This window comes from Acipenser ruthenus, chromosome 5 (genome assembly GCF_902713425.1).
Source record: "Acipenser ruthenus chromosome 5, fAciRut3.2 maternal haplotype, whole genome shotgun sequence".
Lineage (NCBI taxonomy): Eukaryota > Metazoa > Chordata > Actinopteri > Acipenseriformes > Acipenseridae > Acipenser > Acipenser ruthenus.
Window position 1 is genome coordinate 28915925 of NC_081193.1, and position 72089 is coordinate 28988013.

Below are 72089 nucleotides of genomic sequence, written 5' to 3' on the forward strand. Positions count from 1 at the left end.
TAGGTAAACGGTTGCAGCTGCCCCTCGTTTACCTGTCAAATCAATACGGTCTTACAACAGTCTCGCTTCTTTCCAGGCTGACCCACTTCCCGGTCCTGGAAACGAACTGTCAGGCCAGCCCTTCCAGATACTTCTCCTCCCGTTCTTTAGCGCCCTCACAGGTCGGGAGGAAGATTTATCACCAGAAATTGAATTTCTGTCACAGCCCCATAGTGGTGAAAATATATACTTGACTGTCAATACACAGACATGTAGCTCTAGAGATAAAATACAGTTCTTCCCAACACCATGCAATTCAGGTCTGGAACACAAGGGGGCCACATTCACCTGCTTCGAAAGAGAAAACTGAAAGCCTTGTTTCTCTCATGGTGTTTGCACACTATTGTGCTGCAGTCTCCAAGATGTTTTGCTTGCAGTAATATTTGATAGAGGATGTTAACTCTTTCTGCTTTGCAGACTAGGCAAGATAATTCCACTCTAAACTGCAGACTGCTATTGTACTCTACAAACTGCACAACAGTAAACTTCTAGTTTTTATTTTAGACACTGAAACTATATAAATTAGTTATCCTATGGTAGTCTTTGTGTAAGGTATTTGATGCTGATGGCTTGTTTGGTCATCAAGTGTCAAGCTATCACTGTAGTTTGACACTACTGTCACAAAGTATTATGCAAAACAGTAAGCACTAACTCAAGTTCTCTCATTCTTACATCCTGTATTTACTGTTTGCACTCTGTAAGGGAACTGTAGCTTTCAGAGCTCCCCCTCCAGCTTCTTAGAATATTGCTCAGAAGTTTTCACATAACTCACTCCAAGGTTTTCCACAGTCTTGAGAACTAGAAGAGAAAGCATGGTTGTGCAAATTTTATAAAGAGCAATTTACGGTACCAAAACCAGTTGCAATGTAACTGCATAATAAATATGACATAATCCATAGTGCCATGCTTCTGTAACTACATGCTGCTAGAAGGTAGTAAACTGCAAACTCAGGAACTAAAAAAGACATTTACAAAATGTCTATATAGCTGACCATTTCTTAAATATGTTAAAACTATTTTTAAACAAGTAGCCACTAAACTTTAATATAGCAGAATTTAGAATTAATGTACTGTAATCAGGTCCCCACTTTGTACAAGAGGTTTCAACTCCAAAGGGCGTACCCTCTTAACCATTATAAAACCATGAAGACAAGGACCACTTTTGTATGCATACGTTTTAGCCAGTCCACAGCAAAGGTCTCAAACTCAGAAAGGGAGATGTTTTCATTGGGAGGCTGTCCATAGAATTGTAGACTATGTGGGTAAAGATCAGCTTGTCGGTCTCCAGTCAGATGCACAATCTTCTGTCTTCTTCCACGACTGAATTGCATGACGATTCCTTAAAAAAAGTCTGAAAACGTGAAGAGGGATCTGAATATAAACAACTAGTTTCTTTGAGGAAACAAATCCTCTAAACGCATAACATCTAAGACCAACCTTTTGGCTAATGGTGGTGTTTTCAAATCCATTACCGGTAACTGTATGTGTACTCTATGCAACATTGTGATATATCTTGTGTCTTTATCGCAAGGTATTAGAGTACAACGGTGTGAAACTTTTAATGAAAAATAAATGCCACCAAATTAATTTATATAATTATTTCTTCGATTTTCTATTTTCCATCTAACAAACAAATCTCTAAAAGTAAATAGTCCATGCTTTCAAAAGTACATTGTTTTTTCATACGGTCTCCCATGCGCTGTCTGTTTACGTATCTGTTAAAAGACTAGCTTTTGCAAAGGGTTAATACGTAGTGTAGCAAAATAATTTAACGCAGGCAGGCAATCCACATACAGACAGAGGACGGGCGCGAACCAGGTGTGACGCTGATTTTGGTACCCCGTGGAATTCGGTATCCCCTGTGAATTCACACCTGCGCAGATGCGTTTTTTCTCTTTTTTTCGAAAGACGCTGAATTGGAAAGTCAAATATATCTGTGTATACCCGCCACACTATTTTCTTCCAATAAAACCGTGATGTACTCAGGCTTATGTTTTACTTAGTTTGAGGCACGAAAGCATCACATTATATTTATTTTTAGCAATTCTATGTATTGTTTTTGACATGTGAAATTCTGTATCTGAAATGTAAACTAATTAATGAGGTATCACTGCACAGAAAGACTTCAATAATATTTAATAAGCAATGAATAGAAGTCAGACCAAGTAAAACATTGGCTGGCAAGACCTATGGTCAATGGAACAGAGCAGGATCAGTTTCCTCATCAGATCAACTTATGATGTTCTCCCAACAGAACCTAAACCTCTGGGTAGGAGAGGATCCCTCATGTCCTTTGTGTTCATCACCTGCAACATAAAGGCACATTTTGACAGAATGTAAGGTGGCTCTTAGCCAAGGCCAGTTTACTTGGTGCCATGACCAGGTGCTGCGATGTTTGGCCTTAGCATTGGAAGACAAGCGTAACATGACCAATAAGTTGCCACCAGTTCCATCAAAACATTACACACAAAAGACAACATTCTTTCTTCAACAAACTGTATGAGTAACAATATTGTTGAATGCTGTTTTTGTAAGCCAGCAATGTATTTTCTCTACTCAGTTCAGAGTTCCAGTTCAGATGTTCAAATTTGGTTTTAAAAAATTGGATTGGTTCCTTGTTCTGCATGTGTTCCTTCTTTGGGGAAAAAAAGGATATTGATTTTATGGGATTTGTGTTCTCCTGAATGTCTGTAAAATAATTACATCCAGTCAAGAGAAATTAATTTGAAATTCATTACATTTTCATTTTAGGTAAACTTGTCTCATTCTCCCAAAGTAAAAATAAAATATATAACTAAACTTCCCATTATTAAGTTTATTTCTGGAGTTAGGCACCATCAGTTTGGTGTTAAATTGTTTGAAAAGAAGCTTTTAATTGAACACTTAAAATCAAAAACCCTATCTGTTTTAAGTTTAATGTTATATCACTGCTAAATAAAATGTAATCTAATCTAGATTGTGTGCTTTTCAGAGAGTTTAACTGATCTGTGCTGCATTTGTGGAGAGGAAACATCGATGAAAGTTTCCCATGAAGAGAAGGAGGACTAGGTAATGCTTTTAAATTTGACTTTGGTGTGTGTTTATATATATATATATATATATATATATATATATATATATATATATATATATATATATATATATATGTATATAGACAGGTGGTCATATCCACAGATGTTCAAGCACAGTTTAAAAGCCAATAAGAAGCTTAATTAGCTTGTCAGTAATAAGTAATGTAATTGTACCTGAATCTCATATTAAGTAATTTAATTGTACATACATTTCATAGAAATACAACACGCTGTTACCTTGCCCTCCCTGTTTTTTTTTAATTTCAAAATGTATGAAGTTGATTTCCATGCTTAATTACTTTACTATTGATACTTAATTTTAATTGCAATCCATTACATTTTCTTTTACAGATTGCTTGTGATGGCTGCAGCCTCTGGTTCCATTTGGATCGCATTAATCCACAGCATCAGCCAAAAGATGTGGACCATTCCTTTTTTTTTATTGCTGTAAGTGCATACAATAATGAGGCTTCCAAGCCACAATGTTATACACTCGTGGATCTCCGCAGACTGGCATATGCCATATCTGTCTTTCCATACTTGGCCCCCTGTGTTGCTGCTTGCAGCTATATTCTTTTTATTATTATTATTATTATTATTATTATTATTATTATTATTATTATTATTATTATTATTCCGTCAACTTCAAACTTGTTTTACACTACTTTATTTATATTTAGTTTATTAATGTTTCTATTTTTGTTTATTTTTAGCCCAGAAGTTACAGAAATATTGTTTTTATTTTATTTTGCTGTTGGCAGTAAAAATAAGGGACTGTTCAAATAAAACTGATTTGTAACATTATGTTCTGGTGTAGACAGTTTTTATTTTAGATTTTATTAATGCTAACAACGGTCGTTACAATATGTTGGTGCCTAAGCAAACTGCAGAAACACTGTACAGAGGTCACATCCCATTAAACTCAATAGCTTCTCAATAGCTATGGAATACTTTACCCCCACCAATGTAGAATATTGGGGGACCCCAGTGTTTAATACAATTGAACACATACCTCACAGGACAGTCTGTACAAAAAACGTATAACCCCCGACTGCAACGCAGACTTTTTAGGAGTAACGCGAACGCAGCCAAAGATTTATTTGCAGTCTACATTGAGAGCTCAAGAGCTTTACCAAACAGAAGAGTAAAATAAATTTTAAAAAAACACACGCTGCCCAGTATTTGTGTTATGTTTTACTTGGTCTGACTTCTATTCATTGCTTATTAAATATTATCGAAGTATTTCTGGACAGCGATATATCATTGATTAGTTTATTATTATTATTATTTATTTATTTATTTCTTAGCAGACGCCCTTATCCAGGGAGACTTACAATTGTTACAAGATTTCACATTATACAGATATCACATTATTTTTACATACAATTACCCATTTATACAGTTGGGTTTTTTACTGGAGCAATCTAGGTAAAGTACCTTGCTCAAGGGTACAACAGCAGTGTCCCCACTGGGGATTGAACCCACAACCCTCTGGTCAAGAGTCCAGAGCCCTAACCACTACTCCACACTGCTGCCCAAGTTTACATTTCCGATACAGAATTTCACGTCAAAAACAATATATAGAATTGCTAAAAAATAAATATGTGACGCTTTCGTGCCTCAAACTAAGTAAAACAATAAGCCTGAGTACATCACGGTAACTAAGTCAAACAACAAGCCTGGCTACATCACGGTTTTATTGGGAGAAAATAGCGTGGCGCATAAACCACAGATATATTTGACTTTCCAATTCAGCCGTCTCCGAAAAGAGAAAAAAACGCATCTTTGCAGGTGTGAAATCACAGGGGATACCGAATTCCATGTACCAAAATCAGCGTCACACCTGATGTTACAAGTTCCTGACACACATCAGATGTCCACATGAAACTGCAAGGATGACAAGAAATATCCATAACTTTTACTCGATTAGAAATTGTTATACACAGGCAGGGCTTGCAACTGTAAATTAAGAATTTGGTTTTAACCCTTTCCAGCCGACGCTCTCTTATTTGGTTTTAATTTGGATTGAACGTGAAGGTCCATGTATACATTGTAAAATACTCTGTAATTAACCTATACTGTATGTTCAGTTCGCTTCAGTGCAGATATAATTACTCGCAGCTCACCTTTCCTTTTAGGCTTGCTAACACCACCCGTGCTTAGCAACAGAGTTACAGAACTGGTGCTGTAGGACTTAGAAAAGTAAAGAAGTTGCCGGAGGGATAAATTAATCAATCATTAGCTTTAGACTAGACTGCATATTGTTCGACAAAGGACCTTTTTTGTGTACATTTCTTAATGATTTTTTTTATTTGTTGCAGTATTTTAAGACTTTCTTTGATGTGTGAAATGTAATTTTTCCTAGAGAAAGGGATGTTGGAAAGTTAATTATTCCAACCACTTATTAGAAACAACAGCTGGTTAAACTTTCTTTCTGGTGAACGCAAAAACGCGGCTGACAAGGACGGTATTTGGTATACTTTCTGATGAACCAGTCTGTCTAGTCGTAATGTACTGAAAACAACGAGAAATGCAACATAAACCGAGCGCCCGAAGTTTTCTGTAAATTGATGATTGGTGGAAGGTGTGGTAGAAAAGGGAATGGATTGGTCATATACTCATCTAGAGTCTATGCCCTCTGTTTACCACCGGAAACTTAGCGTTTATAGCAACGGGGGGAGAGAGAGAGAGAGAGAGTAAAGTCAGGGACCGCAGATACATGTCAAGCTGGTTTGTGTATTCTGGGGAGAACAACGTAAACATTCTTTAAAAAAAAAAAACAAAAAAAAAAACAACAGACATTTGTACTTCATATTTTTAGTTTATCATTGTAAAACATTGTTGTAGTTTTCTCAGTGATGTAGGTTTAATTCTAATTTGTATTACCGTAATCACATCTGCTACCACTACAGCACACGTTTGAGAGACAAGTGTAGTTTCAAGCTACTGGGAGAGTGGAAAGAAAACTGCTTGTTCATTTATCAGACTGTGCAAGCGATTTTCAGAGGAACTGGATTCATATCTTAGTTTGTGTAAGCAAGGGGCTGAGGGCAAGGACTGTACGTGGTGATGCAGCTGTCGTAGACATGTTAACAACTGGATGCAGGTAAGGAGATGCTGCATGTTTTGACAGTTGTAGGTGTACGGTTAAGTCTCGTTAAAAATTGAAAGTACTCTGCACGGTGTTCAGAATGGAAACACAAAAATCTATACATTTAGTTGTTCATAATCGATTAGGCTTGACTGTGAGTAGTCATTTTCCCCAGTTAATGCTTGCTTGTTATGCATGTAACATTTTCTTTCTTGTCTTACTTACTCGCCTTGGAATATTTACCCAACATTCTCCTCAAAGTTGCTTCAGTCTAAAACAATTGACAAAACACATTGTATTGCCTTAAATTAATAGTTTATATGCATTCTAATTGACCAGTCATTAATTTGTGAATGTAAGAAGTTAATACATGTATGTAAACTTGGGTACTTGTGTTGCAGTTTGACAACAACCTTTTGAACAACAGATATTTAGCATATAAAGTATTTGGCTTTAAAAAAATGCAAATAGATGTAATGTAATTTCAATTGACTGTTATTGCATTTTATGTTTAAGGTGATAGTCTTACATTACATTTCCCTTCCATGTAGTTCTCTCAGCTAAAGTCCCACAACTTTTGAGTGCAAAGTGTACAGCACTTAATGGGACTGATTTCCTGATTTCCTGTCTGCTCTATAAAACTGTACGATGTGTAATGTTTTTCCTTGTTGAGGTGATATGTTGGTATTTGCTGCTCCAGGTCTTGGCAAAAGGGCCAAGGCAATATCGTCAAAGAATTGTTAAGCTTAAAAATGGAAACTTGGACAAGTCTTAACCTACAGATTTACCCAGTGTTTCTGCACACTATCCCAAGATAATACAGTACAGTTAAATGTGTTTTCAGGTTTAATTGTGGGTTTCTGTTTTGATTTTAAGCAATTCCTTTGTCAGAAGTACAGCTATTTCATGAAGTGCATACCATTTTTTATATGTAAAGATTAAAGAGCTTTCATTGTATAGCAAGCAGAAGGATAACTACAGGTATACATTATGATGTATTGGGAAGTTCACTATCAAAGCCCCATTAAATACTGTACTGAAATAAAACACTGCCATGTTATTCGGGTCCAACTAATAAGCACTGTAAATAACTTTCATTTCTTATTGGCAATATTAACATCTCATTTGCAAATCTTCCGTTGAAACTTTCAAGCAGATATCCTTAGTAACGTGTTGCTTAGTGCCATCGTTGATGGTGTGTTCTAATTCAGTCGGAAAGCCTAAAATGCACCCCCTTACAAAAAAGTACCATGGTATTATCATGAAAAATGTACCATGGTACTTTTGATGTTAATTGGACACAAAGTACAATTGAAGTACCATGGTACCTAATACCATGAAATCACAGTAAAATAAAACTACCATGATTGAAAATCCTATAGGCATAAATATTTGACCATATGCAACCACCATATATCAACAATGTATATAATGTAAATAAATACACATACAGAAATTAATTTTAAAGGATGTGTTTTAATTGTTGAGAACAGAAGATTATTTATTTTAATTACTTTTAGTACCAGGAAAAATATAAAGAAATTGCAAAAAAGTTATATATTTAAATTATATAAGTACCAGGGAAAGAATAAAGATATTGTAAAAGTTATTATTGCGAAACATAAGCGTCTCTTCATTGCTTAATTTTTGGCGTATTGCTTTTTAAACTTCTGCTTCTGTGCAATTTATTTATTTCTTAGCAGATGCCCTTATCCAGGACGACTTACAGTCGTAAACAAAATACATTTCAAGACATACACACTAAAAAAAAAAGTAAATAGTGAATGTTAAAAAGGGGAAAGGTGATACATTTTTTAAAATACTATTTTTGATTTAATTTATAATTTTTTGGTGATCACTATATCAAATTCAGCCACAAACGTGAACATTAAAAAGTAGTAAATAAATATAACTGAACATAGAACAATATGCAAGAAGCTTAAATAGGACAGTATGGAAATATGATTGAAAATAGGCTGAAGATAAGTTTTGCAGGATCTACAGGTGGAGTTTATACAGGTGGCTTTTGAGGAAGTACCAGAATGTGGTGAGACAGTGTAGTCCTGATGCTCACAAACAGCTGGTTAACTGGGAAGCAAGAGAGAGAAAGGGAAGGCGTCACCTGTCGGCATGAAGAGGAGGAACAGAAAGGGCAAGATGGGATATAGGGAGAGACGAGACAGGAGGTATAGAGCAGACTGGTGAAAAGAGCGGTGGGTAAAGACAATGGTCTTATACAGTGTAGAGTATAAGAGAGAGGAATAGCATGAGAAAATATAAGGTGAGCAGCAGAATTGTATTAACTATATAGTTAATAAATATTTTGCTTCAACCATATCTAGCAGTGTGGAGTAGTGGTTAGGGCTCTGGACTCTTGACCGGAGGGTTGTGGGTTCAGTCCCCAGTGGGGGACACTGCTGTTGTACCCTTGAGCAAGGTACTTTACTTAGATTGCTCCAGTAAAAACCCAACTGTATAAATGGGTAATTGTATGTAAAAATAATGTGACATCTGTATAATGTGATATCTTGTAACAGTTGTAAGTCGCCCTGGATAAGGGCGTCTGCTAAGAAATAAATAAATAAAATATCTAGTTGAACAGCTTGCTTAAAACCTCCCTGCAAACTAGGGAAGTGAGCAAGTCAGCCATAAGCTTATTGGTTGTTTTGTGGCAGCATCTTTCTAGTTTTGTTGTTTTAATACTAATGGCAGGAGAAAGCTGTGTCATTTCCTGTAAAATAAATTTGCAGAAATATTAGAATTGCTGTATTATAGAAATATTGGCAACAATACAAATATTTCCTAATGTTGCTGTGTTACAATATTTTCAAACGTTTATGTAACAATATTATGTTCTTCACAAAGATGTCTTACTGCAAGACATTTCTTGTATTTGGGTAGCATAACAGAAACGTATGTAGCTAAAGGTTAAATCTGTAGTGTACATTAACTAGAGAAAGAATGGTGAGATTACATGTTTAAGTACAATTACAAACACTGTCTGTGAAATGTTGAAATACAAACTAAGAAAAAACAAGCAGAATTAAGTCAATCAAAAGGTAAAGTGAAAACAGCTAAAAAAAGGTTTGACATTGTGTACACACATCTTTTGTATTTTTGGGTCCCAGTAAAGCAAATTGAATCGCCTCATTCATACAAATCAAGATAACTACACTACTTTACAAGGTGTTTGACAATGGCTTCAATGTACTTGGGGTTATGGTTTTAAATAGTCAAATCCAGTGGAATTAGACTGTCTTAGAAAACAAACCTACATGCACATTCTTTCACAATTATACACACTTACCATTTCATTATCTTGCTGCCTTGTCCAGTGTTGCCAACTTGGTGACTTTGTCGCTAGATTTGACGACTTTTTAGTTTACTTGGCGACAAAATAAGTGTCAAGGCGACCAGCGACTAATCTAGCAACTTTCACAGCTACAGTCTGAGAAAGTAGCTAAAATTCATAATCATAAAATCACTTGCAAGAGGAATACGGCTTGCCTCACCTTGTTCTCGTCACGTGCGTATGCCACTCTTTACAGCTAGCGGTTTCCCAAGCGTCTGAGGAAACGCTTCCCTGAAACATTGAGTTCCTTATCAGGCAGATCTATAATTGGTTCTCCTTATCCTCCAGTTGACAAGAGACATATCGGCAAGTATATGAGACTATTAATTGTGGAAAGGAACCCCTGAAAATAAAAATGTGCCCCACTCGTTGGCTCTCTGTAGAGCCAGCCATCAGCAGAATTCTAAACCAGTGGGATGAATTAAAGCTACATTTCCAGTTCTCTCGGAATAAATGGGTAATTGTATGTAAAAATAATGTGATACTTTGTAACAATTGTAAGTCGCCCTGGATAAGGACGTCTGCTAAGAAATAAATAATAATACTGAGGTACAGCACGCAGTCAAGGCATTTTGAGGGGGAGAATACAGACCCTGCTAAACTCCTCAACGTATTGATAACCCTCCTGAAGTCTGTAGGCGGGAGAGTTATGATCCCAACAGCACAGATCAACATTCTGACCACCTTAATTGAAAATCACCTGGATCCATCTCCTTACATGGGCTTCTGAAAACTCTGTCAGAGTCAAAGCTGTCACTAGAGAGCATAACTGTGCTCAGGAAGAGATGCATTGACTTTACTGTCCAGCTCAGCAAAGAGCTCCAGCATCGCCTGCCAGTGAATGTCAAAACTTTGCAAATGATGTCGGTACTGAGCGCCAAAGAAATGCTGAAGGCAAACAAAGGCACACAGGAAATAACTGAACTAGCCCAACTCTTTGGATTCAATTTAGACACTACAGACAGAATTGTGACCCAGTGGCGAAATGTACACTTCACTAGGTGGGAAAACAAGTTTAAAGTGCTTGAAACATTATAACAAATTGAAATGCTTTACTGTACAGTCTGTGTGTATATATATATATATATATATATATATATATATATATATATATATATATATATATATATATATATATATAATTTTATTACGTACATAATAATTACTAATAGTAGCCTACCACTGTAATACAATGTCATATACCTTTTTTCTTAAGAATAAATTAAACAAAGACCCCCCCCTCCCCTCCCCCCCTGTTTTTTCCTTATCTACTCCTCAAGCTATATTTCTTTTCTTAAAATTATAGGGATCTTTTAATACCGTAGAAGACGAATACAATGAACACTCAAGAGTTTTATGACAATAGTGATTCTGAAAATGAAGTAAATTAAGAAAGTGAGGATCCCTAATATACCAAAGGTAAAATTGTACCATTGTACCTTTTGTGGGACTTCTTATTAATTACACCCCCCCCCTCCTCCTCCCCCCCTTTTTTATTATATATTTTTATACAATAATTATGTGGCAATGTAAATCAATAGCTCAGTACCCCCCAAAACAACTTTCTAAACTGACAATCTTTGACAAATCTGTGAGAAACCATCATGGGAAAGATAGACAGACAGAGGTAGGTTGTATATCTCTAAAGATCTGAAACCCAAAATTTGATGAATATAAGTATTAATGTTAATACTACATCAAATCAGACTCAAGAATGTTAGTAAGTGTTATTGTGATTGCTGTATACCAACAGTTCATGAGATTTAGATCATAACCTACTGGATTGGAATATCATTGAAACTTATTAATTTGTCCTACTTATTTTCAGGAAACCCTGGAGAACCCACTCTATCCCGTTGCCCCTCTAACTCCAACTCAGAGTGAGCTCCTTATCATGGGTCTTGTGCTGAAGCACAATTTAACTGAGCCAACATTAGAAGGTTTACTCTCTGTATTTGGAGCTCATTTTCCTCAGTCTGCATTTACATCAAAATATTGTTTAACAAAAGGTAAAAGAGCTGAAGGAAAATGTAATCTTCCAATATTACTGTCAGCACGGTGAACTGTACCTTGGCACCAATCCGGTGGATAGGTGTACTGAAGTTCTATGCAAAAAAGAATTCTCACTGGATTATGCAGTACCACTAAAAAAACAAATAGAAAATTTGTTAAACGATCCCCTGATTTGCAAATACTTTAGTGGTAGGCAACATAGCAACAGTGATTTATAGTGATTTCATAGATGGCAAAGAATACCGTGAACTTGTGAAAGGGCAAGCTAGGCCTAAACGACATAAGTACCCAGTGGAACTGTGATGGAGTGCCTGTATTTAATTCCTCAAATAAATCTATGTGGCCTATTCAAATCATGATTAACGAGCTACCAACAATCTTACGAAAGGAAAATCTGCTGTTAACAGGCTTGTGGTTTGGACCCAGCAAGCTGTGCATGGAGGTCTTCTTAAAGCTTTTTGTTGAAGAAATTTCACAGCTTTCAACAGATGGCATACAGTGGGGAAAATGAAGATGGAGTGCCAATAACAACCAAGGTTCACACACTTGTATGCATTGCAGATTCTGCAGCAAGACCATCCTTGTGGAACTACTCAGTTCAATGGGGAATTTGGTTGCAATTGGTGTCTCCATCCTGGTGAGGTCATAGAGAAAGGGAGGGGTCATGCTCAAGTATACCCCTACTCTCAACACGATACACGGCAGGAAAGGCTGCATGTAAACAATGCTATAAAAGCAGTGGAAGCAGCCAGACCTATTTGTGGAGTCAAGGGACCAAGCCCTTTGCTACTTCTTCCCATGTTCAGCATTGTTAATGGCTTTCTTCCTGACTATGCATGCTGTTTTGCTAGGGGTTGTGAGGCAGTTGTGTTTTTGTGGTTCGATTCTAGCAATCACCTTAGCCATTTTTGCCTTGGCAGAAATATACAGGAGTTTGATGTGGTGCTTTGCAACATCAAGCCCGCATCTGAAATAACAAGAACTCCAAGATCAATTGTTTCACGTTGATACTGTAAGGCCTCAGAGTGGCAATCTTTTATGCTGTATTATCCACTACCTATGTTGTTGTGTTTACTTCCTAGGGAGTATGTAATACATTGGTTTCTTTTAGTACATGCAATGGACATACTCCTATCTTCTACATTGACAGATACAGGCATTGACACAGCACAAAAAAACCTTGAAAGGTTTGTTGTTATGATGGAACAACTGTACGGTAAAGAGCACATTCATCAACTCCTGCATTTGCCACATGCCTGTCGGTCTAGGGGTCCTGCGTGGGCAATATCTGCCTTTCCACATGAAGGGCATAAGAGTTCTGATGGGCCTTTTTAGTTGAACACAGTTTGTTCCAGAACAAATATGTAATACATTTGTTGTCATGAGAAGTTTGCCTAAATCAACTGAGGAAGAATTTTGGAAGGCCCCACCACTTGTTGAAAAATTACTGTAGAAATTAGTGCCAGAATAGCTGTTTGTGTAAGGTCTGTATTGAATGAGCCTAACATTGTTGGACTTGGAATAGGTATTAAAAGACAGCTGTCTTGGATAGATCTATCTGCTATCGAGAAACTAATAAACACAAAAGTAAATAACATGCTGGTGGATTTTTTCTTTAGTTTTCGCTACAGTTCGGTTGTTTTTCACGGTGTAGATTACAGACGTTCTTGTAAACGAATAAATCGTGCAGCTCAATTGAAAAATGGAAGGTTTGTTGATATTTGGGTTTGGTCAATATTAAAGAATTGTGTGTATGCCCCTTGGACTCTGATTGTTGTACGTGTAATTGTAGTGGGATTGTACATCGTCAAAATAATGAAAAAACAAAACTGTCAATTTTTTTTAAGTAAACTTGGAATTTCCTGCAATTTTCTTTTCAAGGTTTTGGCTGGACACAATGTTCATGCTGTTTTCCCTGATGATATATTGCATAAGATAGTCAAATTTAATTGCAGAAATAAAACTTTATATTGCTCTCATGCCAAATAGTATTGAAACTGATTAACCCTACCTACATTTTCAATGCATTAAAATAGGGGCCAATTTTCGTATATTTAAAAATATATTAAATATTTGGATAATATATTTGGCGGCAAAGTAGAGTAGTTGCTGTAACCCTATTGTAATTGTTAAGGTTATTATTGGGCTTCCACAGCATGACAAGTTGTGTGGTGTTGTTGTTTTTGTTGTTTTGTTTACAAAATACAGTGTACACCTGCCAGACAGATTTAACATCAGTCCCCTGATATGTTTCCTTGGGTAGGGGCCAGGCTTTTACAGATCTTGCCCTTGCTTTAGCACTAGCCAAGGTAGTATTGCCAAATGCTAAAACAGTATGACTGTAATACATTTTTATGTTCTATGTTATGTTCAGAAATGTAGTTAGAAGCCAAAAGTACATATTGCTGCTTGCAGCTATATGTTTTAATATGTTATACTTATTTCCATAATTAAACATGTCCTTTTTGTCATTTTTTTCTACATAGTGTTCACAAGTTTCTACTTTTTTATATATATTTTGTTAAAATACTCAACATCTTGTGTGGCATATATATATATATATATATAATTTACTTTTAAAATATGAATTAATATTGTTTCATTCACCATTTCTGCTTTTTTTTTTAAAATACACATCACAAAATCTTGTGTAGCTTTTCAACTAGCAATTTCAAGTCTGATTTTTGATGAAAATGAGTAATGACATTAAAATCCTCTCTTATCTTACAATGAACAATTACAGAGCACAAAGTGCATTTATTCTATCAATATAGTTTAAAATTAGAATCCATATAGGCCTACTTCTGTGTGCCATATGGTTATCTGAAGAACCAAGGTACTCAGTGTTTGTGTTTTTTACAATAGAAGCACCATGCTATCTATAATTAGTACAAGCAAAATCCTATATTGTAACGTGAAATTTTTTTCTTTTTTTAGTTTTTACTGTGGTGGTACCAGCCTTTGCCATCCATGTACAACGCTGTACTGCCATGTACTAAACTATACTTTCAATGAACTACAAGTTCAGTGTGATTCTAAAGTATACACATTATAAAATTATTCTAAATATACTTTTATATCACTTTGTATTGTCATATTGGTATACTGTAGCATGCTGTACCATTCTTGTCATTGTATCTATAGAGTGCTATATCCAGCAATGCACTAATTGTACCATGGTAGTACTATGCTGTTCCTTCAACGTACCATGGTAGTACTATGCTGTTCCTTCAATGTACCATGGTAGTACTATGCTGTTCCTTCAATGTACCATGGTAGTACTATGCTGTTCCTTCAATGTACCATGGTAGTACTATGCTGTTCCTTCAACGTACCATGGTAGTACTTTGCTGTTCCTTCAACGTACCATGGTAGTACTATGCCGTTCCTTCAACGTACCATGGTAGTACTATGCTGTTCCTTCAATGTACCATGGTAGTACTATGCTGTTCCTTCAATGTACCATGGTAGTACTATGCTGTTCCTTCAATGTACCATGGTAGTACTATGCTGTTCCTTCAATGTACCATGGTAGTACTATGCTGTTCCTTCAACATACCATGGTAGTACTATGCCGTTCCTTCAATGTACCATGGTAGTACTATGCTGTTCCTTCAATGTACCATGGTAGTATTATGCTGTTCCTTCAACGTACCATGGTAGTACTATGCTGTTCCTTCAATGTACCATGGTAGTACTATGCCGTTCCTTCAACGTACCATGGTAGTACTATGCTGTTCCTTCAACGTACCATGGTAGTACTATGCTGTTCCTTCAACGTACCATGGTAGTACTATGCTGTTCCTTCAACGTACCATGGTAGTACTATGCCGTTCCTTCAATGTACCATGGTAGTACTATGCCGTTCCTTCAATGTACCATGGTAGTACTATGCTGTTCCTTCAACGTACCATGGTAGTACTATGCTGTTCCTTCAATGTACCATGGTACTAATTATTGTGTCAAGACGTAACACAGCTGTCATGTGGTTCCAAGATTATATTTTTTCACCCAGCAACACGCAACTGATCTAGTCTGCTAGAAGTGCAATCAGTCCTTATTGTTAAGGTACAGTAGCATCTGCAAGACGGGCAGATCAGGTTTTTTTCAAACTGGCGGCGACAGCCACTTCGCCGGGCGGCCGGCCTGGCTGAAAAGGCCTGCGGAGAACCCTTATCACCTGTGCCACACATTCAAAGAATAGGAGGATATTAGATAGATTTGTTTTCTTCTCAAACGTATTACTGTATTCCCTCTTTTTATCATAACAGTTGTTTTGTTAGTTTTATAATGAGACTGATTTCTATATGAATTGCAAAATCACTAATGTCGGTATAGTTTGTTTAGTTTATTCAAAACATAATGGAATTCCAGTGCAGTAGTTAAGATTTCATCGAGTAGCAGGGAAAATAGAACAGCTGAGGTATCATGGGAGTTTACTTAAACTCGGCCATGAATTTACCTGATCATGGATATTATCTACACCCCTGTAAGTAATAATTAAAGCATTCAGTATGCAGCTGTGGCCAAAAGTTTTTAATCACCTAGAATTTTAGGACAGAATTATAAAATATCTAAATGTGTGTGTGTTTTGTTTTTTTTAACATCTTTTATTTAACATCATGTAAACAGTAGGCATGCAGTACACTTACAATTTTTATTGAGGCCATTGGGAAATTTAATTCACTATTGCCATAGCTACCAATTAACAGCATTTCAAGACTTGGTTAAAGCTTTTAAAATGCTTGTGTGTAAAAGTTTAATTATAGAAAAGATTGAAACACTACTGCACTTTCAATGCCCATATCCTGAAGAGGAAGATTTTTCCACAGCTGTAATAGAGCTACTGAAGTTAGGAGGGTTTCTAGCGCATGCCAGAGACCACATAGATGGGATGTCATGCTATACTGTTATACTGTAGTGTAAGAGCAGATAGCCCTGAAACAATGGCTACAGTATTTTGTATCGCTGCTCAGGTACTGTATTCTGTTACCATTCACAGAAGAATCATATACAGTACTGTACACAAAAATGAGATTGTGATTGTGATTTGCAACTCGGCTTCCCTCTCTGTAGACTCTCATCAATCTGTGTTCTCAGGGCTGTTTTAAAAATAATGTTCTGACTTTTGCTTTGCTTATTTCATTGCTTTACTTCATTACTATGACAGCAGTGCTAGTAACATCTCCATGATTTGTTATGGAATAACCCAGCTGTGAAAACTCCAAAAGGGCTCAGACCCCCTTTGTCTGGAAACTTTAATTTGGAAACAAATTATACCGCGTGTACAGCATTTAGGTGCATGAAAAAGAGAGGATTATTCATTGCTTGATTAGCTTGGTCTACCTTTTCAACTTTATGCTGGATGTCTCTAGTCTTCTACAAGAGGTGTCATTGCATGCAAAAGTGTGTTCTGTGCACAAGATGACATCTTTTCAATGGAAAATATGTATTGGGGGAAGGGGTTGATAAACATGGCCAATATGATTAGAGACAGATAGTAATAAATGTGTTTCAGTTATGTTCATCTAAAGAAAACAACTCAAGCACTAGTGGACTTTGGCCCATGTTCTACTGTATCTGTGCAAATAGACAGTAGTGTATATCAGCAGATCGCTATGTTTTAACATTAACGTAATTTACTGATAACACAGAAACATCTTACAATATTGTGTTTGTTTAAATGGCATCTCCGTAGTTGGACTTTGGACCTTGAAGAAACCCAAATACACAGAACAGATGATTTAAGGTTCAGCTTTCTAGTTTATTGTTTAAAACTGTCTGTCAATAATATATACCAGCATATTCCCCAGAATCTGAGATCAAATAGTTTTCTAAAGCTCATTATAGGAAGTATTAACCTTTTAGGGCAGTTGTGTGCAAAGTGGGGGGTACTGAGAGTTAGTAAGAGGGGCGCGACGATGACTTTTTTTTAAAGAATAGAACATTTTAAATAACTACATAAATGACAGCTAATTAGTCCAAGGTCTTACCTTTCAAATGAGCTGTTGACGATTACTCTAGAACTGGAGATATTATGTTTGAAGTGGCGAGTAGGTGTCAGTCAACAGAAATAAATTATTCCAGATTGGGGAGAATTTATGAAAATTAAAAGAAATACCAAGGTAATTATTAGCTTTCTTCCAGATGTCTAATGAATTAGCAATAATGGGGCCCATTCGTAAAGATATAGCCCTATTTTTAAGGCCAGAGAATGGGAGATCTTGGATCCTAATAGGTTTAATTATAGCCTCTTCTATTGCACGCCATGAAACTGGGGCACTTGGGTCCAGCCATGTCTTAAAAACTCTCAATTGAAAGGACCAATAATAGAATTTAAAGTTTGGCATGGCTAGACCACCAAGTATTTTGGGACGTTGCAAAGTAGCCAATCGAATTCTAGGACGTTTGCTATTCCACAAAAAAACACTGCACATAGAATTAATTTCTTCCAAATATTTGTGAGGGAGTGATAAAGGTAGCATTGAGAATAATGTGATTGGTTCACATCACTGTCAGCCCTGCCCCCTTTTCAAAGGAACGCCCTCCCCTGAAGCACTCGCAACAAGAGAAAATGGCTGAACACCGATTCTGTGATTTAACAGAAAATGAATTACAAAACCTACTACGAAAGGAAGATGCTCCAAACACTAAATGGTGATTAAAAAGTCACTATCACTGTTTTCTGACTCGACAATGTAAACAAATATGACGGCCGGGATATAAACTGGATTAGCAGCAGTCAGGAAGCCACAGAGAGAGCTGGATGCCAAAAGAACTTTTATAACTACTGTATATATGCGGTATGAACTTAAAAAACATGTTATTTACTTACTTATGCTGTATCAGCTATATTTAAATAAAAAATATAAAGTCATATTTACTATCCAACCTTGCCTCACTTATTTTCTTGACTGATTCATGATTAAATATGTACTGCAGACTCAGCCATAGTGGGAACATAAAGTGCCCCAGGGAAGACTGGCCTCGGACATTATAGCCACCTGTCGGAAACAATAGTCTTCCCTCGAGTCAATCATTTCCTACTATAGCCCTCTCCTGTCCATATTTACTATACATATATATTTATATGTATTTTTTTTTTCTTAATATAAACCAGACTTGTCATAAAAGGAAAATATCACGCACTAGTTCATTGTGATTAAGTATTTTGTTTGGCCTGTATGTTTCCATGGTAACATAATAGATTAACACAGCTGCTGCAGTTATGTTGGGAACATAGGATGAATACAATACAGTAACAGACAACGCCAGTCCCACACCTTAGGGGTGAGCTGTTAATAATTATTCTGTTTTTTTTTTTAATTTCATTACTTGCACAATTTATTCGATTAATTTATAAAGCATCTGGCAGAATGTGCTAGTTACAATAAGGAAACATTTAAGGGACAGGTATTTCTTTAGGGTGGTGTGGTTCCGCACAAATAATGGGTTCAGAGTAAGCCTAATCATTTTTTAATGGTTATTCTTTAATTTGACTCTCCTGGTTTAGCAGATAAGCTCAAATACCATGAAGTCTATTAAAAAAGAAAAACTGTAAAAATGTTTGATTGAATCATCAATCATTGCATTCAAAACCAGACCATTATTATGAAAAAGTACAGAAGTTTGTAGACCATCAACTGGACTTTTTGATTGCCAAATGGAATTACAGAAGCTCAAGCCAAAAATGTGATTTATAAAAATGTGACCACATGAAGACAGCTATGAAGACATTTGTCTCAGAATTGACTGTTTTCTTTTTTAGTACACATCTTTATGGACAGACATTGGTAAAACATGAACTGATGGGGGGGGGGGGGAAGCAGCTGCATTTTTATTGGAACGTACTTTTGGTCTTTCTCAGTAGAAAGGCAATCCTGGTATACAGAGTAGATGTGTATACTATGTTCAGATCACCTCTTAAAACAGTACGTCATAGGCCTACATTCATTATCCCAAATTGTAACCAATAAATTTAACTTTTTGCCATTTATGTGCCAAAACCCTGTGATGAGATTTAAATACAGTAAAAACTGGTGTAATCTGGAATCGATTGGGACCAGAAAATTGTGCAGGATTATACAGTGTGTTGTATAAAAGTACTGTCCAGGTATACCCAGTAATTCAAAGGTTGTATGTATTTATTTATTTATTTTTAATTTAGTGACCAATTATTTTTATTTATTTTCCCCCAATTTGGAATGTCGAATCATGTTTTATCTCCTCACTGCAGTGGGTCCCCACACAGCACAGACACTCACACGCCGTCAGATCTCAGCGCATGATCTGGTTCATCCCTTATAAGAAGGACAGGGTGTGCATATTGTCAATGCAGCAGTTTTGAAATCGCTATGTGTGTGTGTGTCTGTGTATATATATACTTAAATCGCGGTAAATTTACGTATTTTTCACGACTATGTTGCGTAATAAAATTTGGATTTCGCGGACATTTCGCTGACCTGTTTAAACATTAAATAAACCTAAGTAGACAGTATTTCAGAACACTGTAAAGCCTAAAATAGTGATGCTTCCTTACTAAAACAGAGTGCTGTCATTTGTTAAAGGCAAGCATGCACCATCCCCCTGCAGTTGACTTGACCCTACATTGAGACTGCACGTGTGCATTCACTGAATTGGTTGGAAGTTAAGGCAAAGCTTTACAGTTATACAGATGTGGAAATCGATTAGAAACAGCCCAAAATCTCGGTTACACAAGGGCATCTGGCATACTTTAATAAAGTCAATGTATGCAGTACGTTCGTTGTCATGTTATTTGTCCCATCCAATAATTTATTTTATTAGTACAGAGTCAAAACAAAGAAAACGTGGCTATTCGGGTCTAAAATAACTGCGAAAAAGTAAGCAGCGGGTTGAAGCGAGGTGGCTGTGCTGGATCGTTTTAGTACTGATTTAACTTGCAGACAGGAATACTTCTTGTCTGGGCTGACTTTCCAGTTTGTTTTCTGAAAGCTGTTTATTTTACGTTCTGTTCAGCAGCCTCTGTAGTAGCCTTTTGTTTAATGTGTGATTCTGAAGCTAAATAGCGATCAATCGTATTTTCTCGAGACACATTAAGATATGCAAAACAATTACCTCAGTCTGCATGTACAGTTTCTTTGGGAAATATCTTGAAACGATCATCAGCCGAAATATACTTTGCTTTTTTGTCGTCCATTTCTACTATTTTACCTCCAATGCTGAAAACTAGATTTTAGCAACCTAAATCAAAACAATGCAGCACCAACTTTGTCCCACCCCCTACTGCACAGTACAGATCACATAAAAGCAGTAAAGATGCACTGATAAGCTGATTAAAACTTTGTCATTTGAATAGTAAACAATAATATTAACCGCTTTGGAGAATTTTTTTTTTGTTTGTTTGTTTTTTGCTTAAGTGCAATGCACACAGGACGGCAAAGGAATAAAAAAGGGCTATCTGCAGAAGGACGATACGTAGTTTGCATCACTTGCGTTGTGCAGTAGTTCATTTAAAGTTTTTTTTTTTTTTTTTTTTTCCTCTCCGTACTTGTTTGTATGCATTGGCCCCTAAGAGGTGAATTTCGTGGTGACCCCTCAATTTCACGATTTTCATGAAATCACGATTTAGGTAGACCCCTATATATAATAAAATTTCGCCTGCTGCACATCTGTTCTAAAATATTGTAGCGTGCACGGGGGAAGGCAGCAGCAGGGCTGGTAGGTGACCACGTACAGACTCTTAGCAATGTAGCAATCTCGGTTCTCACAAGCAGGCGTATCACACAGGGCGAGGCAATCCACACACAGGCGGAGGGCGGGCACGAACCCGGGACCTCTCGCACTGCAGCATAGCGCAGATACCGCTGTACAAAAGAGCCGGCTCTTTTGCACAGCCCTCGCCCTGTGTGAGCCGACTCTTTTGTACAGCGGTATCGGCGCTATGCTGCAGTGCGAGAGGTCCTGGGTTCGCGCCCGCCCTCCGCCTGTGTGTGGATTGCCTCGCCCTCTGTAATGAGTCTGCCTGCGGGAACCGAGATCGCTACAATATTTAACTATGTTTGTGTGGTTTTATGTTTAACAGAGCTCTAAGGTCGCTACAAATCGTAAAAGACAACAGAACCTATTACATTAATAGTATAATAATTTCTCAAAAGTGGTTATTATAATATAACCGTTTAAGACAAGCGTCACAGTCAATTTTGTGACCTCAGCTGCTGCGACATGTCTATTTTGACCTGGCCACATGGTCCAGGTCATATACCAAACATTTAAAATAAACTTAATACCATTGTAGCTTTTCTGCAGACCTGATTAGCAGTAAATCTGCCAATCGGAACATCACAAAATAACTAATTTTAATATTTCAAAGCCATAACTACCTACCAAATGTACATGATTGGTTAGTGCTATGTGTCAAAAAGACCTAACACTTAATTAACATATCCGGTGTGGTTTTGGAGATATAGGGGTAGGAATAAGTGATACGCTTTAAGTTTGACTGGCCTGTCTCAGCACATGTACATTTTTTAAAATGGTGATTTTATTTTAATATAATCACTTATTTTTTAAGTTGAAACTAATGTTCAGCATGCACAGTATATCCAAGATGGACTTCCAGTTAAATAATGAGCTGATTTCTGTGCATTAAAAGACCTTTTTAAATGGTTTTAAACATGCTTTTGTTTCAGATATCTTTGTTAGGTTAAAACTGATGAATAAAATCCATTTAGATTTTTTATTTTTTTTTCTGTTTTAAATCTAAAAATACATTTGACCACGCTTAGAAAGAAAAATAAAACACATGACTCTGCTGTACTGCACAGTTAAATTTACATTTATTTTAGGCTGACGACTTTGAAATCATGCCGAATTCCAGAATAGACAAGTTCCGGATTATAGAGGGTATCGTACCATTCATTTCAATGGGGATTTTATTGGGACCCAAAAATTGTGTCGAATTATACAGAATGCATGTTTATAAAGGGGCTGGATTAGACAGGTTTTACTGTAGGCCTAAATGCTATTTTGTTTTTCATAGGTTTTAACTTTCTCATGAATTTCATGATAATTCCCTCAGAGTTAGTTTAAAATGTTGAAAGAATTGAGTAGGCTATACTTTATAAGATGATAACATATTTGGACATAATTGATGATGAAAGGTCACCAGTTGTCTTCTAGTGAAGCACTCTGTTAAATATGCTTCAAATGACTGTTACCAAAGTTCATCCTATAGGAACTTCTAGTGTTCACAGTAGTGGTATTTGTACCTGTGGGTTTTTCAGGTTTAAATACCACATTTGTGAAAATGCTATTGTTCAATGTATGTAAAATACAAGCATACTTTGTGTCAACCTTTTGTTGACCCAGAGGTGTACAGTATTTGTTAGCATTTTAACCAATTTAAACACTACAGACTTGTCACATTGAATCGGTACTAACCTGGCTTTCCAGATTAGCTCTAGCCTCTGTGCATGGAGCATACTGTAGTTTCAGAAAATTAACCCTTTTACTGATGAAGGAAACCAAATTTACTGCTGTTTAATTTAGTGATAGATGAGACCTAGTGCTTTATTCTCCTATGTGTGAACAGTATCTTGCAGGCCGACTAATATACTACAGTATGTGGCTACTGGTTGTCACGAGACTGGCTAAAGATAACATCTTTAAATAACATTTACAGGCAGACTGGCTAAAGATAACATTTGCATGCAGGGTGTATTTGCAGCATTTATGCTTTTGAATTCATACTGTTTAAAATAAAGGTATTTTAGTCCTTTGTTCTTGCTTGTGTGGGTCTAAAAAATAATGTGTTCACTAGGAAAGAATCTACATTAGTCAGACTTTACTGTTTCCTGGCTTGTTTAGTCATGGTAGACTCCATCACCACCTTCCCTGACTAAGCACCCTGACTTTCCTTATGGTTCTCATTAACATCCCAGGCACATCAGCCAGTCTCTTGTTACTTGCATAGTGTAGTTCAAATATATATATATATATATATGTATTTTACATGTGATGTGTACCTTTGTAGACTGTGGATATGTGGTGCTATACAGTACTTTAATCACATCTGACAAGTTCTTTTTTGACATTCACCTTTTAAACGAAGAGGTTAGACAAGTAAACTGTTACAGCACTGGCAATAAATATTTAGGTTTCATATAGAGGCCCTTAAATTAACATCCTTTTTTTATTTATTTTTTTTTTTTTTTTTTGAGTAAGTAGCTTCAAATATGATTTTATATATTTTTTTTCACCTTACCTTTTTATGTTTACAATCATTCTTCATTCTGTGGCTCTAGTGAGTACTCGATTTCTAAAGAAACCTCCTCAAGTAACTTTGTGTTTTTATTACAGGTAGTGTTAAAGTACTTACCTCAAACATCATCAAGTGAAGAAACCCAACCTTGCCAAGGCCTGCCGGTGAGAGAAACTTGAAGCTTGCAGTCATGCTGGAGGAGGATATGGAGGTAGCCATCAAGATGGTGGTTGTAGGGAACGGCGCTGTTGGGAAATCCAGTATGATACAACGCTATTGCAAGGGCGTTTTCACAAAAGATTACAAGAAGACCATTGGTGTGGATTTTCTTGAAAGGCAAATTCAGTAAGTAAATTAATCCTGATGAGGTTTAACCCTACACAATGTAGGGACCCTACAGAAAAATACAACCTTTCTTTTTTATTATTGACTTTGCAATAGCTGTAGTTGAAATCCCTATTATACAAAATATATTTATTAAAAAAATTATATATATTGATTGACAACAATACAGTGTTGCACATGAGGAAACTCTAGTGAGTTTGCTGTAAAAGTCGGGGGGTTGGGAGTGGAGGATGTGTTGCTTTTTTAAACTATGATTTACTTTCTGACTTCATAGCTTGTACTGCAATGTTTCTTGACAGATTTTTAAAGCGGTTGTGCTTTCTGTAAGTCTCCTTTATCATTTACAGTAGATCAATGAAAAGTGTGACTAGGAAAATGTACACAAATATCTACATGTATTAATTGAAACATATTTTGATAGTCTGATAAAAGCCTCAAAACGAATGGTATTGCAATTGTGACTGCTGAGTACCCAACAAAGGACTGACTCTACATCTACGTAGATCTTGCTATTTACGCACTTGTGTTTGAGGCTGCAGTATCAGAAGCTTTGCTTCGGTAAGTACAAACCAGCGCTTCAATAAATAAGTCTTTTAAGTTTGACCTTTTCCAGTTCAAGCTAGACTTGTCTCAAATTAAATGTCATCTCCTAACACTTTTATCCAGTTCTTATTTGACTTTTATTTCAGAGTAAACATTTTACCTTTACCATATGCTTATCACTTTTTGGAATTCAGTGTAAAGTGATGGCTTTGTTTGACTGATGCTGTATCTGTTTAAAATCTGGCTTTTTTACAATTTTGTTTGTTTCTTTAAAACACTGAACTACCAGCAACTATAGTATCCCCATTAAGGTTTAATTATTGCTGGGTTAATGTGTTGGGGGTGTCAACTTTTTGACCTTTTTGAACCTTATGTCTAGTTCATATACCCAGTTACTCTCTTTTGATATTGCAGTCCCCCAACCATGTTGATGCATTTAACCTATATGTTTGTGCCTGGCTTCGTTTGGTATGTCTGCTTTAACCCCATATTTATCAAAAACCTTTTTTCAGAAAAAAATATGAATCTTGAAGTTGTTCAGACACAAACTGAGAACTCCATTACAGCAGATTTAAATTGGCTTTCTCTGGCATGTGTGTTGCCTACTGCACAATTAGAAAAATCCATGCTGCAGCCAAAATAACTTAAATTCAGAAAATAAACTATAAAGTATTTTTCACAAGTCCTGGTTTTAAAATGTACTAAACACTGCACATAGCTTCAACAGTTCATTTCAAATAGGCTGCAGGAAAAAGTTATAGTTAGTTGCCATGTTTTTGCATCTTGTCATTGATTTGCCCCATTGCCGCTGTACTTTATGCATCCAGAGCAGGTCAAACATCAGAAAAAAATCACAAATTGTGCGTCCGTTGTTGAGATTTCATCGGGCAGTGTGTGATGCCCGTTCACAAAGATTTTTTTTTTGCGACGTGACCTCCTCCATTGAAATGTGACGGTCGCATCGGGCAGTGTGTTCCGGTGTCTTAGGGAATTGGGGAAAAAGTGGATCACACATGCGCAGCAAGGCAAAAGGAAGGTGCGGCAGCAGTTTGATTAAAGGGGAGGTTAACTACATGAATCAATAGTTTTGTCATGTAGCCTATGTACCTAGGTTGGAAAATAAAAATGAGTACTGTCTATAAAAATAATTGAAAGAACAAAGTGCATAACTAATAGTAATACAAGTGCATCAGTGATTGCTGTGCATTGTGGCCTAAATTAGTAACCGCAGCACGGAGCTCAATTTTGTCCATGACTGAAAATCGTGCTTTAACTTTGATAATCGCACACATACCTATCCTTACAGTACTGCTTACACGTTAAATATGTAACAAAAACATCTCGAGTTGCTATAATGTTTGTTAAACAAACAGACATATAAATAACACTTACAAAGTTCATTTGAAATTATTTATTTTTAGTTAATATATCCGATCAACTTATTTCCTGGGCTCGATCTACTAATTCCCCAGACATAGTACTGTAGGCGTAAACCTAAGAAACAATGGAACCTCCCCTTTAAATTCTGGACGGTTTTTTTTTTTAAAGCCTGTTTCATGTATGAAATTAAAAAAATATACATCCCTAAGGTGATTTGCTACTCTTGTAATTACCCTGCATGCCTGTAAAATGACCAGCCACCTAGTAGAAAATGTGTAATTAATTTACATTTATTTAGAACGCATAGTATTTTATGTATCCTGATTGGTCCAAATGAATACATGTACTAGGTAAGCAGAGTTGAATTGTTCAGCTCTGAAAGCAGGAACATCAAAGCCAGTAATTATTCAGGGCTCAAAGTTAAAAAGATGTGAAGGTTATCATATGTCCCAGGCATCAAAATCTGCATTAAATATTCCTGTAAAGTAGTTCCAAGAATAAAAAAATTAAACCTGCAGGGATTACTGCAATCGGGCCTCCAAACATGTATTTATACACTGAGCTCAGACATCTGTTAGTTTGTGTGTCCTGTGAGAATTCTAGGAAATGAGCACAGCCTCTGTCAGGAAGGATGGTGTTCAGATATTTATCAGTTTAGATTATATATATATATATATATATATATATATATATATATATATATATATATATATATATATATATATATAACTGCATAAACTAAATCTTTGTTTTCCTTCCAACTTCTCCTAAGTGTTCTCATTCCCCCAAATACTCCAGCTGCAATATCCGGAAATATACATTTTGCAGTTTATATCTGTATTCCCCGCCCTGCTGCATAGATCCTTCAGGGATTTTGAATTAATCATTTTGGGTACATGAAATTCACTATGAGAAATCAAACTCTTTGAATTTCAGTTGACAATAATACAGTTGGAGGATAAACCCATCTTGATAATTCTGCTTTCAGGAGGGAATTGTGTTGTGTGTTTTTTTTTGGGTGTTTGAAGTACCGTACTGCAATACACCCCGTTCTGGAGGCACACATTGTTCAGTAGTTTTTATAAAGCTTTTAGAGTACAGTGACTGTAACAAAGGCATCATACACACACACCATACTTTATATACAGACGTGCTCAAATTTGTTGGTACCCTTATAGTTCATTGAAATAATGCTTCATTCCTCCTGAAAAGTGATGAAATTAAAAGCTATTTTATCATGTATACTTGCATGCCTTTGGTATGTCATAGAATAAAGCAAAGAAGCTGTGAAAAGAGATGAATTATTGCTTATTCTACAAAGATATTCTAAAATGGCCTGGACACATTTGTTGGTACCCCTTAGAAAAGATAATAAATAATTGGATTATAGTGATATTTCAAACTAATTAGTTTCTTTAATTAGTATCACACATGTCTCCAATCTTGTAATCAGTCATTCAGCCTATTTAAATAGAGAAAAGTAGTCACTGTTCTGTTTGGTGTCATTGTGTGCACCACACTGAACATGGACCAGAGAAAGCAAAGGAGAGAGTTGTCTGAAGAGATCAGAAAGAAAATAATAGACAAGCATGGTGAAGGTAAAGGCTACAAGACCATCTCCAAGCAGTTTGATGTTACTGTGACAACAGTTGCAAATATTATTAAGAAGTTTAAGTTCCATGGAACTGTAGCCAACCTCCCTGGGCGCTGCCGCAAGAGGAAAATCGACCCCAGATTGAACAGAAGGATAGTGCGAAGGGTAGAAAAAGAACCCCCCCAAGGATAACTGCCAAAGAGATACAAGCTGAACTCCAAGGTGAAGGTACGTCAGTTTCTGATCGCACCATCCGTCGCTTTTTGAGCAAAAGTGGACTCCATGGAAGAAGACCCAGGAGGACTCCACTTTTGAAAGAAAAACATAAAAAAGCCAGACTGGAATTTGCTAAAATGCATATTGACAAGCCACAATCCTTCTGGGAGAATGTCCTTTGGACAGATGAGTCAAAACTGGAGCTTTTTGGCAAGTCACATCAGCTCTATGTTCAAAGACGAAAAAATGAAGCTTTCAATGAAAAGAACACCATACCTACAGTGAAACATGGAGGAGGCTGGGTTATGTTTTGGGGCTGCTTTGCTGCGCCTGGCACAGGGTGCCTTGAATCTGTGCAGGGCACAATGAAATCTCAAGACTATCAAGGCATTCTGGAGCGAAACGTATTGCCCAGTGTCAGAAAGCTCTGTCTCAGTCGCAGGTCATGGGTCCTCCAACAGGATAATGACCCAAAACACACAGCTAAAAGCACCCAAGAATGGATAAGAACAAAACATTGGACTATTCTGAAGTGGCCTTCTATGAGTCCTGATCTGAATCCTATCGAACATCTATGGAAAGAGCTGAAACATGCAGTCTGGAGAAGGCACCCATCAAACCTGAGACAGCTGGAGCAGATTGCTCAGGAAGAGTGGGCCAAACTACCTGTTAACAGGTGCAGAAGTATCATTGAGAGCTACAGAAAACGTTTGATTGCAGTGATTGCCTCTAAAGGTTGTGCAACAAAATATTAGGTTAGCGGTCCCATCATTTTTGTCCATGCCATTTTCATTTGTTTTATTATTTACAATATTATGTTGAATAAAAAAATCAAAAGCAAAGTATGATTTCTATTACTTTTGTCAGTTTCAAGTTTCAAAAATTGTGCATTCTTCGTTTTTTGTGGAGGGGTACCAACAAATTTGAGCACGTCTGTATGTCTGGGAACGAGTATAAAACAACATACAATCTATTTTGGAGAACAGAAGGTATTTCAAAGTATGTGTTTGACTTATTTAGAGCACATTGTTTAGCAACACTCCCTGTGGTAGAACTGACCAAGTTAGATATTCAGTAATGCATATGTATAGATCCAGGTACAGCACTGGTCAGTATGAAAGAGACTGAACAAGAGAAATAAGGAATTTAAATTAAGTACACTGCAACAAAACACTTAAAACTGACACCTGTATAAATCATCCATGACCACGCACTGATTTAGTTAAACAAATGTGTAAATAAAAAATAAATAAAAAAATTTGTATAACTTTTGAGAATATTTAGAAGCCCTTTTTAAATGCACTTGTATGCAAAAACTCTTAATTGGGTATAGACTGAGCTTCAAGCCCTCTGAAGAATGTTAATTAGAGTGCATTCGTTAACCACCAATATCATGAATCACATATTCTGCAAACTAAATGAACAGGCAGACAGATTGGATCCAACAATATTCAAGTTGGTTGACATGTCAGTGGTCAGTTTTGGTACATTTTATTAGGTGTTTCTGCTGTGTGTTTACAGAGTTAACGACGATGACGTCAGGTTGATGCTGTGGGACACTGCAGGGCAGGAGGAGTTTGATGCAATAACAAAGGCCTATTATAGAGGTAGGGCTGCTTGAGATTGAAAAGCAGCAGTTATATTTAGCACAACTTTAAAAGAACATAGTCTCTGATACATCTATAGTATGTATGTGGGTGGTCGATTAAATGAACTTTTATTGCAGTAAAAGTGTAATCCAAGCATTCATTAAAATAATAACTTTCAGATTTAAATTACAGACAAAGATTGATGTTTTAGTAAGTGCATTCATACATTTAAACAGATTTAAGGTGTTTAATATGTCATGATTTAAAAATATATATATGTATTATATTAATTTAATTTAACAGGGGTCCCAATATAGGGGCTCCCGAGTGGCACGTCCAGTAAAGGCACTCCACTTGGAGTGCGCCCTATAGCCTGGAGATCGCCGGTTCAAGTCCAGGCTTGCTCACTGCCGACTGTGGACGGGAGTTCACAGGGGGAGGCGCACAATTGGCCGAGCGCTGCTCGGGTGGGAAGGCCTTAGATCGGCTAGGGTGTCCTCAGCTCATCGTGCGCCTGCGGGTCTGCCTGTAAGTTGCTCAGAGCTGCGTGGTCCTCCGACTCTGTAGCCTGCAGAGTGAAAAGAAGCAGAGGGCTGACGGCACACATTTTGGAGGACACGTGTGTCCGTCTTTGTCTCTCCCGAGTCAGCGCGGGGGTGGCAGCAGTGAGCTGTGTTGAAATAAAAATAATTGGGCTTTTCAAATTCGGGAGAAAATGAGAAAAAAATAATTGCAGATTCCAAAAATAAATAAATAAATAAATGATAAAAAAACAGGGGTCACAATAAAATCTTGTAATACTTTTGTTAAATAAAGTTGTACAATCCTGAAAATCACATTTGATTTGTAAAAATATTTACGTTTGGTTTGCAGTCCACCTGAATTAAGGTTGTGTTTTCTATATTTAAGGTGCGCAGGCCTGCGTTCTAGTGTTCTCTACCACTGACAGGGATTCCTTTGAAGCGATCCCCAGCTGGAGAGAAAAGGTGGAAGCTGAAGTAGGAGACATCCCTACAGTTCTAGTGCAGAATAAAATTGATTTGCTGGATGACTCCGTAATAAAAAAGTAAGATAAGTCAAACAGGACTTCCTTTATTGAGATTCAAATTCTATAAGCAAGGTATTGCAAAAAAAAACTGGTTCAAGACCAAAGCATTTTTAAGCACACCACCTAAATTTTGCTACATTTGATTTGATTTGAGGTAGTACTTTCACAGTCTTTTGATTTATAGTGATGTTGGCATCTATGCTTGCTATTGCAGCACAACTGTAACATAAACATCAACCCAATATTAAGCACAAGATGGAAAGTAATGGCAAGTAACAGATGATGTGCTACAGTTTCAAAGCGTTTCCTCCATTTCTTATTTTTAGGGCAGAATTTCACATTCATTTGTATCTTCTAGAATTGATTATTGTAATGCCCTATTCTGTGGTATTCATAACCATGTTATATCTCGACTGCAACTTGTACAAAATGCTGCAGCTAGAATTTGAACCAGGACTAAGAGACGTGATCACATTATTCCTGTGCTAGCATCTCTGCACTGGCTTCTGGTCTGATTTCAAGATAGATTTTAAGGTGTTGCTCTTAACTTAAGGCATTAAATGGCCTTGCACCATCGTATTTAAATTATCTTTTCATATATTCCTAGACGCCCACTCGGATCACAGGATGCCAGGTTGTTTACTGTCCCACAAATTAAAAAAAAAAAAAAAAACACAGGTGGTAGACCATTCAGTCATAGGGCCCCAAAACGCTGCGTAGCTCTGTAAGGGAAGCACCAAGTGTCACTGCTTTTAAAACAAGATTAAAAACACACTTTTATAATGTAGCATGTTTATGCTAAAATTATGTTCCTTTTACTCTTTGCCTTGTTTTATGTGTATTTTCTTTTGCTTTTATTGTTTTTTTGCCTTTTTTTATTTGTCAGTGTTTTTTATTCATGTGAAGCGCTTCGCTGCAGTTTTCATTGTGAAAGGCCATATATTATTATTATTATTATTATTATTATTATTATTATTATTATTATTATTATTATTATTATTTTAAGTAATAAACCACATGAGAATTTATAGAACTTTGATTTATATTACTCATTTTAGTCTCATTTTAAAAACAGGAGTTAATTAAAAAGCTCACATTTCCTCCATTTATTTATTTATTTATTTATTTATTTATTTATTTATTTACATATATATATATATATATATATTGTATCCATGTAGGTGTTTTGCTTTTTGTTGAAAATTCGAAAAAGTTGCCAGTTAAAGGTTTAAGTGGTGTGTAGTATTCTCTATTTTGCCTTTTCAATTAATTTTTCTTTTTTTTTTTTTTTTTTTTTTTACTTTTTTGTATTCTCTTTTATGTGCACCTTTTCTTCAAAACCAATTTGCAGTGAGGAAGCAGAGGGCTTAGCAAAGAAGCTAAAATTAAGATTTTATCGTGCTTCTGTGAAAGAGGACCTGAATGTAAATGAAGGTAAGCCAGGTTCACCACTGGCTACTTAATGTTTTTTGTTTTTTTTTTAAACTAAACTGCTAGGGGGAAATCTGTAATCATGTAATCATTTTATAATAACTGCATAATTTTCTTTCTTTCTTTCTTTCTTTCTTTCTTTCTTTCTTTCTTTCTTATTTTAGTGTTTAAGTATCTAGCTGATAAATACCTTCTGAGGCTCAAGCAACAAACCGCAGAGGAGCCAGAACTAGTTCATACAACCAGCAATAAAATTGGTAAGAACCTTTCTTCTATAAGAAATCTGGCGTAAGGTTAAGGTTATCCCTGCACATTATTATTGATGTAAAAAAATCGTACATGGATTATGAGGGTTTATTTGTTTGTTTAATACTAGAACAATCAAAACATCTGCTTACGTATAAAGATGAGGAGTCATTTTGACCTCTGCTGTGTTATTGTTGCCAGTGGTGTGACTAAAACACGATTCTAATTATTGATCGTATCATTTTCTACAACTTGACATGACCTCTTCTGAAAATGTATTATTTTAGGACAATAATATATAGTAAATATGAACTGGAGAGGATGGTCGTAATTATTGCAGAGCAAAGACTATTGTTATCGATGGGGCTATAATGCCCGAAGCTGCACCCTGGAGGTAACAATAGTCTTCCTAAGTCGCATTTAATTTTCCACTATGAGCCGAGTCTGCAGTACATATTTAATATATGAATCAGTCTAGAAAATAAGTGAGACAAGGTTGGATAGTACATATGACTTTATATATTTTGTAACTATAGTATAAATAAATAAATATATGAATAAATAAATAACAGAAAATGTTTTTGAAGTTCATACCACAAAGTTATTGAACTCGGTCGGCCAGGGTGTCCTCGGCTCACCACGCACCAGAGACACCCGTGGTCTGGCCGGGCGCCTGTGGTCTTGCCTGTAAGCTGCCCAGGGCTGCGTTGTGCTCCAACGCTGTAGCTCTGGATGGCTGCATGGAGGACAGTGTATGTTCATTGTCACCCCTCCCGAGTCAGTGCAGGGGTGGTTGCGGTGAGCTGAGCTAAACAAAATAATTGGACACTACTAAATTGTGGAGAAAATAACAACAACAAAAAAAAGAAGAATTGGCGACTACTACACTTTTAAGAATTTAGTCCTCAAATAAGCAATTTGGACAGTTTTCAAAACAATGTTTACTTTATTTTTTTAAAATACACACTTTTTTATTGTTATTATGAAAAGCGGAAATATATTATTTCAATAGAACTTAAATAACAAGAATGTGTTTACAATTGTAGCACTATAAATAGACCACAACATTGTTGTTGTTTTTTTTTTAAATTTTTTTTACAAAAATTATTTTTTGTGTGATAGATTTCAAAGCATGACACTACAAACCTTCATCAATGCTAACGTCCACATATACCATTTTCAATCACGTTATATACAGTATGTTTACCAGTTTCAGGCACAGGTGTATAGAGCTCTTATATGCATTATTATCTGTGAAGTGTAGGTACAATAAATAAGTAGGTCGTTTTGACCAATACCAATTCTGATGTAGGGATGTTAGGGCAATGGTTCAATCTGTTTTTGGTCCTCTGATGAGGTTTTAACCAATCACATGCCAGAATTTCAAAGCACAGATTCATATACTGGTATATGTATATACAGTAATCCGTCGCATATCCGACTGCGATGGGACCAGAGTAAGGGCGGAGATGTAAAAAGGTGGATGAATGAATCCTGTTTTAAATACCATTATACACAGCTGTAACAATTACTGTACTATATTATAATTGTTTTGAGATTCAGCTTTTATTAGGGAGCTCCTCTAAATCCTTTGTTTAGAAAGATACAGGGTATTAATGCTTGTGACAAACTAGCCGTCAGGGAGCATGAATTCGCTGCTGATTGACAGGCAGGAGATTGAGAGTGAGGTTGAAGTTGATGCGCCCCGCAGCCGAACAGGATTTATTTACATATTGCAGTGCTGAGCTTCGAGGTTTCCAGGATGTAATGAGACAGATAACACAGTTGCGGTTCAAAACAGTAGGAAACCGCTGTGTTGTTGTGTGTGTGTGTGTTGTGTTTTTTTTTTTTAAAGCTTTTAGTGAACAATGGTTCTCATTCCTCTCTCTCTCTCTCTCTCTCTCTCTCTCTCTCTCTCTCTCTCTCTCTCGCTGCCAGGTCCTGCTTCTGTCTTTCAAACTTATCTCCACACACACCCAAGTCCCTCTCCCTTCCTCACTCTCTCAGACCTGCTCCCACTCCTCTCAGTGACGCACTCACACACAGGCAGTCTCTCAGCTCTGTCACACAAGCACCAAAACACACAGAGAACGCTAACAGATCTGAACAAGAATAACACATTATTTACAGAGTACTCTCATCCCCTTCCCCAGTCCATTCCCACATTGTCTTGCAAATTAGCTGCCCCCGTGCTATAATATCAACACATTGAACAGCTCATGTGCGCACGGAGCACATACAACACAGTGTACAAAAACTTTGGTAGGATCAACAATCTCTGAACTAATCTTCTCTGATCAATAATAAACTAACATTGCATGTGACGGATTACTGAGAGATTTATATTTATGTATACTGGTGCACAATGAAAACGGAAGAGTCTAAGTTTTACATCAATAGCTCATTAGGCTCATACATAATGTTAGTGAAACCGTCTCTGTGAGGGACAGGCCATGTCCTGGAAGGCAGAGGTTCACCACACCGGCCCAGGACCATTATGCTGACGGTTGCGTTGTTCAAGTCAACCGGTGGGGTGGTGGAAGTGTGATGATGTGGGGAGGAATCTCCTTTAACACAAGAACGCCTTTGGTGCAGATTGAGGGTAACCTTACTGCTCAGCGATACATTGACAAAGTCCTTGAGGCAGTTTTTCCGTTCCTGCAAGCCAATCCAGAAGTGTCGATTTTCCAGCAGGACAATGCAAGACCACACATTTACAAAATCATTGTGTGTTTTTTACTCTTTTACATTCAACTGTAACTGTCATTGGCAATATAATAAAAAAATATGAAGTCAAAACAATAGAATAAGAAACCCAAAAATGACTTATCACTGAAGTGATAGGCACAGTATGGCACTGAATGCATGTGCAATGCAGAAATTCTGTCACAATCACTAGAGTAAATGTCACCATTAACCATGGGTGAAAGTTTTCCCATCTGTAGACACAATTCCATCAAAATGACCTCTCTCGGGTCCATTCCTATGATGTGTGTGTGTGTGTGTTTGCTATACATATATATATATATATATATATATATATATATATATATATATATATATATATATATATATATATATATATATATATATATATATATATATATATATATATATATATATAACAAGCAGGCTTCCCTCAGTCTCGTACTTGTACTGACTGGGCGGTTTCCCAGAAGCTTATACAGACAGGCATCCCTGTCTACTGCTTCCCACGGTAACGCAAACCGAGTAGACCCGTACCATACTGGTACCGAGGTCACCAACCCGCTCCCTTCCCGACCCGGTACCGTACTGAAAAGGGAACAAGGTTACCGCACTGACCCGGTACCATACCCTACCGACTCGGTGTAAAGTCACCACACCGGTTCACAACTGCAATACCATCCCTGGTCTAGTATCAGAGTACTCTGTTTGGGTCTTGACCCGCCCTGTCGCTGTTTGAGCAGAGGAAGCTACTGTACATTACTGTACACTGCATTGCTACTTGCATCATGCCTGGGTTTTATGATTTCTGCAAGGCCAGTCTTCCATTTTGAAGATAAGCATGGTAGCTGCTCTTCCTGCCTGGGGCCTGGGGCCAGAGCACGCCTAAGAGGCACTAAACAGCCGCAGTTTCTGTTTTTGTGCAAGTTTCTCTAAGCACACGCTGGAGAGGCATGTATCTCGCAGCTCTACAGAGTGCTCTGTGTCCATTACACCAGGACAGCGCGCTTCCCCATCATCCTCTGCGTCCTCTCCATTTAGCTATGTGCCAAGGGGAAGTAGGCAACGTGCCCATGGAAAGAGCCCACGTAGGAAGCCGTCTGCAGACTGGCAACAGGAGGATATGCTGTCCATCGCCGATATTGAGGAGGTGGGCAAACAGGAGCTGGTGTTCCCCTTTTAGGAGGTGGTGTCAGAGTGCACATCCCCTGCGATTTAAACTCTCAGCAGAGCTTCGGGTACAAGTGGGGCGTTGACTCCACCACCTGTTCCATGGCAGTTGTACTGCAATTTTTGCGTTAAAAGTCTATCTGGCAGCTATTTCAACTTGCCACATCAAGATTGACTCAGTCTCCCCAGGAGTTCACTTCCTGGCAGGGCAATTTTTAAAAGGAGCTCGGCGGCTTTGGCCGTCTATGAAGGATGTTGTTCCTCGCTGGAGACTTAACATGGTGCTTGATGCACTCATGAAGCCTCCATTTGAGCTTTTACGTTCAGCTGAGCTGAAATTGTTATTGCTAAAAACGGCTTTCTTACTTGCAATCACCTCCGCTATGCGGATGAGTGAGATGCAGGCATTTTCCATTGCGAAAGCCTGCTTAATTCTTGCAGAAGCCAGGACAAAGGTTACGCTTTGTACCAATCCTGCTTTTTTGCCGAAGACTATCTCAGCATTTCATGTCCACCAGTCTGTGGAACTGGAGGCTTTCCATCCACCTCACTGTGAGAGCACTAGTGTATTATGTTGACAGGACAAAAAGTTGGAGGCAGTCTGAACAGGTTTTTTTTGTTTTTGTCTGCTGTGGGGCGAAGTCCCATGGTCAAGCCCTGTCTAAACGGAGATCGTCCAAATGGATAGCAGACACAGTCAGGACTGCCTATAAGCGAGTCAACTTGCCCCTCCAGAAAAGCTCACTGCCCATTCCACCAGAGGCATGGCAACTTTGGGCTTTATTCCTGGGTGCATCTGTCACGGACATTTGAAATGCAGCGGTGTGGGCTGGTAGCCTTCGGCTTAGCTTTGTAGCATTCTAGTCGTTCTGCAATATTGCCTTTGCGACTGCTTTGCTATTCTCACCCATTAGGTAATGGTTATACTTCATACTTGAAAGGGAACTGTAACCATTAACCTTCAAGGTCGCAGCATGATTTGCAGTAAAATGACAATAAGATCTGTGCATGCCCTCGGTTGTGGGCAGGAGGTAAACACCCACTATTTCAGGGAACCCATAGTCATGATAATCTAACGTATTTTGAACTACCTTATTTAGGGAACACTTGTCTTCAAAAGAACAGTACTTGCTTTTCTTTGTTTGTTTAACACATTCCTTTAATAAACTGTATGTGGGAGTTCTAGCTGTACCACTGTGCAGAGATGCCATTGGTACTGGTTGTGCCAGTTGGTGCTACTTGCATGTATTTGTAATTAATGCTTGCACAATAAGTACATATTGAACATTTTAAGCTGAAACACCTGCCCAATTTTGTCTGTTTGCAATTATTAAAACTGTAACGTCATAACAGCAATGTTTGCTTGGTTTCTTAGAGCTTCTTAATTGTAAAAAAAAAAATAATAATAGTAATTGCCTCTCTACACTGCAGTTAGTCCTTCAGTTTGCCTCCAACTTTGTAACATAATTAGGTGCCTATGATTGAGACACAACATTTGTAGCTTTATTTTTACAGTTGGATATTAGGTATCAACTTTGTAAATTGTTAAACTCCTTAAACCTTTCAGGACCAAGCATTTTTCAGTTAATTGGGATGCTCCCGCTACCAGGTGTTTTTTGGCTCTATTTGACTCTCTTCCTATGAGAATTCGCAAAACATCTATTTTTTACAGTAGCATCTTGGAAATGGTGTCCTTTTTTTCAGAACACTGGGGAACATTATGAAGTACTTCAGAAACCATATAAACGTATCACTTTTTTTAACACAATATTTCAGGTTAAGTATTTATGTATTCTGCTTAGAGATACATGTATAAAAATGAGTTATTCTATGACCCGAGGGACCTTACAATACTTCCTGAAAGTTTTGTTGAAAAATATTGATGTTTGGACAAATTACAAGACATTGTTTCACCTGAGTGATTGCATGACATAATACACGTTTATTCTCAGGGTCTTTATAAGCAATAATGGACACTACCCTGGATTTATATTCTCAAAATAAATATTTATAAATAAAATAAGTTCTTCATTCCATTATCAGAAATTAGGAAAAAAAAAATCTTACCTGAAATAGAATCTGCTTATAGCCAGTCATTTCTTGAATTTATAAATGTTGTAAAAAAACAAAACAAAAAAAAAGAAACCTAAAAGTTAGCGTAGAGCCCTGCCCACACCAGGTTTCAAGACTCAGATGAAAAATGCTGGTAAGTTTCTGTTTTATAACTATCTATGCTTAATATAAAAAATGCTTTGAGCATTTTGTTACATTTTTGTGGTTGTGGTTGTTTTGTTTTATTATTGCAACTTACATATTGGACACAATTATATTAAATCCCGCTAATCATTTTTGGTCATAGCTTACTGGTGGATTGCGGAGTCTGTGAGATTCACCAAAATGGATCGCAGTGTTTGGTGTATTGGCCACCACTGCTTTTAGCGATTGTCCTTAAGAGTGGCTTTTTCTTTGGCCTGCGACCATTGAGACCTTCACCATGCAATACTCGACCTATGGTTGAAATGGAAACCCCAGTCACACTTGCAGCCAATTCACTTTGAATATCAATGGCAGTCAATCTTGGATTGTTATTAACCTTCCTCACAATTCTTCTACTTGTTCTTGGTGAAAGAACCTTCTTTCTCCCAGACCGAGGGAGCGTTGTGACAGTACCATGAGTCTTGTACTTCTTGATAATAGAAACAATAGTTGAAATTGGGATACTCAAATACTTGGAAATCTTCTTGTATCCTTCTCCAGCTTTATGGCAATAAATCATTTTCTGCCTAAGGTCTTCAGATTGCTCTTTACTTTTTCCCCCTATTGACTTATTGGTAATGACAGCAGTCATCCTATGCCTAACCTTTTTATAGTCGCTAAGAATGTTCACCTACAATCCAGTATTTTCTAGACTTTGCTAGAATTAGGTTCTGTATTATCATATTGAAATTTCTAGCACATTGTAGACAATACTATCCTAGCATCAAGGGATATGAATACTTTTGAATTGGCATTTTTTGAGTTTTGCAAAAAATGCTGAAATAAATAATTGTAGACATCTATTTCTTGTAACTTTTTTTCCTCATCCACAAAAGCAAATCTTTTGCTACAGTTATTTGTTTTCGAGAAATTTCTAGAAATTATAAATTTCCATTGGGGTATGTAAACTTTTGACTACAACTGTATATAATTAAAACACATGGTAAAAAATACATAATATAATTGTCAAATACATCAGATTTACAGCATTTTTCTGTGTCTTTCTTATCTCTAAACAAGTTTCTCTGACGCAGGCTGTCTCTCTGCACTGCCAAAACTGTCTCCCCCTTTAGACACTAAATGCCCCTCTCAGTGATGTCACACGAAAAAAATATATATATGTCAAGAAGTGAAATGATATGTGTTTCAAGCCTGTACAGCAAGGCCCTGTCATAGAAGTCCACTTCGGTATGATCATGTTAACACGATTTCGTTCCTTAAAGGGTTAAATTAGGTCTTTGAAAACTCCTTCAAATTTGTATTTAAAAAACTGCATGAACCCTGTATTTACGACATCTGATTGAGTTAGCAGAGATTGTATATGGTTTTTGCAGCTGAGGTTTCATAAAATTTATATTCTGTGAATTGGGCATACATGTAAAAGGTTCAATGAGTAAAATTTAAAAACCTGTGTTTGTTAACTAGCCTCATGTGTGATTTTGTCAGGTTGATCCATCTGGTAAAAGGACAAGTTTTTAAGTTAAGTTATTTCTGAATTTCTTTTTCTACAGTCCATTTCAAATTTGCATCTGAAAATGACTCAGAATGCATCTGAGAGCATGTACAACCCCGGAGCTTTGGGGGTCCTAGGCGGCACCCAGACCCCCAGCCAAAATATTTGGTTTTGCCTCAGTTTCAGTCAAAATGATCATTGGCCACTTTCACTCATGATCATCTGAATTACTGTCCTGGATGTTCTTCAGCTTTTGCAGAACTTGTGTTGCAGTAAAGATCCTTTTTTCTAACAGCCAATATCACTGTGAGAAAATAAAACAATAGCTGCATTCAAAGGAAAGTGTCATTTTCAAATACCTTTCAAAGGCAAGAATACTACGAGGGGTGTGTGTTAAGCTAAAGAGAAATGAGGATTTAATATCAAGTTTTGAGGATTTCATGAATGCAGATGTTATAAAATGGGGTAAAAATGACCTTGTTGTTCTAGTGTTTAATATATATTTCTTAACTACCATATTCCTTCTAATTTAAGACACACTTTTTGAATCATTTTTTGCTTCTCAAAATTTGTGTGAGTGCATATGTTATGTTCTGTTAGTTGGTATTGTGCATACCGTTCTGACTTGTGTTTGCAATACGATCAGTGCTGTTGTGGTTGCTGGGTTACCTATTGCCTAATGTTGTGTCGTGCTTGCTGTTGCCAGGATGCGTGATGCCGTAAGTGAGTGGTGTGTGTACGACAGAGACGCCATCTGAGGTATTATACAGTGCGCAGCACAATAAACAAGCTTGTGGTTAATCTACAACAACACTGTTTTGTGTCAGTTTTGTACAATACAACAGCGTAATTAAGGTTGTATCTTTGTAAATGCATATTTATTTGATTTATTTTTTCCTCAAATTGAGGGTGGTAAATTTGGGCTGCGTCTTAAATTCGAGGGTGTCTTAAATTTGAAGGAATACGGTACCTGTATTTCTAGGTGTTCAAATGTTGTACGTGTCAAAACATTAAGGATTTTGTTTTTTTTCAAAACTTTTCTGAAAGCAAATTCCAAAAATATTTTACAAGTTTATTATATCAAGAAACCACTTGTGTGCAAACAGTAGCACAACATTTTAAAAGAAATTGTGGTTCTTATGGTAAATGAATGACCCAATTGAGCTATATTAAAATCCCTTTCCTCTTTCTTTTCTCACAGGAGTTTTTAATACAGCTGGTGGAAGTCATACTGGTCAGAATTCTAGCATTCACAATGGTGGAGAAGTCATCAGTCTTCAGCCAAATAAACAGAGGACCAAAAAAAACAAAAGCCCTTTCAGCAGTTGCAGCATTCCCTAGAAAATGCTTATCAGTTGTTTAAGATTGTGCAGTTGTTCAAACCATCAATGGATAGAGTCTCTGAGCTGCTTTCTGGGTGAACAGATCTTTTCAGGTTGTGGACAAAATGACTTTCTGTTGCGCATTTTTTGCTGTAAGCCCCCCCCCCCCCCCACCCCACACTTTGCAGGTGCTGCTTGCTGAAAGATACGCTATCATATCTGCACCATACCATTGTCTTTTGTAAGTGCTAACGGAATGTACATTTTATATATTTATATTTTTTATGACCAACATTCCATACTGTTGCTGAATATGAAATATATAAGCACTTGTAGTGATACAGTGTATATTTATACAGTGCCTTGCAAAAGTATTCAGACCCCTGACCAATTCTCTCATATTACTGAATTACAAATGGTACATTGAAATTTCGTTCTGTTTAATATTTTATTTTAAAACACTGAAACTCAAAATCAATTATTGTAAGGTGACATTGGTTTTATGTTGGGAAATATTTTTAAGAAAAATAAAAAACTGAAATATCTTGCTTGCATAAGTATTCAACCCCTGTGCTGTGGAAGCTCCCAGTTTACACCGATGAAAGAAATTGTCCAAATGAGGACACAATTACCTTACCATTGGCCTCCACCTGTGAACAATTAAAGTTGCTGTCACATTTTCTGGATAAAAACCCCACTGTTGAAGGATCATTGGTCTGGCTGTGAATCCAAAGGAAAATGAAGACCAAAGAGCATTCTACAGAAGTTAGAGATAAAGTAATGCAAATGCATAGATTAGGGAAAGGGTACAAAATAATATCCAAGTGTTTGGATATCCCAGTGAGCACAGTTGGATCAATAATCAGGAAGTGGAAGCTGCATCACACCACCCAGGCACTGCCAAGAAAAGGTCATCCCTCAAAACTCAGCGCTCAAACAAGAAGGAGTCTTGTGAGAGAAGCCACAGAGAGGCCAACAATCACTTTGAAGGAGCTACAGAGTTCAGTGGCTGGGAGTGGAGTAATGGTGCACCAGTCAACCATATCAAGAGCTCTGCATAACACTGGCCTGTATGGGAGGGTGGCAAGAAAAAAGCCGTTACTCAAAAAGTACCATCTGAAAGCACGTCTGGAGTTTGCCAGAAAGCATGAGAGTGACCCAGCTGCGATGTGGGAAAAGGTTTTGTGGTCAGATGAGACCAAGATAGAGCTTTTTGGCCAAAACTCAAAGTGCTATGTGTGGTGCAAACCTAACACTGCCCATGCCTCAAGACACACCATCCCTACAGTGAAGTATGGTGGTGGCAGCATCATGCCGTGGGGATGCTTCTCATCAGCAGGGACTGGGCATCTTGTTAAAATTGAAGGAAGAATGGATGGAGCAAAATACAGGGAAATACTGCAAGAGAACCTGCTTCAGTCCGCTAAAAAACTGAAGCTTGGGAGGAAATTCACCTTTCAGCAGGACAATGATCCCAAGCACAAGGCCAAAGCAACATTGGAGTGGCTCAAGAACAAAAAGGTGAATGTCCTACAGTGGCCCAGTCAAAGTCCTGATCTCAATCCCATTGAGAATCTGTGGCACTATTTGAAAATTGCGGTCCACAAGCATCATCCAACCAACCTGAACAACCTGGAGCAAATCTGCCAAGAAGAATGAGCCAAAATCACTCCGACACTGTGTGCAAAGCTGGTACATACTTACCCCAAAAGACTTAGTTGTTATTGCAGCGAAAGGTGGCTCTACCAAATATTAATGTGTGGGGGTTGAATACTTATGCAAGCAAGATATTTCAGTTTTTTATTTTTCTTAAAAATATTTCCCAACATAAAACCAATGTCACCTTACAATAATTGATTTTGAGTTTCAGTGTTTTAAAATAAAATATCAAACAGAACGAAATTTCAATGTACCATCTGTAATTCAGTAATTTGAGAGAATTGGTCAGGGGTCTGAATACTTTTGCAAGGCACTGTATATAACATTATGCAAAGGTATAGCTTCTGACAGCTGAATGGCACAATAGTCCCCAACACACACATTTTATAGATGCATACTGCTACATACAAAACTTTAACTAAAATACCATCTGTGCATTTTACTGTGCAATACATTCCTTTACTGAATTTGATTCAATGTTTTGATATTCTGTGAATAGACATTACCATGTACAATTACCCTGTTAACATCAAGCAGATCAAGTGCTTTTGGTGTGTTTTGAAAATTTTATTTTTACATTTACCTGTGATAAATGAATATAGGTAAAAATATAAAAGTATAACTTTGGAAATTACATGGTGCCAAATCATTCTAAAAAATTCCCTTCCTTTTAACCAGAATGTTAAATTGTGTGTACGTTTCTGCTAACATTTACAATTTACTGGTAGGTTGCTCTCAAATATGTTTTAGATCGTTCACATTGGTTTGAATTGCACCAGAACGCTAACAATCTCAAGGTTGTATTTATTCAAGCATACCAGATGCAAGACAAGTTTTGCACATGCAGCTGAAATTCAGTAAAGGTTGTTGGGTTAAAAGTACACAGCAACATAATTGTATGTATCTCATGGTTTTTAATGTGTTTCTTCTGTGCAATTGATTTCCTTTTTTAAACTTATAAACACTAATAACTGAATGTCATGCCCTTTCCAGTGCTTAACAACGTTATAATTTGGATTAAAGGATTACCTAAAATCGACTCAGCCCTGCATTTAGTTCAGTATTATGTGTTTGTTTTTCATCCATGCAAAAGTATTATTCATCTTTGCTGGCCATTTATTTTGCCAGTTTCCATGTCAGAATTTGTCTTTTTTATTTTTTTTCATTCTTAGCCCTCAATAAGCAATTTGGACAGTTTTCAAAACAACTGTTGCTTTATTTTAAAAAATGCACACTTTTTTATTATAAAAAACAGAAATATATTTCAATGGAACTTAAATATCAACAATTTGTTTACAATTGTAGAATTACAGCAATGTACATCACAAGATAACATTTCAATGGCAGCATTATATATATATATATATAAATATATATATATATATATATATATATATATATATATATATATATATATATATATATAAATATAAATAATTACAATTGCAGCATTTTAATAACTGTGCAATAAATAATTGTGCAGTCATCACTTTTTAGAAATTATTTTTTGTGATAGATTTCAAAGCAGACGCCCTTCAAACTCTCATCAATGCTGACTTTTCAATCACGTCATATACAGGGGGATTAGAAAATAAGATTACCACATCAACACACCATATCATTGATGTGGTAAACTTTCTGTCTCACTGTTAGATGCATTATTATCTGTGAAGTGTACTTCATCAGCAGAATAGGTAATTTTGACCAGCATCAGTCGTGACAAGGAAATAAATACCCTTATCTCATTCTCTGAGCATCCATTTTGTACTCGCAAATGCGGACGACCAGCTGTGCTTACATATGGATGGGCCGGTCTGTCAAGCACATTTCTTAGGGACTGCTGCCATCTGCCAGAGAAAAAAAAAAACTGTAGACTGTCGTAGCCTATATTCTTTGCAGATGCAGATGCACATATGACACCCTGCAAGCTATTCTGACGGGAGTGATGAATTTAGACTCGCTTGCGCTCCACGTGGAAATCGCGGGATAAGCAGCTGGCTGGTTAATGTTCATCTGATTATTAACATGGTGCAGTCAAAGTATGGCGTTCCTGTGGATTAGGGAGGCAAAATGGCCAGAGGTTGTTTCTCCACATCACTCTGCATCTGAAACTAACAGCCAGGTGCCCAGTGGGCCTTTGTCCTCCAGAGGCTGGTAGCTCGCTAACATCCGTTCTTGAGTTCCTGGGTGTAAAAGAGGAAGACCACTGACCTTCTGGTTCTCTTGAGCTGTGTGGGGTATTGCTGCATTTTGCGGGGAGAAAATCTGGGGCAAAATAATTGGGCATTAAATTGAAAAATAATAATTATATTTTGTAAAAGGTGTTTATTTGAGAGCAAAGTTGGAGTACTGGTAGTAAAATGATACCTGCCTTATCTAAAGTAAGAGATGATTTTTATCTTGCACTTTGTAGGTTCACTCCAATTGGTTTGGGATCAGGGCTGCAATCGGGGGGAGGACAACCCTGACAGTTGTCCAGGGCCTGAGCTTTATTTATTGTTTTAATTGTATTGCCAAAACACATTTCCTTAAGTCCTGGAAATATTTTCTTACTCTACACCAATATTGTTTGCATTCAAATCATACCATATAGCTTTAAATGTTTTTTCCCCCTTTCCTTGGCTGAGAAATGGTTTGCTTGTGAGCGCGCCACAGGCCTCACACGTACATACCTCACCAGGGATTCTAGTTTTCCGCAATAATACAAAAAAAATTCTCAGACAAAAAACTATAAAAATCTGATTTATTCCGAAATTAAAATAAAATTCTAAAAATGAGCCCCTGCCGTCACATTATAAGATAAACAAACAGTACTATTGAATAACAGTTAACACAGGAAGCATTTATTGGTGCTCTTTTAAAGTCTAAGGAAGTTACAAGCTCACCAGTGCCATTAATCACTAATATAAACAAACTTATCATTTTACTTTAAACATTACAAATAATAATAATAATAATAATAATAATAATAATAATAATAATAATAATAATAATAATAAATAAAAAAATAAAAAAAGAGTATTCATAAAAGTTTATCTCTGAGTTAGACTTTGTTATAAGGATGGTTCTCTGGATGGTCATTGCCAAACTCCTTGACCCGATCTTAGGGGTGATTTTGTATCGTTTTCTGCATGTTTAAGCAGCTTGTTCAGGCGTAACAACGCACTGGATACTGAAGTAAACTGCAGCTACGTTTCAGCATGAATGTGACACTGACAGTGCGCCTCCTTCAACCTTGACCTCTGTACACCAGAAGCAGTTTTATTGAACAAGTATGTTTACGTAAATTTCAAGCAAAATTGACTGTGTTGATGATTAATTTATATATGAAAAGTGTACTGATTTGGATATCAAACAAACAAACAAAAAGTCTTGCATGTTTTTTTGCCCCGTCCGAAGTGTAAAACTAAAAATTCTCCGACAGCGTTGAAAATCTGTGTTTTTCCGCATTGGATTCTTAGTATGCATTGCGTGCTCAGTGCATTACATGTGATTGTAGGCTGATGAGTCAAAAAAATGTATCATCATAAATCAGGCTTGCGAAAGGAAAAGAGAGAAAGAAAAGAGAAAAGCAAATCGGAGCTGAGAAGCAGCCTTCCAGGCTGACCCACTTCCCGGTCCCGGAAACGAACTGTCAGGCCAGCCCTTCCAGATACTTCTCCTCCCGTTCTTTAGCGCCCTCACAGGTCGGGAGGAAGATTTATCACCAGAACTCATTGTATTTCTGTCACATGCACACAGGAAGGCTTCACCTTTCTTGAACATTGGAGCACTTTCTACAACAAGGACTATCTATACAGGTGGGACGGACTGCACTTAAACAGAAAGGGAACCAATCTACTCGGAGAAAGGATCCTTCAGGCGGTCCAGAAGCATTTAAACAAGAAAGGAAGGGGGGAGAAAACAAAAAAACAGAAGGGAGACCACATCAAAACAAGGGCAACAACTCAGGTAAGACCACTATTAAATGTATTTATCTTAATGCTAGAAGTCTCAGAAACAAAATGTTAGAACTTGAAGCTACTGCACTAACAAGTAACTACGATGTGATAGGTGTTACAGAAACTTGGTTGTCTGAGAGTGATGGAGACGAATATAATATTAGTGGGTTCACACTATATAGGAAAGACAGGCAGGACAAAAGAGGCGGAGGGGTAGCGCTAGACATAAGAAATAGTCTTGAAGCCCAGGTGTTAAATCAGGACAAAGAAAACAATGCAGAATCAATATGGGTCAGAATAATGGACACAAATTCAGAGGGCATAATAATAGGAGCATGCTATAGACCGCCAAATTCAGACGCTGAGCAAAACAATCTGTTGTACAATGACATTCGAAATGCGTGTAGAAAAGGAGAAGCCATACTAATGGGGGATTTCAACTTCCCCTGTATAAAATGGGAAAACCCGATGGGGGGCACGACGGATGAAATTGAAATGGTGGAAATGACAAATGACTGCTTCCTAACGCAATTTGTCAAGGCACCAACTAGAGGGGAGGCATGCCTTGACTTAGTCTTTTCAAATAATGAAGACAGAATAACTAAAACAGAGGTCAGAGAGCCATTGGCAAACTCAGACCACAACATGGTCTCATTTGAAATATTTTTTACAACCCCAAAAGTAATGACTAAAGCTAAGGTTTACAATTTTAGAAAAGCAAACTACGAAGGTATGAAACAGAGACTAATAGAAGTAGATTGGAGTAAAATAGAGAAAACATCCACAGAAAAAGGCTGTTTTTTAAAAATGTAGTACTAGAGGCACAAAACAATTACATCCCAAAAGTAGACAAATCTAAAACAAAATGGCCAAAATGGTTTAATAGATCAATTAAAAAAAAATATTCAGCGAAAAAAGGCACTTTACAGAGCATTTAAAAGGGACCAAAAACAAAGCACACAGAAAGAGTACTTGGAACTGCAAACACAAGTCAAAAAGGAAGTTAGAAAGGCCAAGAGAGAGATAGAAATCAATATTGCTAAGGGGGCTAAAACCAATTCCAAAATGTTTTTCCAATATTATAACAGCAAGAGAACATTCAAAGAGGAGGTTAAATGTCTAAGAGACACAAATGGCAAAATCATAGATGAAGAAAAAAATAGCAAATATATTAAATGATTACTTTTCACAGGTTTTAACAAAGGAGGACACAGACAACATGCCCCACATGTCGACCTGTTCCTATCCAATTTTAAATAACTTTAGCATAACAGAGGCAGAAGTGTTAAAGGGACTAGGAGCTCTTAAAATAAACAAATCCCCTGGGCCAGATGAGATCCTCCCAATAGTACTCAAAGAAATGAAAGAAGTTATTTACAAACCGCTAACCAAGGTCATGCAACAGTCTCTTGACACAGGGGTTGTACCGACAGACTGGAAAATAGCAAACGTAATACCGATACACAAAAAGGGAGACAAAACCGAACCAGGTAACTACAGACAAGTAAGCCTGACTTCTATTATATGTAAACTTATGGAAACTATAATAAGATCCAAAATGGAAAATTACCCATATGGTAACAATATCCTGGGAGACAGCCAGTATGGTTTTAGGAAAGGGAGATCATGTCTAACTAACCTACTTGACTTTTTTGAGGATGCAACATTGAAAATGGATAGCTGCAAAGCATACGACATGATCTATTTAGATTTCCAGAAAGCTTTTGACAAAGTCCTGCATAAAAGATTAATTCTCAAACTGAACGCAGTAGGGATTCAAGGAAATGCATGCACATGGATTAGGAAGTGGTTAACAGGTAGAAAACAGAAATGACTGATTAGAGGAGAAACCTCAAAATGGAGTGAGGTAACCAGTGGTGTACCACAGGGATCAGTATTAGGTCTTCTGCTATTCCTAATCTACATTAATGATTTAGATTCTGGTATAGTAAGCAAACTCGTTAAATTTGCAGACGACACAAAAATAGGAGGAGTGGCAAACACTGTTGAAGCAGCAAAGGTCATTCAAAATGATCTAGACAGCATTCAGAATTGGGCAGACATGGCAAATGAAATTTAATAGAGAAAAGTGTAATGTATTTATTGCATGCGGTCAATAAAAATGTGCATTATAAATATCATATGGGAGATAGTGAAATTGAAGAAGGGAACTATGAAAAAGACCTAGGAGTTTATGTTGACTCAGAAATCTCTTCATCTTGACAACGTGTAGAAGGTATAAAAAAGGCTAACAAGATGCTCGGATATATTGTGAGAAGTGTTGAATTTAAATCAAGGGAAATAATGTTAAAACTCTACAATGCATTAGTAAGACCTCACCTAGAATATTGTGTTTAGTTCTGGTCACCTCGTTACAAAAAGGATATTGCTGCTCTAGAAAGAGTGCAAAGAAGAGCAACCAGAATTATCCCAGGTTTAAAAGGCATGTCGTATGCAGACAGGCTAAAAGAATTGAATCTATTCAGTCTTGAACAAAGAAGACTACGCGGCGATCTGATTCAAACATTTAAAATCCTAAAAGGTATAGACAATGTCAACCCGGGGAACTTCTTTGACTTGAAAAAAGAAAAAAGGACCAGGGGTCATAAATGGAGATTAGATAAAGGGGCATTCAGAACAGAAAATAGGAGGCACTTTTTTACACAGAGAATTGTGAGGGTCTGGAACCAACTCCCCAGTAATGTTGTTGAAGCTGACACCCTGGGATCCTTCAAGAAGCTGCTTGATGAGATTCTGGGATCAATAAGCTACTAACAACCAAACGAGCAAGATGGGCTGAATGGCCTCCTCTCGTTTGTATTAATTTATTTCTTAGCAGTTCTTAGAAAGTTTGTAAACTTTCTTATGTTCTTATGTATTGCACAATAACACAAAGCAAATTAAATATCTACTTGCTTTGTGTTATTGTGCTATACGTGTATATGCACTAGCAAAAGTCACAAGGCAGTGACGTCAGCTCCCTAGCAACAACCCTCCTATGTTGGGAATGGATTCTTTCAATGCAGCGGGTGTGTGCATTTGAGGAAGGAGAGGAAGACTGATGAAATTAATTGGACTCAAGTTGATGAGAAGCAATTACCCTCCGCTGTACCAATTAAAACGGTATGCTGCTTTTTATACAAAAAATGAGAACGCAGGTTGTGTAGAGGATTTATATTGGACCCTGACGCCCCAGATAAAACGAGGGAGTGGTTGTACAGTATTTGTTATTAGCCTATTTGTTTTTCTATGGGTCTCTCGCTATAACGTGGCCCTCGATATATAGCAGATGTATATTGGACCCCGACACCCGCGATATATCAAGTGGGTGGTGTATATACACACATATATATACACGCATACACACACTAAGTGGTTAAATTGTAACGGGGCTCTGTCATACAATTGTCTACACAGAGAAACGAAACTGCATCAAATAATTTATCTTTTTACAGTAGAAATGTGTAATACTGTGGGTTTTTTCCCCTCAGAAAAGCACATTTATCAATTGATATGAATCACTTGACAGCAGTATATTGTCGCAGGTGACGCTGAACTAGTTATTCCGTGTAGTAAAACATTGCATGGTGGATCTCAGTAAGCTACAGTGCACGGTTCATCAACTGATTCAGATTCAGTTATGTTAAGCCTGCCAACTGATGATGTAGGGCAAGGCAACAACTGAGTGCCCAAAAATATGAATCACAGTGAGTTTTGACCTCTTTTAGTATTCTGGATGGAGGGCATACCTTGCAAAATTACCCTATGTGAACAAAAGGAAATATATAGAAATAATATGTACAGCTAAACGTGTCCAAGTATCTTATAGGAATGAAATCAGACCATGGAAATCCACACCTGTGATGGAGAAACATTGGATCAAGGGACTTCTTGTGGAAACAACTAGAGCGAAACCTGGTACAGAAGCTGAATCCTGCTGGGAACGTGTGGATATGCTGGACATGTACCAGGCGATTTCAAATATGGAATGTACTTTGATATAAAAATGAAGTGTTAGAGGTTTTTTGAAGGAAGGATAAAGAGAGAGTATCCTTGTACCACCAGTAGGTGGCTCTCTTGCTCCATGAAATAGGTCAGTCTACACGTTTTTAATTAAGTACTTAGTAATCTGGGAATTTCTAAGAAAATATATGATGAACGATTTACCGCTTGTATATCTTATCTTCAGAAAGCATGACGCTTGATAAAAAGCACCATTCCGGCTAAAAAGTGAACTTAATCACACCTACAAATTTATGTTTCTGAAGACAAGATAAGGAAGAGATTCTTTACAACATATAAATTAACCTAACAGCCAAGGTCTTAAGAAAAAAACCTGTCTCGGCTGGATTTTGTATGAACAAAAAACAGGGTCAAGCCTAGTTCAGTCATTATAAAAAATATAAGAGTCGAATGCAGTTATACTGGCCTGTATTTGGATTTTAAATCTTAGAGGGAATCACCAAAGAAATAAAGTGATATTATAAATTCTAGGAGCAATTGTTAAACTGAAGTAAATTAATTAAAAGTGTATCTTATAATGCCACAAAGTGAAAAAATAAAAAAGGTTCAGTGCTAATTGACACTGTTTATAATTTATAATGGTTGAAGAATAGAAAATTAGACACGAAGGTATTATAAATGAATAAATGATTAACCCCTTTTTTAGACAGCATGATATTTGAAACTAAAAATAATTATTTGATTTCATAAGATTAATAATATGTTTGAAGTATTTGCTATAATAAGAAAACATATTATTTAAAACTGACAAGTATTATTGCTTGTTCATGACTTTACTGTAGTGATAATAAGATTAAAAGCTGGAGCAGTATTCGATTTAATTAAATGGGAAAGTGGTAGTTTCTTTCTCCTTCTATTGAACAAGAAGACCTCTAGACATTATGATATCCATTGAATTATAGAATATAAAAGGTGTTGTGTTTGTTAAGTTTGTAATAATATACTATAATGTACCTTGTTATTAATCCACTATACTATTGTCTAATGATGGTAGATGGAGTCCTTATAATGTGGTTCTTTGAAACTGCTGCATTGAAAAAGGGGGCCTCTCTCCTTGATTGAAGATATACGGGCTGTAGAGAAAGGAGGGGGTCTTATTACATATATCTTGAAATAATATGCAAAAATTATGGCTTAACAGACATTGATAGGTCATATACCTAAAAAAGTGTTTGCACAGACTCTGGCCTTTGAAAAAACAAGAGACTGTGGAAATTGATTGCAGTAGCATATACTTAGAGTCAGATACAGGTCAGAGCCTGGTCAGTGCATCTTTTAAGGGAAAAATAATAGTAATGAAAATTATTACCACTTAAACTTAGTGAAACTAATTGACTTAAATACTGTATGAGACAATCTTTTGTCAAATACTCTGTCAGACAATGGTATATGGAATTAAAACTGACTCATTAACAAAATGATGAAACAATATGAGGTTAAAAGAAACACATACCTTTAATTTAGCAAAATATAATCAATTAGAAGATGATGTCACATATTAAGAACATCTCTAATATATAACACATAAAAATAGTGTTTTGCATGCACATATAACAGTAGTGTTTTTTATATTATATTATAAACCAAGATCCTGGGAACCTTGGATCACTTGACTTTTCAGATAAAGGAGGGGCTCGGAGGAAAGCAAGGAGTGAGATCATAAAGTTTGGAGTTAGACAAATGTGAAGTCTTGAATTTACTGAGTACATGACACCTATTAATTCTGAAAAGTTAGTCCGGATCTTTTGAAAACTATTATTTGTAAAAGGGAAAGGAGCTGTCTCAACAGATTAATGACTGGATTTAATTGAGGCGTCCCATGTATTCCAATGAGACGAAAAACCTATATAACTCCTAAGTAATTACAATGGAGTACCACACTCATCCCAGACAGGGTAATGTGGTCCATCTTCTGCAGACTTACACAATTGAGCTGATTGAACTCAGTTTCATTTGCCTGGTGAAGACAGGCATTAATCAATTATTATTTTATCTCACATGTATTGCATATATTGCTATAAGGGACTCGCGCTATGTTTTAGAAATGAGAGTATTTTGTTGCATGTGCTGAAATAGACTATTGGGTACTTTAAGTGACGTGTTCTTGGCCTGCTTGTCGGCCTTGAATACATACATACATATATATATATATATATATATATATATATATATATATATATATATGTATGTATGTATTAAAGTGTTAACGTTGATATCTGTTAAGACACTGGACTGCCCAGTGCGTCTGTCAGCTGGGGATACGAAGTAGCTTGTAGCTACTCTATCCAATATTTAACCGTTAATAAACCGAACGAGTACTAATCATACTCCAATTCGTAAAAAACTTTAAATACATGAGTCTGTCAATTTCTTGGGTGCTATATTAGTCATCTGGATATATTGCGGGTCAAGAGCGTAATAAAAATACCCCACAAGGAGTAGTACCATCTCTGTCCTCCTAACGTCTCCCCTGAGATCAAGAGTATATACTGAGCTAAATGGAAAGAGTACGTAAAGAAAACTGAACCCTTGGATTTCGTAACAATATCGCCACCTCAGCACCACCTGAGTATCCTGAAAAAAACACCAGAGGAGTATCAGAAGGAAAGCCAATATACTTGTTTTGAAAGGGAAAAAAAGAGAAATATTGAAAAATAATGAATACATTACTTTCATTTTTAATTGGTACGGTAGTCTTCGTTTCTGAGCTACTGAATTATTGCCTGATTTGAGTATTTATACATGCATGAAAGAAAATGTTTAAAAGATTATATATATGCACACATACATACACACACACAGGTTATTTGGAATTGTTTAAATAACTAATAGCAGAAATGTGAGTACCAGAAAACAAAATTTGTATTAAAGGAAGAAAAAAAGAAATATATAAAAATTACATAACTTAGGAGTCTGTTTCTAAGAAATGACCAGTTAAAGGGCAAAAATAGTTTTCCACAACAGGTCAGTAGTGTCAGTGGTCTTTTCAAGGGCTGTATTACAATGAATGCATTTCTAATTATTTTTAATAGGTTTTTAGCTCATTCAGTATTTATTGTAATATTATCTTTCCTTTTGTTTTATCTGTCAGGTAAGTACCTTATCTTTGATCTCTTACTCCCTCCCAGAAGTAAATTGCTTTGATGTGGAGGTCTACTGCACATACAGGAGACCATACAGGATTGCACTGGAGCTGATGGTGGAATGTAGGAGGTGTGGCGAATGGTACAGTGGCCAGTGCGAAGATCTATGGCCAGATGACCTCATAAGTATGGAGTTTTATGTGCTCCATTTGCAGAGTTACACATGGGTAAGTAAAGGTGTAACAGATTTATTATTTTGTTTTTTACTGTATATGTTTTTTTGTAAATGTTATACTAAGCATTCTAGCTTAGTATATATTACTAACTGTAAAATAACGGTAATGCCCATCAAGCAACATTACCATAATTTACAGCTATTTATGTATGGACAGTAGGGCATTGGTAATAGGGCTCATTATCGTCAGTGTTTATTTTTGATGAGCGCACAAAATACTTACTTTCAAGATTTTTTTTTTTTTTTTCAGCAGACCGATTCTGTATTGAGACCTGCTGATTTGGAGAAATATTGTAGATGCTTTAGCACTTAAATTTGATTATTTCTAATCTTTCATTTAAATTGGTATGGTAGTCTTAGTTTCCGAGCTACTGAATTATTGCCTGACTTGAGTATTTCAGAGGCAGAGATATCAAAAGTAAATTGGATGTCAGTTCTATCACCCACCATGTTTAATGTAGTTATTGTGAACCAGCTCGGGAGATGCTGATTCACTGTATTTAAAGTGAAAATGTGCCAAATAAGGTGGGTTTAACATGATATAAAAGTACAGTAGATGTAATTCTGAAGTAATAAACAACTTCACATTCTACATGGACATGTTTCAAACAGTACATGTAATGCTTCAATTTGAAATTTGATTTTCATTCCTATTAACTGATTAGACAATTACATACTATAAAAGTTGAGTATGAAATGTCCATATGATTTAGTGATAACATGTTTCTATAAATTGGTGATGTCATTTTTAGACAGGCAGCCTCTTTAAAGTCCTTCTTTTTTGTGGGTTATGTGAGAAGGCATTTTAAAGTTCTGTTAAACCTGCTGCTAACACCCCACTCCATCGGTCAGGACCTTGACGTGGTGAGGGGGCTTTTTACCAAACCTACACTATAGTGGTTTTTTTTTTTCACTATTGCTTACATATTAAGTCCTGGATAGCACTTTGCATATTTCCATTGTAATCTGATCATGTACTCATTTTATTGTGAAGAATACAGAAAATAAAGTTTGTTACATTTTAACATGATGTGCCTTTTTTGTGAATGTCTTTATGGTTCTGACTACTACACCTGATACACAACTCACTAAAATGATTGAGTTCAGATTTCTGCTCGCCATGCAGTGCTCTGTTAAGGGTTCATCAGCACTAAGGCTGGACAACTCTGATCTAGATTGACTTCTACTCTAGCATTTACACAAATCTGACATGCTTCATTAGTTAAGAGCCTGAATTATACACACAAAGTCAGGAACAATATGTAGTGGTTAACAATCACATTGCTTCTAGTTCCAAATGTGTACTGCAAGTTGTAAAAGAAACATTCTAATTTTATTGTATCGGATATAATTTGACTTCATACATATTTAACAAATGCATATACAGTATTACTGATAAAGGAACTTACTATATCTAAGTATCAGAAACAGCAACCAATCTGCAACTGAGAAATGAGTCTCTCTCTCTCTCTCTCTCTCTCTCTCTCTCTCTCTCTAATAACTTGACGTAAATAAGTTTTTTCTATCTAAATGCCGGGGGGCATTCTAAAAGTCCTTTCGTGCACGAGAGATGCTAGTAGTAGCAGCGCAGCGATCCGGGGTTTTAATGTGGTACGAAAGGTTTGCATTGTTATCATAGAACACAAAGATATTAAATGTTATATGTTTCTAAAAGATTATTGCTGCAGTATCGTTACTCACCCAGTTTAGGCAACAACACAGATCAAAACACACTACAAGTCTGTCAACACATCACCCAAGTTCACCGCATCGATTCCCGCGAGACGAGAATAGGAGACGTCCGATAGTAGATAAATAAAAACTGGAATTTGTGTAACAAAGTTAAAATTAAAATAGTGTGGTGCTGCATAAAGTAATGGTCGTTAAAATAATAATAATAATAAAACAGCAAAATCAATCAAGCACCAAGGAAATTTTTTTAAATAACTAAAAAGATAGCCTGTGACATTCAAATAGTTCTGAATATTTTATCTGTGCTGTTGAAAGAAATCATCTGGGAACAAATTAAGAGGGCCGTATAAAGCAGTTTACGCTGAAAACACGACTAAGGTAAGAAACCTTATTGTATACTGTTACCGGTATCTTTATATTTACCATATCGATCTCAGACACCTGTATATACTGTGTACGACAGCCTGAGCTAGTATAAAGTCTCTGTGTAGTATTAAAATTGCCATAAATCAGTAAAAAAAAAAAAAAAAGAACCAGATAGGCTTGCTACTTTGTATATATGATACAATTGAACGTGACTGTAAACACTAGTAGTAGTCGAGTGTATAGACAATAATACCAACGCACGTTCAGTCATAAGTTTCAGAATTAAAATTAAAATCTTTGCTTGAGCCCCGGCACCTCCTTCATTACAAATTAAGGACTGCACACACCGATTTGTTAAACTGTTAAAAAAAATGAGTGTGTGATTTTCTTTATTGAAGGTTGTCTGGGTATGTTAAAATCTAGTACACGAACTATCCACCAATAGGAGTTTAAACCATCTACTTGACGGATTATCCAGGAAGAGAAATGTAGTCCCCATTGGAGAATTCGATTCGACATGGTAAATGGAGAAAAACAATCACTACCCGTTTGGATGCAATTTACTTTTCAAAGAGCTTTCACAATCTTGTCATTGTCTTTAAAATAACGTGGAGCTGGAAAAAGAGTCCCGGGGCCACTGGGGCCGAGGCGGCAGGCTCGGGACAGCAAGCAAGAGCACAACACAGAGCACAGCGGAGCAGAAGCGGGCACCATGAAGCTGAAAGGCATGCTCCAGCCGAATGCTTTCTTTCAAGCAAAACACAAAAACAAACCAGGACGAACCGCCCCTAAAAAGGTTTCTCACAACCAAAGCACAATGCAAGCGATAGCCTGGCGACACACAGGGAAGCAGATGGCAGAAATGGAAATGACAAGTGAGGTCTACAGTGCTGCGTGGCCAGCGGGTGGACGGACCGTTAGCAACGGCCATATAGTCTGGAAGGCAGGTGGAGGTAGCCATTTCAAATCTAAATTGAGAATCAGATTTAAATGATTAAGTCGCAGTCTGCCGGGCTGTGTAGCGATACCGAATTTAGCATTTGAGAATTCGGAGTGAGTAAGCTTGTCCAGCAGTGTCGAGGGTGAAATGGTCAGCAGCGTTTTGTCAGCTGTGTACGCAAACAAAAAACACAAGACAGAGAGCAAGTGCATGACTTGGGAATTAAATCGGGATTTAGCAGATATTATTGTCAGGACGGAATGGGGGGGGGGAAGCCCTTGCAAGAAAAGAAAGTCACCATATCACGGCTTCATATCAGTCGAACGGTTCTTGCATGTAATTTAAAATAAATAAAAAAAAACTATATATAAAAATGTAATACTTTATTTCACAATCTTTAACCTGATGAGGCATTCCAACATACAGTTGTAATAACACATACTCAACTTGCTTTATAGCCACATATATATTGTCAAACATGTAAAATACATTCTGTATGAACGTGTAAAGGAAAAATAAAGGTATTCAAACTAAACTAGTGTAATTTAAAGGGTTCTGCAATACATAAATATGGACACATTATACATATATTTATATTACAAGGATTATTTCCTGGAAGCTTCTTTCACGATGGCTTCTTTTATTTCTGCATCTGGGTGGAAATACATCACAAATATGAGCAATATGCACTGTTCAGATTCACACAAAACAGATGCCATTCAAGTTCACATCATATCTATATCTCTATAGTTCTTCATATGCATGATACAAACAGAAAAAACACAAATGCATTACATCATAATTCCCATTGGAAAGATGCTAAAATGTTTTGTCCTGCACCTTAACAAAAACATGCATTTTGAAGGTATAGACCAAAAACAAAGTATCCCCAGGATTCAAATATAAAAACTACAATTTCAAACACTTCAGCTATATGGCAAAAGTGGGGAGGGAAACAAAAAAAAAAATCACACACCCTGTCCTTTATTGTTGTTCTCCTTTAAACTCAGTTTCACTGTAGTCATGTCGTCGTCACTATCTGTAAAAAAACAAAAAACAGTCTATCAAGTTTCAGTTATTTTTAGCTTCTGCAATAGAAACATATTTAGATTTAGGTTTTTAGATGCATGCACCTTAACACCACATTTCAGACCCCCCCCCCCCCCCCCCCCAAGAAAATACAAAGCACTATGTTTGATTGTAACAGACAGCTATTTAAATCATCCTATCATGATCTCTGCTGCAGCCAAACCTTTGCCAATGTCTGTAATGCTGTTTAGCAGCGCACACATCATATCCCCTTCTCGCTGGTGAGGGTTAAGGATATGTGTGGTCCGCATGGTTTTAAGAAACTGCAGCTCAAACTCATGAAAACCCTTCTCTCCAGAAAGAATGGTAAATTGAATATGCTTGGGCAGCTGCTCATCAAGTCGTCCAGCCTGCAGACAGAAAGACAAAAAACCATTACACTGCCCACCTAAAAGTAAATTTTGAGCGTCCTCGGTAGTACAGGATAACAAACATATGCCAAAGTGATACAGACAAACTACATATAGGTAGACACTCATTGGTATGAGTTGCCATAAAAATGTACATATGATAATTAGTGAAAAAGTTTATTTGTTTCACTAACAAGTGATACCATGAATAAAGTAAATAGCTCAGCCAGTCCGGTGTTAGCGATGTGAAAACGATTTTGCAGTATTATGACATTCCCTAAACAGACCTACATTCAGTTTTGGTTTAGGGCTGCAGTGTCTTCCCAAAATAACTTGGTACCATTTAAAATTATGGAACATAAAATGTCTCGGTTTATTCTAGCTACACACAAAAACCCACTTATTTAAAACATTTATTTTTTTGCTTCCTTTCTTTGTGGAGAACAGGTGTACTTTTCTTGTGAATCATGAAACCAAATAAATGCATTACTAACATGCATGCTGATGGAAAAATCATCTGTATCTTTTCTATTTCTACATCGTGGATGAAGGAAGAAACATCCAGTGTTCACAAGATAATTGTAGACTTTGCATTTGTCTGGTGTTCTCCAAATGTTCTTCCCACCTGTAAAAGTTGGAACTGGGTTGAAAATTGTACAAAATTAAACTTAATATCACTAACCCATAACTGTAACAGTTTGCTGACACCAACCATAATGTATGGCTGTTATAGCACCCCCTAAAAACATAGAAGCACCTTCTGTAAGTGGGACATTCTTAATATTAAATAATCAAAATGCAATGGCAATACTAATCTTCAGGTATCTGTCCCTTTGACGGGTAGATACAGTATTTGACTAATATCATAGCCTTTACCCCTCTCTGTCAGTGCCTGCCCCCCGCCCCTCCGGGAGGCTTGAACACTAACAAAAGTTATTTACACAAATATTCAATCTGAATAAAGACACACTTTTAGGTTATTTGTCTGCCTTACCTTTAAATCCCCAAACAAATATGCCCTGGTTTAAGTATCCTGGCAGAAGACTGAAAAAACTTGGCCAGTTGTCTAGGTCAACAAACACAATGTGGGTCGTGGTCATGAGATAGTCCATGTCTGGAAGCTCATGTCTGGACTCTTCCTGGGCAGGTTTCTCACACTTCTCATTTTCTAATTGATGAAATACAACTTGTTATAGTGATACCATAACAAATGTATGGGATATTGTTATTGCAATTTTAACTCAATTATATAAAAACAGTCATAAGAAGTGTATTTACTGTCCTATCCCTGCCTTTGTTTAACCACTTAAACAATAATGTGAAACAGCAAAAAAATATTCCACAGACGAACTTTTAAATAAAATGAATAGCAGTTACTTGTGGAGAAAAAAACCAAATTAACCTACTTATGCTCATTGTGCGAGGACTGTAAGCGAAGCGCCTACTGCTCAGATGTGGGTTAATTTGGCTGAGTGATAAGCAAACTACCTTTCAATCCTGGCAGGATACCAGATTTGGACGACTTGACTGGTGTGGAACTTGGCTGCTGTTCTTCAGGCATAGGACTGGCAGGAACACCAGAAGAGGTGGTTTTGCTTTCAGGGCTCACAGTACATCCAGACTGGGGAACGCAGTGCTTTGAATGATAATGATTGTGGCCACCAATAAGATCAGATGACTTCTTACTGCATGAACCACAGCAAACTGAAAAACAACTTTTGTTTTTTGTGACCCCATGAATCTTTTCCGTATGTTTTTGCATGGCTTCCAGATTTTGTGTTGTTGCTATACACAAGCTACATCGGAACCACAGCTTGCTCTGTTGAATCAGGTTTTCCATGCATTTTTGGTGAGCGATATGCTTTTCTGACTTGTTAGAATGGGACACCTTACATCCACAGGACATTTTGGTTTCAGGGTCTGTAGCTCCTTGGTTTTGGAGGGGAGATGCATTTCGTTCTGCCACAAATACATAATCCTTGCTGTGATATGACTGGTAGTGGTTTAGGAACTCTTCTTCAGTGTCATATTGCAGGCCATCACAAAGCCCACAGAAGTACTTAACATCAATCTCACCCTCATGCTCATCCTGAAAGTGACGATAGAGGGTTTCCACTTTCAGGAAACGCTGTTTACAGTGGCCGCAGACATACTTTTGGAACCTATGGCTGTTTGTATCTTTGCAGTGATTGTATACAGCTTGTTTGGAAACAAAGAGCTCCTCACAGATCCTGCACAGCCATTTGCCGCTGGGTGCAGGGTCTGAGATTGCTGGACTTGGTGTTGGAGTTTGTCCTGTGCTACCGCTTTGTTCTGAAAAGGTAGTTGAGGATTTAGATGTGGAGGGAGAAGGCACTTCCTCGAGAACCTCTTTCTCATAGTAAAAACCATGGCCACTGTGGAAGTCCATCACATGGGACATGATATCCTCTTTTCTAGGCATTTCAGTCCTGCAACTTCGGCACCAGAACAGGAAGTTGTTCAGGTGTGCCCCACCATGAAATCGGCTCATGTGTAAACCAATGACAGCCGGATCCCCAGCCTGCTTTCCACAAACTGCGCATTTGTAGAATATCTGGTTAACTGCAATAATGTGCTTCTCAACCGCCACCTCTGTACTGTAATGCTGGTTGCACTCACAGAACCAGGCTGACACCACAGATCTGGACCCAGGGGAGATTGTTTCTTGGCTATTGCCTTCACTGGATCCAATGCGTTTTGCACCGGAGGCCCCTGAACCATTACTCTCAGGTTCTTGCTTCAGGTGTCTCTTAAGCAGAGACGATTTTGGTCTGGAGATATTCAACACCAAGCGAAGGTCAGAGGGATTTTTGCTTCTTTCGTAGAAATCACAGAATAGTAAGACAGCCTTCTCCATGGAAGATACAACCTCAACTTTATGCTGAGTTAGATGTTCATGGCTTTTCATCTCACTTTCACCCATGAAGAGTCTGGAGCAGCCTAAGCAATGCCCCTTTACTCTGAATACCATAGCAACCTGGACAACACTTTTGCGAGAGACAGCTATTGGGCCAGCATTTCGGCATCTAGTTCTGTAAACAATAATAAAAAAAAAAATGTTATACTATATATATATATATATATATATATATATATATATATATATATATATATAGTCTTATTCATGAAACAAACATTGTTTTAAACATGTACACAATGCCGCCACACCTGCTTTCTTTTGTTTTTTAATTTTTTTTTCATCTCTTTACTGTTTTCTTTTTAATATCTAGTTTAAATGTTAATCAATGTGAAGTTGTCTTGAAAGAACTACTGTATACTGTTCATGTAAAGATGTTCATTTCAATTTGGGCTTTTCTTCATCATTCTGGTTCAGCAGACTGCCAAACCCCAGATATTGAAAATGCTGTACAGACAAATTTGATCTGAAAAGAACCTTCCACAAAAGGTTAATTTTCCTGCAATGTTAAAATCAAAAGTTGTCACTTATTTGTGTTCAGTGTTGTTAATCTAAGAATGCCGGTGACAACAGTATGGGCGGATGGTTTTTTAAATTTTAAATTCTAGGCTTTTCCGGTCATCTAACATGGAATGATGACCACTCTTCTTGGAACCCGACTGGCTGAGACAAACTGTGAGGTTTATAATTCAAAATAAACAGTTTACCTAAAATGTGCCGTCACCTCCATGTGCGAGTTCAACACCTGCTTACAAGATGTACACTTAATCTGGAAGGGAACATCTTTGCATAAGGAGATCAGAAGCTTCTTGGCATATGCTGGAATAGGAATAGGAGCTGGAGTATTTTCTGTTGCTGTCACAAAGGAAAATACAATTTAGGATAATCACAATATCAAGCGACATTAAATACAGACCATGATCAGAAAGTAGTGAACATGGCAAGTATCATGTTGGCTCTCTGAACTTAAGGGTCTAGATCAGGGGTGGGCAATTCCGGTCCTGGAGGGCCGGTGTCCCTCCTGGCTTTTGTTCCAACTTTGCACTAAATTACTTAATTGGACCAATTATTACCAATTATTGGTCTAATTAAGTGATTTAGAGAACAGTTGGAACAAAACCAGGAGGGACACCGGCCCTCCAGGACCGGAATTGCCCACCCCTGGTCTAGATGATCCTGGGTGTCCAGGACGACATACATTCCTGCAAATTACTTTTTTTCTTTTTCAATTTAAGATACCAAGACAGCATTATTTAGTGAATAGTCCATACCGTATTCCTTTGAATTTAAGACGCCCTTGAATTTAACATGAAGACCCACCCTCAATTTGAGGAAAAAATAAAACAAAACAAAACAAACAAAAAAAAAAGATGCATTTACAAAGATACAACCTCAATTACACATACAAGAGCCATTTATTCAAAGGAATGCTACATTTTTTTGCAATTAAATGCTACAAACTCGTCTATTAGGCTAATTGATAAAGCATACTGTATATTGGTAAATTAACATGCCTTTAACAACAACAAATCTCTCCTAGTCATCATCCTGACTTGGAGGTCCTATTTATTACTTGACATCTTCCAGAAAAAATCTTTGGTTCCATCGAGCTGGTTTGATATGTAGGGTTTTGAAAATAAGCCGGCGACCGGTGTGGTCCACCGTCAAACCATATTTGGCCGGCTACTTTTATTAAAAAATATTACGATTATTTTAGGGTATTATTGTACCAAAAAAAAAAAGCGTATTCGTTTTAAGAGATATTGTGGCAGTTGTCATGTATAGACTGTCTCCTTTAAAAAGAAAAGCATGCTGGGATATCAGCTGATCCCTTGTCTCCTGACAGTGTCATACCAAATTTCGGCATCCCTCCCCCTCCCTATAAAAGTATATCAACAAACTATTAATGTGTGTCAGAGGTGAAAGTAACTAATTTCTCATTTATTGCAGATAACTCATTATTTTCTTTATATTGTCATCTCAAAACATGATAAATGTACAAAAAAACAGGTTTAAAAAAAGAGATCAGCAATTAGTATTACCATTTAAAACGTGATACACATAATCAGAATGATTAAACAAATAATCCATAAGCTTGTTTATTTTATGTTTGAATGGTGCTAACACAACCTAATAAATTAGGCCTACTCTGCTATTATCTTGCTGAACACAAGATGCAGTTTTGTAAAAAAGGCGATACAATAATAATAATAATAATAATAATAATAATAATCTATTTTTATACAGCGCCTTTCATAGTGGACCATCATCACAAAGCGCTTTACAGAGGTAGGCTGTGAACTGTGCATTATATGCAGAGTCACTTACAATATGACACTGATTTAACATCTCATCCACAATCACAAAACAGGGACTATTTAACAATTTTACCGTTTCTGACCGGAACAAAATATTAAGGCTGTTTTTGCTCTACTTGTTTCCTCCGAATATGAACTAAACCACCCACAAAATGTTGGTACGTTAAACACAAACATAAATGCATTATTTTATGTGAAGTATATTTAAAAATCTTGACAAATAGTGCACATCATGAAAAAAATGGTATTTGTGACATGTACCTTCAATTAAGATGTGTAAATGTGTATTGTTGCGCTCTCATTAAATACAAGTTATCTATATCCAAAATTACAACAATTAACTGCTCCCTGTTCGCTTTATCAGAACATGATACATCAGTACCGCAGTTTGTGTTAAAAATGTCCATACTTTCCACTAATGCTATAAAGCAGTATTTTACATCAATCACCAAAGTTTGTTTGTTTATTTTAAATTGTGTCTTTGTAATAATACTGGCTTGATGCGGGAATCAGTTTAACTCTGCATATTCCACATTGGTGTCCAACAGTAGGTTTGTTACGCCCAGTCAACCAAAAAGATGGAGCAATTGAACAGTATTTTTCAACTCTATTGTCTTCGTAAAATTCACAAATTGTTATAAATATTGTTTTTGATGTATTATTATGAAAGACAAGATACCTTTGACACCAATTCGGTACTGGAGTCTTTCATAAGGTCGGGACAGGGCGCTCAATTTTTATTTTATGCAAATCAAGCATTTGCATTATTAAACAAGTGTTTTTTTCTTTTACTATTTTTTTTTTACTTGTTAACAGTACAGTATAGATTTATTTTGTTCAGAAGCAGCTTCAGCTACTTGCTCGCTATACAGTATAAATCTTGTTTTGCTTTTTTCATTCCGTTCATATTTGAATAGCCTAAGCCTTAATTCCCTGTGTTGTATAAATCCAACATTACAAATATTATCGCCTATGTATTTAAATAGAGTTATTTGAGACTGAAGCTAAATAAATAATAATCAATAACTAGATGGGTTGCCTTGGATAAAGGCAGCAGCTAAATTAATAATAATAATGTAATTACCCATTACAGTACGCAACAAGAGAGTAATATGCAAATAAATTGAGGAATACTAATTATTTATGAATAGCTTCAGGATAAAAGATAAATGAAATAGAAAGGACAATCTCTGAAAGACAATATTTAAACTATTGTTGATTATATATGGATGTCTACTGCATTCTTCCACAGTTCAGCTATCTGCACTCAATGCACTTACATTCCAGTTTGTTTACAGCCTCCAAATGTAATTTTTAGTGGGGTGGTCCCAAAGTTTTGCACACTACTTCGTATAACTATTATTATTATTATTATTATTATTATTATTATTATTATTATTATTTTGACAGACGCCCTTATCCAGGGCGACTTACAGTCGTAAACAAAAATACATTTCAAGAATCACAGTACAAGTATTAATACACAACTTGTGTGATTTAAAGTAGTAGGGGTATATTTAAGTGGAGTGAAAGAAAATATTTTGCATCAGAGTATTTCATCGATTTTTTTTTTAGCAAATACCAGTTCTTTTTCCAGCCAGTCTTCTATTGCAGGGCCTTGATGATCCTAAAATCAATTTAAAATTTTCTGAAATGAAAATCAAGGAGCCACTGTTTAAATTTCTACATGAGGGATTCTCAGCATATTTCTCAATCTTTGTACTTAATTGTGGTTCAGATTTATTGCTTTATTTGTATTCAGATTATTAACTTGTTTTTATGGTTTGTTACTTCACATTCCCTCGGTTATTGGGGTTAACCCTGTTACACATGACAATTACTCTAACAGGAATTTCAGGTGGTTCTGAAATAGCACAAAAGCAAACAAATCCAAACCTACCGCTTAGTTTAATAGATTGCTGAAAGTGATTCTTTGCAGACATGTGCTGCAAACATTCATCCCTTACGTTGAAAAGAAGGTAGCAAAAGGGACAAGCAAAACACTGAACTTCCTGACAATGCTGAGTGCTGGAATGCCCATCTGCATCCACAGATTTGATCTGAAAAAAGGAAGTAATTCTCATACATCATTAATAATAAACATACTCTTAAATTGGGTAATTGTAATCATTTGTAGCCAAATACTTTTAAATACCTTTAGGGATGCTTTTCGGGGATAAATTGTTCACTTTTTAACAAACTGTGAGCATACAATCAACCACCTGTTTTGACATACATTTCCCATTGGTCCTTAAACTAAATGACCTAAATAACATCACTATTTGGACATTAAAAAATAAGGCATTTGTAGGTGCATGGGTCAGGGAGGGTCCAGTTTTATTGATTAAAAAGGACTTAAAACATGTTCTAGCCTTTGAAACATAAGTCTCAAAAGTCACAATTATCCTTTGCTGAAAATCTTTGACTAAACTCAGAAAAAGCTGTTAATTAGAAAACAATGCAACTTGTTTTTACCTTCATATATTGACTGGTCCGGATTCTATTTTGTTTAATTTTTATTTCAAACTGAGGTAATTGCTCATCACTGTTCCTAATTGCATTTCATTCTTGCAGTCGCCTAGTTTAGCGTTGTGCTTTTGTTATTTTCACTCGTTTAACTGAGTTGTCCTGACAGATTTTCTTTTCAGCATAAAATACCCAGCAAGTCCATAATTTAAAATCCTTGATTTCTAGCAAAGAAAAAAATTCTTAAACCTGGTCTTTATTTAGTATTACTCTTTATTAGGATGCAGAGACAGCTTAACAACTACTAATTAACATTTACAAGGAGGTAGAGATTTGGAAAATAAAAAAACTAAAAGTTCAAGCCCTACCTATATTTAATAAATGGTGGTATTTAGATCCACTACCATTTAGATCAATTGAATAGAAAACCAAATGTGAAAAGCATCAATAAATTGTACTTAAGACTACAGTGTAACATCCACTGAAAACAACAGAAATTAAAATAAATAAAAAGCCAAAGTAAAAACAGTAACCAATTTAAAAGAAAGCCAACCCATCAATTTCACCCTGATGTTCACAGAAAGAAAGAGCCAGGATAGTGTATCCTTACAGCTGTTACCTTAGTATTCCTATGGACATTGTATTGATCCTCAGATGGGTATCGCCTGCAGCAAGCAACACATGCAAAGGAAATTGATGGAGCGCCCTTGAGTGCAATAGTGGGATCACAGGGAGAATGGTCAAATCTAAAAAGATAAAACAAGTCATATTTCAGTGAAACAAAAAGCTTCTGTTGAATCTAAGATATTACTGTATATACAGTCAATTCAGGAATAAAGAAAACATGAAACATAAAGTAAATGTGGTGCATATCATTCAATCACACCCTTTCACTTACAGCTCTGGTTTATTTTATGAAAAACAACTGACGATTTGACCCAATGACCTGGACTGGGAGTGGAACATATACATATATTTGGGAGAAACTGTAAAAGTAGTATGCAAGTGAATAAAGAGAACTATTCCATTTATGAAGATTGACTTTTAAAAGTTTAACTTTTATAGAAAACGTGCCTTTTCAGATGGCCAACTAGAAGAGGCCCATTATCAAACATTCGATTGCAGTTCATTACAGGGCACATAACTGGCTTCATATTCGGCAAGGTTCCACATCTCAAAGAACCTCTGAATCCAGAGTTTATAGAGCCTGGTCGAAGGCCTGTATATAAGAAATAAATATATAAACACAAAAAACATATTAAGCTTAATACATGCTACATGTTCAAGAACAATGTTCACAATTCAGAATTCACCAGTTTATGGAAGTATATGTTTATTTTAATCTGTACAATACCTGGCATTTTCAACCAGTGATCAACACATCTTTTGGCCTCTTCTTTATGAGAATGTCCTTGGATAAATTCAAGTTCCTGCAAACCATGGGCATGCTGAGAGTCCATCTTCTCCTGAAACCAAAAAAAGTAGTTCTATATGAGCTGTATCTCTTTATTGGGAAAGGAAATGCTCTTTAAAAAATAAAAATAAAAAAGCTGCACAAATGACATAGTAGCCTGACCAGTACAGCCCAGGATGCCCACCGCTCTAGCAGAATGAGTAAAACCCTTATTGCGTACACCAAAGAAAACTAAACAGTTTTAGATCTGTATTGATCTATTACAAACAATAATAATAATTATTATATTAGTTATATGGCACGGGTAGAAAATCCGGAACCAGGTACCCGTCGTGAAAAATACTGTTCTTCGGATAATAAAAACAAAACAACTCACACACAACACACATATTTAAATACTATATAGTACACATACATTTAGTCCCTTTGGATGTGTAGACTTGTGTATCCTTCAAGTACTGGAAACATCGAAATAATAATAATAATAATAATACGCCTCAGTTTGAATACAGTTAACGTTCAATGCACTGCACGCTGTGATTCTTTGCGACACCTATTGCCATATTCTGCTGTTGTTTTAAAACATGGCATCCAGCAAAGGAGTCTTGTGTGGAATTTCTTTACCAAAGCAGCAAAAAAAGCAAAACTGATTTTGCCAAAGAAATATTTCAAAAGGAGGAAACAAATATATATTTTTATTTAACCCAAAACAATCGGTAAAGGTTTCGTAAGTGCAAGAGTAATGCTTCTCATATTGATTTAATTTTGTACCTAGGCATTTTGAGGGATGAAATGCATTTTATTTTGCGGCAAAACAATGTGTAAAATAAATCATTAGTATGATTTTATCCGAGGCCAGTGCCTCAGGTGCCTCATATCTGACTACGGACTTGGTACTGAAGGCACATGACGTTAGGTTTTCTTTCCGATTTAGTTCCTGGGAAGAATAGTCACTGCAGTTGTTACTGAGGTATACCTGCCGCTGTTATTGTTTTCTGTAAAACCTTGATATGCTGTCAGTTAAGAAATAGCTGCACTGCAACTCTGGCCTGCTTGTTATCCCCAAGCAAAAGTGCACCACACTTGGAGAATGCTTCCTTAACTTCAAGGGCTCTCTGGAACTCTCCCAGCTTTGGTGCGTGATGCTCCCACCCTTGCTTGCTTTAAGTCAACATCCTAGCCTTGTATTAATGTATTAGCCTTTACTATCTTGTAAAGCATTTTGTGATGGTGGTCCACTATGAAAGGCGCTATATAAAATATATATATTTTTATTATGTGGCAAATTCACTGTGTGGGCGTGAATGTGCACGCACGTAACAGTAGCAAAAAATATGTAAAAATAAACTCCCATACAACAATGTTCTTTGAAATCAGGACGGCACCCGTCGGAGTTTATTTATAATGATAAAACAATCTGCAAAAGACAAAAAACAAGCACAAAATCAGGTTCTCAGCACAATCTGGGATCAGGTATCAATTGAGGTAGTCAAACAAAAGCAGGTCAAAACACGGGTATTCACAAAAAACAGCTCTCTCTCTCTCTGTCTCTCAGCACAAAGCTCTCCTCTACTCCTTCTAACTGACTTTGTGAATCAGCCTTTTTTATGTTGAGATGGGCCTTTCATGATGACATCATTTCCTATTGAAAGGACATCTTGGAGGTGTAGGTTCCCCTGGGTTGGCCATCTTACTCCCGGTAACGAGAGGGCATAATCTGCCATCAAACTTGCCCTCACATACCTTCCATTAATGACCCTGCCCCGTGTTTTACCACCAAATTATATAATATAATTAATATATATATATATATATATATATATATATATATATATATATATAATATATATATATATATATAAAATATATATATATATATATATATATATATATATATATATATATATATATATATATATATATATATATATATATATATATATATATATATATATATATATACACACACACATACACACACACACACAGTACTGTGCAAAAGTTTTAGGCAGGTGTGAAAAAATGCTGTAAAGTAAGAATGCTTTCAAAAATAGACATGTTAATAGATTATATTTATCAATTAACTAAATGCAAAGTGAGTGAACAGAAGAAAAATCTAAATCAAATCCATATTTGGTGTGACCACCCTTTCCCTTCAAAACAGCATCAATTCTTCTAGGTACACTTGCAGAAAGTCAGGGATTTTGTAGGCATAGAGTCAGGTGTATGATTAAACAATTATACCAAACAGGTGCTAATGATCATCAATTCAATATGTAGGTTGAAACACAATCATTAACTGAAACAGAAACAGCTGTGTAGGAGGAATAAAACTGGGTGAGGAACAGCCAAACTCAGCTAACAAGGTGAGGTTGCTGAAGACAGTACTGTCAAAAGTCATACACCATGGCAAGACTGAGCACAGCAACAAGACACAAGGTAGTTATACTGCATCAGCAAGGTCTCTCCCAGGCAGAAATTTCAAGGCAGACAGGGGTTTCCAGATGTGCTGTCCAAGCTCTTTTGAAGAAGCACAAAGAAACAGGCAACGTTGAGGATCGTAGACGCAGTGGTCGGCCAAGGAAACTTACTGCAGCAGATGAAAGACACATCATGCTTACTTCCCTTCGCAATCGGAAGATGTCCAGCAGTGCCATCAGCTCACTATTGGCAGAAAACAGTGGAACCCTGGTACACCCATCTACTGTCCGGAGAAGTCTGGTCAGAAGTGGCCTTCATGGAAGACTTGCGGCCAAAAAGCCATACCTCCGACGTGGAAACAAGGCCAAGCGACTCAACTATGCACGAAAACACAGGAACTGGGGTGCAGAAAAATGGCAGCAGGTGCTCTGGACTGATGAGTCAAAATGTGAAATATTTGGCTGTAGCAGAAGGCAGTTTGTTCGCCAAAGGGCTGGAGAGCAGTACATGAATGAGTGTCTGCAGGCAACAGTGAAGCATGGTGGAGGTTCCTTGTAAGTTTGGGGCTGCATTTCTGCAAATGGAGTTGGGGATTTTATTATACAAAAAGAAGCTGAATTTAGTACGGTAGCAAATTAGTCAGGATTTGTGAGATTAAAATGTTTTGCATTGGAAATAAAATGTTAATAGTAATGAACAACCATAGTTCAGATAGAAATTACTTCTGTTAAAATAGTTTTTTTATTATTACAATTTAATATAATCATTAGTGCACTTTATCGTTGATAAAAAATTAGATTGCCGCTTGCTCCACTAGTCAATTGTATTTACAAGGTCATGGTCTCCCCTTTGGTCCTCACCAATTATTATAAAAGTGATAACTTGTTTTCTTTTAAGTCATATGTGCTATGTCCAAGTCATGACATCCAGCGACATACAATTATGTAACCTTGTGCAAAGTGTTGGACAAATTGTTCATACACAAGGTATGTAACCTGAAAAATGTAACTGATTTGTCTTGTTTGTACAGTTTTAAAACAAATAAACATGCAGCACACAGATAAGGGGTGCAATTCATTTCTGTTTACACTAGATGGCAATATTAGCATAGCAGTTATAAGAAATCTAAAAAAGCACACAACAGAATATGACAGTATAAAAAAAAAAATTATTTTTGACCTCTCAAAAGGAAGCAACTTCTGTAATTTCACCAAAGCTACTTCAAACCAGAAGCCCCAGGAGACATTATAAGCAACTGTGAAAAGTTGATCACCTGTAAACCTGTGATCTCAAAATACCGGTTTGTGATCCACTGGTGCTGCCAACCTGTTAATATGGTCACAATACAATTTTAACTTTAAGCTATGAAGAGAATGTCTTGATAGCTTTAACCCTTTGCGGTCCATTGTCAGACCTGGTCCGACATTGCAATTATTCCTATCAGGTCCATTGTCGGACTCTGTCCGACATCATTATAGAAACGCAAAAAACGGGTTTCTAGTCGTTTTTGCTCCGGAAAAAGCCGAGAAAACCATTCAATGGCTGAGCCGAGACAAGTCAAAAAAAAAAAAAAAAAAGCTGTATCTCATGAATAGTCATACATGGCCCTGGCATCAGATAATGGGGCGGTCATAAGTAAACAAGCTGGCTGATAGTGCGTCAGCGCACAGAGAACACGGACATTTGCAGAGCTTTTTTGAGATGTTATAGTAATAAAATAATGACTTGGATCGCATTATTGAGGAGTTTGGTGATAAAACGAGTGATCAGGAGATGATTGATCGGTATGTACGACTATTATTATTATTATTATTTATTTCTTATATAGGTGAAAGCTATAGCGAACGAAAGGGTGGGGCGGGGCTGGAGATGCCTAGTGAGTGCTTTGTTGTTATGCAGGGCCTTTTAAACCCATTTGACTGTGGAAAAAAATACTTTTAAACAGCGCTTCTAAAATTAACTGCGCGTGTGAAAATAAATTGGACCCGACGTGCCTGACACGCACTTAATAAATGGACTGCAAAGGGTTAAGTTATGTACCTGTGCTA

At 36.7% G+C, this 72089-nt stretch overlaps 2 protein-coding genes across 7 annotated transcripts in view; one reads left to right on the forward strand and one right to left on the reverse strand.

Moving 5' to 3' along the window:
* Nucleotides 1-5732: 5732 nt before the first annotated feature.
* Nucleotides 5733-41494, forward strand: LOC117402352 (ras-related protein Rab-23). Its single transcript, XM_034003411.3, has 7 exons — nucleotides 5733-6216; nucleotides 23906-24152; nucleotides 29407-29492; nucleotides 30384-30540; nucleotides 31874-31956; nucleotides 32118-32210; nucleotides 40986-41494. Exons 2-7 carry the CDS (start codon nucleotides 23998-24000, stop codon nucleotides 41123-41125), a joined length of 714 nt encoding a protein of 237 aa, XP_033859302.3. The 5' UTR covers nucleotides 5733-6216; nucleotides 23906-23997; the 3' UTR covers nucleotides 41126-41494.
* A 15919-nt stretch (nucleotides 41495-57413) lies between these two features.
* The window catches only part of LOC117402334 (E3 SUMO-protein ligase ZNF451), a 21122-nt gene continuing 6446 nt past the window's right edge, over nucleotides 57414-72089 (reverse strand). For 2 of the 6 annotated variants that reach the window (XM_059023961.1, XM_034003379.3), the window contains 11 exons: nucleotides 67561-67672; nucleotides 67281-67425; nucleotides 66826-66952; nucleotides 65641-65800; nucleotides 62130-62277; nucleotides 59973-61537; nucleotides 59479-59652; nucleotides 58979-59109; nucleotides 58298-58484; nucleotides 58022-58084; nucleotides 57414-57697 (listed from right to left, as the gene is read on the reverse strand). In XM_059023961.1, coding sequence (XP_058879944.1) covers nucleotides 57651-57697; nucleotides 58022-58084; nucleotides 58298-58484; nucleotides 58979-59109; nucleotides 59479-59652; nucleotides 59973-61537; nucleotides 62130-62277; nucleotides 65641-65800; nucleotides 66826-66952; nucleotides 67281-67425; nucleotides 67561-67672 — 2859 coding nt within the window. In that variant the 3' untranslated portion in view covers nucleotides 57414-57650. Of the gene's footprint in view, nucleotides 57698-58021; nucleotides 58085-58297; nucleotides 58485-58978; nucleotides 59110-59478; nucleotides 59653-59972; nucleotides 61538-62129; nucleotides 62278-65640; nucleotides 65801-66825; nucleotides 66953-67280; nucleotides 67426-67560; nucleotides 67673-72089 lie in introns of those variants that run through there. The other 4 variants (XM_059023962.1, XM_059023963.1, XM_059023964.1 and 1 more) reach the window with 4 other exon arrangements.

Coding starts and splice junctions, on each gene's coding strand:
- LOC117402352 (XM_034003411.3), top strand. CDS start 23,998: ATGCTGGAGGAGGATATGGAGGTAGCCATCAAGATGGTGGTTGTAGGG. Junction 24,153..29,406: donor TTTCTTGAAAGGCAAATTCA/GTAAGTAAATTA, acceptor GTGTGTTTACAG/AGTTAACGACGATGACGTCA. Junction 30,541..31,873: donor GATGACTCCGTAATAAAAAA/GTAAGATAAGTC, acceptor ACCAATTTGCAG/TGAGGAAGCAGAGGGCTTAG.